This window comes from Hemicordylus capensis, chromosome 4 (assembly GCF_027244095.1).
Source record: "Hemicordylus capensis ecotype Gifberg chromosome 4, rHemCap1.1.pri, whole genome shotgun sequence".
In the NCBI taxonomy this organism is placed as follows: Eukaryota; Metazoa; Chordata; class Lepidosauria; order Squamata; family Cordylidae; genus Hemicordylus; species Hemicordylus capensis.
Window position 1 is genome coordinate 207,568,531 of NC_069660.1, and position 72,089 is coordinate 207,640,619.

A 72,089-nucleotide genomic window follows, 5' to 3' on the forward strand; every position below is an offset into this window, starting at 1 on the left:
AAGCCTTAATTTGTTATAATTGTGATGATCATGGCGTACAGCTCATGAAAACCCCAAATCCACAATCTCAGAAAATTAGAATATTACATGGAACCAAGAAGACAAGGATTGAAGAATAGAACAATATCGGACCTCTGAAAAGTATAAGCATGCATATGTATTCAGTACTTGGTTTGGGCCCCTTTTGCAGCAATTACTGCCTCAATGTGGCGTGGCATGGATGCTATCAGCCTGTGGCACTGATGAGGTATTATGGAAGACCAGGATGCTTCATTAGCGGCCTTCAGCTCTTCTGCATTGTTTGGTCTCATGTCTCTCATCCTTCTCTTGGCAATGCCCCATAGATTCTCTATGGGTCAGGTCAGGCGAGTTTGCTGGCCAGTCAAGCACAGTACACTGTATACTTTTCAGAGGTCCGATATTGTTCTATTCTTCAATCCTTGTCTTCTTGGTTCCATGTAATATTCTAATTTTCTGAGATTGTGGATTTGGGGTTTTCATGAGCTGTACGCCATGATCATCACAATTATAACCAATTAAGGCTTGACTTATCTCGCTTTGCATGTAATGCGTCTGTCTCATATATCAGTTTCACCTTTTAATTTGCATTAGTGAAATTAATGGACTTTTGCATGATATTCTAATTTTCCGAGTTTCACCTGTATATGTATATGGGCTTTTAAAGCCCTGAATGAGTTGGGTCTGGGCTACTTTAGAGAGTGCCTTCTTCTGTATGATCCCACCCCATCGCATGTTGAGGTCATCTGGAGAGGTCTGTCTCCAGTTACCACCAGTACATTTGGTGGCGACTCAGAACTGGGCCTTCTCTGTAGCTGCTCCTGGCCTATGGAATGCAATCCCAGCAGAGATCCGCAGTTTAGGCTCGCTGTTGGCCTTTAAGAGAGTCCTGAAGACTTACTTGTTTGGCCTGGCCTTCTAAGGTTTTTAAATTGTGTTTAAGTATTTTTAATTGGTTTTAAATTGTGTTAAAATTGTATTTATATTGTTTTAAGTAGTGTGTTTTAAATGTTTGTTTTTATGTTTTTTGAACTAGTTGTGCACTGCCTAGAGCCTCTGGATGGGGCAGTTTAGAAATGAAATGACATAAATAAATATGAGGGCCGGCAAAGGATCCTGTGCTTCAGCTCACTGTGAAAAAGGAAGTTCTTGTATTCGCAGTCCCGGGCCAAGCAGTCCAGGAAGCCCACACACACACACTAGCCCGCATGACAGCTTTCTGGCCAGGAAGTAGCCCTCTCATGAGGCACCATCTGCTTCAGGTCTCCATTGGACTGTGCTGTCCTTAGTGCCCCTGCTGATGTGGGGCTCCTGGTATCTCTGGTTAATAATAGAACTCGTATTCTGTACCGTCCCCTCTCCACTCAACCCTTCTGGACTTTCAGGTAGTCCAGTCCGCTTAATGTGTCTGAGCAGTTGCAGGTGGGCAGAGTTAGGAAAGACTGGAAATGGATCCTACGACAAAGCTAAACCAGCTGGGCTGGGACTGGCACTGCAGTGTATATAAATCAGTTGCCATGGGGCATCCCAGGGCAAGTCATCTGCAGATTAGAGTGATCCCTGGCTAGCCAGCTGACTGTGAGGGGCAAAAAAAAAGGGTGTGTGTGTGTGGATATGTGTTACAGGGAGACCTGACTATGAGAGGGAGCGCTCACACTGTTGATTTGCAGCAGTCAGCACGAACAAGAAAGATGCCACTGAGGGACCCTTGCCTGGGGCTTGCATTGAACTACCTACCAGGCTCGGAGGCAACAGACCCCCAGCTGATATGCGTGTCTTTATGGCCAGGCACTCTTGTGAGAGAGTGGTCCTTGGGAGAAGAGCATAAGCATCTATTACATGTTTTATCATCATGCAGGGCTCTCGAGCTCATTCCCTTTGTTGCTTTGGACAATTCTGCTCATGAGGGATGGCTAAGCCTGCATGCTTTCACCCCAGATGAAGGGGATGGGGCACCCTTCCCCTACAAACTGGTACAAAAAATAGAACAGGATCAATGAAAAACCCAAGGCCTGTCTTTCAACACAGTCTGGAGTAACACCACATGGGGGTGGGCAGGGCTGAACATCTATATCTATATCTATATCTATATCTATATCTATATCTATATCTATATCTATATCTATATCTATATCTATATCTATATCCATACATACAGATTTATAGGCATCCCTCTATACAATCTGAGGGAACAATACTGTGCATGAGAACTTTAAAAAACAATGCTCAGGCATGCAAGGCAACCAATGCCCTGCTGCCCAACCAGACAGCACACAAAACACCTTTAAAAAGATGCCTTGCTGATCAGCCGCACTACATCATGTGTTAGTGTATGGAAGTTTTCACTGAACGTGTGCCTCTTCTCCTTCCTCAGATGAAAGTTGTCAAAATGTTTCCTGTGGTAATTCTTAGTGAAGATCCTGCATGCTGGGCAATGCACAAAGATGTGTGTTGCAGGTTGCTCAAGGAACCCGATCCTCAATCCCTTTTCATGCAAAGCATGCAAGAAGCCATCCACCCCCTTTGCCTGTCCAGACCCTTGCAACACTTCTCTTTCAAAGTGCAGCACCAAACTGCCAAAGAAAACCTGACTTGCTGGCCCCTCCCAGCACACAAATCCCACTGTTGATGCGTTGGTGCAATGGACAGAGACAGACACTGGATTTGTTGGCCTACGTGTTGTCTCTTTGGACTGCAGGAAGGTTGTAATGCCTGAGGTTTCCACTGGTGGTGTTGTGAGCCAAGCCTGATTCACACTCTGTGAATCACCTCTGCTCTGGAGCTAGCAATGAGAGTAAGGCTTGTTCACTCTAGCCACAAACTGGCATAGTTCTTTGATATGGTGACCATGTATGATTTGGACACATAAGTAGGAAGTAAAGACACTCTTGGAAAGTTTAATGGGCTTTATTAAGGCAAATTGGTAATGCTGATCAAGTAATTCAATCAGGTCAATCATGTTGCTTTGCACAGTGTAGTGCATATATTCCTAACTAATGAATATGTTGGCTGCATGTGGTTTCAGTGTTTAAGCTGACTAGCAAAACCTAACAAAGGATAGAGAGAATGGAAAGAAGAGAAGGGGGTGGGGTTGCTTTGGAGCAGGGTGGCAGAACGCCAGAGTTTAGTAGGGGAAAGGGGTGAGGGGGCAAAGGCTGAGTGGTGTCTTCCAGGAAGGCATATCCTTCCTGGAAGGAAGGTATCTTCCAGGAAGGTATCTTCCAGCTCCAGTCATGGCACATGGAAGTGAGCGTTGCTTGGGTCCGAGGCTAGAGTGCAGAGCAATCAAGGCTTCAAAAGGGCATGCCAGTTTGCAGATAGAAATAGACAGTAGTCCCAGCTTATTCGCCCTGTGGCAGAAGCCGCAGACATTCTCTTGTCTATCAGAGGGAGCTCCTTCCTTCTTGGTACGCAGCCAGGCAGAAAATCCTAGGATGAGCACAACTTTGCATGAAGCCATGTCCAAAAAGCTAAGTTCTTATAGTCATTTGATTTCTTGGATCTGGACATAAAGTTCTTTCAAAAAAAGCAATATCCATCAGGCCTCTCAAAAGTGTCAATTAACTTGTGTCAGGAAAATCTGATCACTCAGGACAATTGTTTGTTTGCCAGAGCTGAGATTCAGGAGATTGAGAGCCGTCTCTTGCATGCTGTAGTTTGTTATCGGAAATGAATTCTTTCTTCTTGTGTTCTCAAGACAATCTGCATTTCTGAGCTTTGCAGGTTTATCTCTGCTGTGGGAACAAAATTTGAGCTTGAACTCTCTACCTCAAAGAGGTGTTAGGAAGTCAAAAACATGTCAAGGGAAACTCTAATCCTAATGTGCATATCTAAAATAATTAGAAGGTGATTGCATGTAAATATATGTGAAACAAGAAATCGATTGTGACAAACGTAGCAAAACATAGCAAGATGCATGAAAGATAGGATTACTCCTACTTTCCCCAAGGCAATTCACAGTTGTAACACAGGACAGGCAATCTGGCCTGTTTCCCAGGAATTAACCAGTTCACCAATGTCTGGCATCAGGGAATCTCTCAACAGAATGCCTGGGCCTGGCCTTTTGGGGCTCTCAGTTCCAGTCCAATTGGGTGACCTGGGTCATAATAGTGTGTTCTTTATGTAGCTTTGATTGGACACACACACACACACACACACACCCGTGCATGGGGTCAGCACATTGTTATTTCTGTGGTATCACCAAGGTATCACATACATACCCTCAACAGCCTGGCATATGTGCTCTTTGTGAGGAAACAATCTAGTTGTTCAATTCATTGTGTTACTGGGACTTCATATGTTTGTGCACAAATCACTACAATTCTGAATTGCTGGAGACCTCTCTTGCTGACTGCATCTTGTCCTCTCATCTTTTTCTTCGACAAGGGGGGCCCATGAGATGAGATGCAACAGAAAGCAGGCATTCACCAATGTGTTTAATTAATTCCTTTAATGCAGGAGTTACAGGGATGTGGCATGCCTGTTGCCAAGTAGCAGCAGGAGGAGAAAGGAGACAGCAGAGGGTGGGTCATCAACTCCGAGAGGTGGCCAGTGAGAAAGTCAGCTGCCTTAGAAATGACACATTTCTGGCTGGTCTGAGCCACCCTTTCTATGGTTTCGGGAGGAGCTAGAGCACAAAGCCCAGGTTACGGTGGCAGCAGCATTTGGATGAAACAATAGCCCTGGAACCTGAAGTTTCAGTTTGTAGTGAAACTCACTACAAACCAAAGATTGAAGTTCAGGTTTGGGGTCAAAAACAGAGCAGTGGTTGGGTGACAAAACCATGGTTTCATGCATTCGGATGACCACAAACTCAAACCTCTGGCATGTTTACCTATCATTTGGTGTTATGTCTGAACACAGCCTCTGTGTTATTGCCCACATAACTGTTCATGTTTGGGGTGCAACCAAGGCTGCCAAATACTCCCAATTTGCATTGTGCTTCTGTTTCATTTCTTGTTTCACAAGTCTGTTCTCTGAGTCTGTTGCTCCTCTAAGGGGATACTATAATGTTGATATTTGCCTGTGTCCAGCCTGTGATCCTTGATTACCGCACACTTGTAAATTTCATTTTAGAGCTAATCCCCCCAACTTCAGCAAAAGCACATTTATAGACATGATAGTTGGCAGGCACTGAGCAAGTGTGGTAACATGAGCATTTTGGAGAATAGGATAAACAGTCTCATGTTATTTACCTTTAGTTTTGCATGAGACATTCCCCTAAACAGTTATGCCTGAATTAGGGTTTTGCTCCTGGCTTGAGTGTGTGTATATGCAGGAAAGGGATGTTCATATTAATCATTGTAAGATTTCCCCCCACCCCCTGCCAGCCTCAGCAAATATACAATCAGACACCACTAGGTGGTTAGGGATCTCACAATAGCTTGAGAGGATCAATCACACAGGAGTGATGATTTAGCTGTAAAAGAAAATCATATAATCCATCCACACCAGGCAAGCTGCTTTGGAAAAACAACATCGGATTAGCGATATGACTCCCAAGGAGAAGGTGCCACCCTATGAATAGTCATTTTAATTTATGACTGCAATAGCACAGCCTGCATGAATTCTGTATGATTCAACATTATTCGATTATTTCTGAGAGCTACACAATGAGCCTGCAACAGAGTCCCAGTGCTAAATGCAGCTAAATACAGCAATCATTCCTTTTCTTCTGAAGGCAATGATGATTTCAAATGTCATATCTTTAGCTTGTACTTAGCAATATCCCTGTCGCCACTCAGTCACAGTGAAACATAGTTATTAATTTGGGGTTATATGACACTTGAAAGCAGAGACTCTTGAATAGTGTGTATAAAACATGCTTATGGATTCCCTTATGTTTTTCTTCTGCTTTTATGAATTGCTTCATTTTATTTATTTTTATTTATTCCATTTCTATACTGCCTTTCCATAATGCATCTCCAGGTGGTTCACAAAAGTTAAAATACAATAAAATTCTATAAAAGTTATATTTAAAACCTTCAATCAATCAAACTTTAAAACCATAAAATGCCAAGAAACAATTAAAAAGAAACAAACTCAGGAAAGCTGAGAAACCTGGAGCCTCTAGGAAGTAAAAGCCTGAGTAAATAAAAAAAGGCTTTAGTTGATTTTTAAAAGCAGCCACAGTTGTCACAGAGCAATTGTTTACTGGGAGAGCATTCCAGAGTTTGGGGGCAACAACAGAGAAGGCCCTGTTCCGTGTGCACGACAATCTAGCCTTTCAACGTTGGCACACTGTGCAAAGCCCCCCCCCCCCGGATGATCTTGCTGAGCGGGCAGAAATGCTTGGAAACAGGCGGTCCTTGAGGTATCCAGGGCCCAAGCCGTAAAGGGCTTTAATGGTAATATCCAGCACCTTGAAATGGATCTGGAAACAAACTGGCAACCAGTGCAGCTCTTTCAGAATAGGTGTCATATGCTCTTAAGTGAGCAGTTCCAGAGAGAGCCCTGGCAGGACATCCACTGCTTCCCTAGAATCTGATGTCAGGGAAAGGTAGAGCTGAGTGCCCTCTGCATATTGATGACACTTCAGACCAAACCTGCTGATAGCCTCTCCCAGCAGTTTCATGTAGATGTTAAACAGCATGGGGGACAATACTGAACCTTGTGAGACCCCAGAGGCCAGAAGCCAAGGAGTCGAGTAGAAGAACCCGAGCACCACCTTCTGGAACCTCCCACCAAGAAAGGACTGTAGAGGTGTGCGTTTTGGAATTTTCTTGTTTCGATTTGTATCCAAATCGAAACACCCCTGTTTTGTTTTGTACCCAAATTTTCTGAATCCGAATCAGCCCTGTTTTGTTTTGTTTTGTAGCCGAATTTTCCAAATCCAAATCCAAATTGATTTGGATTTTTAAAAAGGGTCCCAGGGCAAAAAGAGTGGGTGGTGGTGGTAGTGTCCAATGGGTGGAAGCTACCACCCACATTTCAAAGGAATTAGGCAAAGGGCTGATTTTCTGTGAATTTTTAAAGTTTACACATCTTTAAGAATTTTCCCATAGGGAATAATGGAGATTCCAGCAAATGTATCGCTTCAAATCAAGGGGAAAGGGATGACCCAGAGCGGAGTGTGGTGGGTGGTAGTGCCCAATGGGGGCAAGGAAACTTCCAGAATTATTTCAAAGAAATTGGGCAAAGGGCTGGTCTTTTGTGATTTGATGAAGTTTACGTGTCTAAGATTTCTCCCATAGGGAATAATGGAGGTTTAGGTTTCAGCAGCTCCATAATTCCACTTGGTGGCACTGGGGTTGCCCAGAGTGAGGGGTTGTGTAGTGCACATAGGGTGCCAACCACCCCCATACCCACAAGCCCGTGGGGTACTGGGTTTTGTTGTTTCTGAGGTGTTCATTGTAGATTCTCTGGTAGCATATGAGATTTTCAGTGAAAAACAGGAATCCGCTCTCATATGCTACCAGAAAATCTACACTCAGAACACCACAGAATCAACAGAACCCAGCACCCCATGGGTTAGCAATCCTTCCCCTGGCCAATGTGGGGTCAGTAAAGAGTGGCAAGAAGCAAAAGAGCCAATGAGGAACAAGGAGGGAATTGTCAGCAGGTCAGCCCATGATTTAGGTCACCGATCAGAAGGCTGGAAGGGTGGGAAATTCAAAGAGATGTCAAACACAAAATGGAGACTGACTCAGGGATCACCACAAAATGGAGGTCCGAAACAACAAAACATTTTGTAGCTGAAACAGGGACGTTTTGTTTTGTATACAAAACTTTTGGATCTGGAAAGTGGGTGTTTTGTTTTGTCTACAAAACACCCGAAAAAGGCTGTTTTGGGTGCAAAACGTTTTGTATCCGAAACGTTTCGCACATCCCTAAAGGACTGGAGCCACTCCAATGCACAATGTTCTGGATACTGGAAACTCCCCAAGGGCTGTCTGGAAACCAAGCAGCTCCACAAACCTTTGGGGCAGACCCTTCTAATTGGTCCACCACCCCTGCAGAGGTTGGCCAACGCAGTCAAACTAAACCCCACCAGATTATGATCTGACTAGACCTCAGTTGCCTTGACTGTTTCCCCCTGTAACGGCCTGCCTGACTCCCAGCGCCATATTCATGTTTAAGTTAGAGCAGTCAGGAGTGCCTTCGCATATAGCAAAGTGTGCTAGCAAAGTTTTAGAGCCATATAATATGGAGACATTCCCTCACAGCGAAGATTCCTTGTTCTCCTATTCCCCCATGAATGTTCTCCTCACAGCCATTGAATCTGTAGTAGGATCTGCTCCTACTGCATCTGCTAATAATGCCTTATGGCCGAGAAAGGAGGAAACTGATGTCTGTCAATTGATTTTATAATTAATGGAAGGCTTGTTGCCTTAGGCTGCAAATTATAAGCTATTATTGGTCTAGGGACCAAGGATAGCTTGGGACTTCTGTTGGTATACCGATCACCCAATTGTCCAATGGAGTCCATAACTAAGCTGACGGACCTGGTTGCATTGGAATGGACAAGGTAGTTGGTGGGGGGGGGGGACTTCAATGTCCATTTCAGGACTGGGTTGTCAGGGGCGGCTCAGGAGTTCATAGCAGACATGATGACGATGGGCCTATCCCAAGTGGTCTCTGGACCAACACATGATGCAGGTCACATGCTCAATTTGGTCTTTTGCTCTGATCAGGGAGATGTCCCGTGGGTGGAGAACCCTGTTATTATCTCCCCACTGTCATGGACGGATTACCATCTGGTTAAGGTAAGACTTGCAGCCACAACCCACCTCTGTAGGGATGAAGGACCCATTAGGTTGGTCCACCCAAGAAGTTTATTGGATCCAATAGGATTCCAAGAAGCCTTGGAAGGGTTTCAAGCTGGCTCTGCTAGTGATTCTGTCGATGCATTGGTGCAAATATGGAATAATAAACTTACTAGAGCAGTAGACACAACCGCTCCTAAGCGTCCTCTCCAACCTGCTTTAAAGTCAGCCCCATAGTATTTGGATGAACTGCGGGGGTTGAAGTGGCGAAGTAAACAACTAGAGCCCAAGTGGAGGAAGACTTGGCGCAAATTCGATAAATTGCAACAGAGAGCTCATTTTAGGATCTATGCTCTGGCAGTGCAGACAGCAAAGAAGTGGGTCTTCTCTACCCGCATTGCTTCTGCAAATTCACGACCAGCTGTGTTGTCTAGGGTTGTGAGGGGGCAAGGTGATTGAGCTCAGCTGCTCAGCTTGTCTACCCCTAAAGCTGGCCTTAGAGATTAACAAATTGATTGTGACATAAGCTTTCATAGGCAAGAGCCATCTTCATCAGATACAACAATCATAGTTGATGCAGACATTTGTCCTCATTTCCCATTCTATCAAATACTTCCCCCATGTTTTCATTAGTTGCAGTTCACCCAGTTCACTTTCACTAGTCTATCTCAAAAGTTATACCTCATGTTAACTGCGCCCCTAAGTATGGAGCATCTCAGTTAAGATACCTGATAGACAAGGAGTCTGTTCTCATGAGCAGCCCGGCCTGGGCTAGGCTACCCATGTGGAGCACCAGGATCTGCATGGATCCCGGTGCTTGTACCTAGCCTAACCCCAACTCTGAAGCCTGACTCCAGCCAGGAAAGCACTCCCTTAACCCGGCTGCTGGGCTTGTGTGTCTTCTTGGCTCCACAGAGCTGGGCGCCTAGAACACCCGTCTAACGGGGGAATCCCCCAAGGCATCGTATTCATAGCACAGTGACTTGTGGGATATGTGTAGGCTGGGAAAATGAGTCCAGGCCTCTGTTGCTCCATGCTGCTGAGAAGAGCACAGATAGTAATCTGCACTGCTTCCGGCAGCGCAGGTCCTGTGGGTATATGCAAAATAATAATCTAGAGAACGGAATGGAGTTCTCCTGGACATGGAGAATCTATTACTTACTTATTTATTTATTTATTTATTTAACACATTTGCATACCTCCCAAAACACAAGTCTCTGGGTGGTTTACAACAAAACGATAAAAACAACAAATAAAAAAGGTTAAAACATTACAACAATTTAAAATGTTAAAACTATTAAAAACACAATTAAAACAGTATCTAAATAAAAGTCTGGGTGAACAAATGCGTTGACTGCCTTCTAAAAGGTTGTCAGGGATGGGGAGGCTCTTATTTCACTGGGGAGCGCATTCCAAAGCCTTGGGGCAGCAATGGAGAAGGCCCATCCCTGAGTAGCCACCAGACGAGCTGGTGGCAACTGCAGACGAACCTCTCCTGATGATCTCAATGGGCGGTGTGATTCATAGCGAAGAAGTCATTCTCTTAAATACCCAGGGCCCAAGCTGTTTAGGGCTTTATAGGTTTTATTTATTTATTTATTTATTTATTTATTTATTGTTACATTTATATACCGCCTTTCGTTAAAAGACAACCCCAAGGCGGTTTACAAAAGTTAAAACATACAATAAAAAGACAGTAAAAATATTAAGCTAAAAAATATAAAATATATATAAAAACAAGCCAAATTTAAAATCTATAAAATACAAACATAAAAACAATACAATAGTTAAAAACACACAGAAGCAGCAGTAAAAATGATTATGTAAAAGCCTGGATAAAAAGCCAAGTTTTAACAAGCTTTCTAAAAGCCGTGATGGAGTCCGAGGAGCGAATGGCCGCTGGGAGAGCATTCCAGCGTCTGGGGGCAGCAACAGAGAAGGCCTTGTCCTGAGTGCACGACAGCCGGGCCTCTCTCATTGTTGGCACCCGGAGCAGGACCCCTCAGATGTCCTTGTCAAGTGGACAGCAACCCTTGGGAGCAGGCGGTCCCTCAAATACCCCGGGACCAAACCGTTAAGGGCTTTAAAGGTCAAAACCAGCACCTTGAATTGGACCCGGAAACGAATCGGCAGCCAGTGCAACTCTTTCAGAATGGGGGTGATGTGCTCCCAACGGGCAGCTCCGGATAACACCCTCGCTGCCGCATTTTGCACTAGCTGCAGTTTCCGGATATTCTTCAAGGGCAGCCCCACGTAGAGCGCATTACAGTAATCCAGCCGTGACATGACTAAGGCATGGGTAACTGTGGCCATATCTGCCTTCTCAAGAAAGGGATGCAGCTGGCGCACTAGCTGAAGCCGTGCAAAGGCACCCCTGGCCACCGCCTCCATCTGAGCTTCCAAAAGCAGAGCCGGGTCCAGTAGTACCTCCAAGCTGCGTACTTGCTCCTTCAAGGGGAGTGCAACCCCATCCAGAACCGGTAAAATCTCCTCATCCCGGTTGGCTCTCCTACTGACCAACAGTACCTCCGTCTTGTCTGGATTCCATTTCAGTTTATTAGCCCACATCCAGCCCATCACGGCCTCCAGCCCCCGATTTAGGACATCCACCACCTCCCTAGGATCAGATGACAAGGAGAGATAGAGCTGAGTGTCATCTGCATATTGCTGACAACTCAGTTCAAGTACCCGGATGACCTCTCCCAGCGGCTTCATGTAGATGTTAAACAGCATGGGGGACAAGACCGATCCCGGCGGGACCCCACAGGCCAATGGCCACAGGGTCGAGCAGTAGTCCCCCAGCACCACCTTCTGGAACCGCCCCCCAAGAAAGGACTGGAACCACTGCAATGCAGTGCCTCCGATTCCCATACTCGAGAGGCGGCCCAGAAGGATACCATGGTCGATGGTATCGAATGCTGCCGAGAGGTCCAGCAGAACCAACAGGGACGCACTCCCCCTGTCTAGTTCCTGGCGTAGGTCATCCACTAGAGCAACCAAGGCAGTCTCAGTCCCATACCCAGGGCGGAAGCCAGATTGAAAAGGGTCCAGATAATCCATATCATCAGATAATGATATCAGATAATCCGTATCATCCGTATCAGGTTATAACCAAGACCTTGTAACCAAGACCTTGTATTTTGCCTGGAAACTTATCAGCAACCAGTGTAGATCTTTTAAGATAGGAATGATATGGTCTCTCCAAGATAACTCAGAGACCAACCTGGCCGCATTCTGGACCAACCTGCAGTTCCTGGACGATGTACAAAGGCAACCCCACATAGCGCACATTGCAGTAATCAAGTCTGGAGGTGACCAGCAGATGTACTGTTCTGATGTCATTAATGTTCTGATATAATTAATCTCAAGAAACAGACACAGCTGGTGTATCAGCCAAAACTGATAAAAGGCACTTCTGGCCACTGCCTCAACCTGGGACACCAGAGAGAGGTTTGTGTCCAGAAGCACCCCCAGACTGTGTACCTGTTCCTTCTGGGGAAGTGTGACCCCATCCAGAACTGGCAGATCAAAATCATCTCCCGAGTTCCGACCCCGCACAATAAGTACCTCTGTCTTATCTGGATTAATCCTCAGCTTACCTCTCATCCAGCCCATCACAGCCTCCAGGCAAGCATTTAGGGAGGTTATGCCTTCTCCTGATGATGTTGACATGGAGAAAAAGTTTTGGGTATCATCGGCATACTGATAACATCCTGTACCAAACCTCCTGGTGATCTCTCCCAGCCATTTCATGTAGATGTTAAACAACATCCTCATGAGTCACAAACTGATCCAGCCTGACCACATAAGTGGAGTTGCTGGACACGTCCGTTTCAGATACTGCAGTAATTGTGGGGTCTAAATCCAAGTCGGCCCAGATATGAGACATTTTAGCCACAAAAAAACCTCATTAAACATGTCACAGTGAGTAATAGGTGGTTCCAAATTCTGATTCAGAGGCACATACTAGCCCTCTCACAACCCTAAACAACTCCACTGGACGTGAACTTGAAGATGCAATATGGACTGAAAAGAATTGCTTCTTTGCCACCTGTACTGCCAGAGCATAGATCTTCAAATGTGCTCTATGTTGTAATCTTTCAGACTTGAGTTGAGTCTTCCTCCACTTGCGCTCTAATCGTCTACCTTGCCACTTCAGCCCCCGTACCAGCCTCCGCATACCAAGGGGCCAATTTTGAAGCAGGTTGGAGAGGACACTTAGGAGCGATCATGTCTACTGCCCTGGTGAGTTTGCTGTTCCAATTATCCAACAGGGCATCCACAGGATCATCAGCAGAGCCAATACTAAATATCTCCAAGGTTGTATCCTTCCATTTTCTCCATATTTTCATGACATACACAGACACATTTTATTGTTTCCAAGGGAGAGCTTCAAATTAGGCAAAACTTCTGATTCACTCCTTTCCCCATTGCCTATTCAACCTATAATGAAGATGCTCAAGAAAAGGTTAAAAACAACAACACCACAGGATATTACTATTCACGCTTGAACTCTGAATCATAGGAATACAGCAGAAAACATTTGCCTAGGGTGTCAATGAAGAGAAGCCAAAGAGCACAGAATGAGCTAGCCACATCAGAGGATAGGACTCTAACTGTGCAGCCAGTTGCAGCACAGCCCCAAGAGTACAGAATAACAGCACCAGAAAAATTGCCTATCAATATATGAGGCTATACTATGAACTATGAGCATACAAGTGAACCAGGTAATGGGAAACAGTGGTAAAAGGGCACTTTTCACAAACAACAAATAGCCAAGACTAACAGCAAAGAGGAAGGACAGATGGGAAACCTTTGTTTGCTCAGATTCCTTACAAATACCCTTCCTCTGGTTACAAACACCCACTAAGAATATTAACTCTGCTGCTGCAAGTGGAGTTTAGAGGAGAAAACAGACAACGCGGGTAAGCAAGGGAGTGGGCCATGAGGGTGGAGGATCCTGTCGCTCAGCTCCTGAACATCTTCCATCAGCTCCACCCTAAGCCTCCCAAGGTGTGCAGGGCACCTATAGCTACAGAGTGTCTCCCCTCCTCTGCAATGCAGATAAAAACTATCATGGGTTAACAGCCATCTTTTACTGAACATGTTGTACCAGTGGCCCAAATTACACATTACTTTAAGCATGTGCGATGCCTCTGTGTATGTTTTTTCTTTGTATAATAGCAGTAGTTGTGGAGGGGGGGGGGCGGCTGATTTGGATTGGGACCACAGCAGGAGCAAAGTTCCCTTACCTTACCTGGATCAGGGCCTCCTGGATATTCTGTTTTACGAAGAAGAAAGTATGTCCCTGCACAAGTGTAAAGTAATGTCTAGTTTGACTCAGGGAGGCCATTCACACAATCAAAAACTGCAAAGACCCAATTCCCTTGAAAAGTCCATAATGCTGGGAACAGTTGAAGGAAAGAGAAGAAGAAGATGACCAGCAGCAAGGTGGTCTCGGTTACAACAGCAATGAATGCACCACTGAGAGACCTTAAAGGCCAAGTTGAAGACAGATCATCCTGGAGAAAATCTATCTATGTGGTCACTAAGAGTTGACACCAACTTGATGGCACTTAATCAAAATCACCTGGGTTTGGGAGCTGTGTGTGCACCCAATTTTCAATTGTGTGGAAGCAAGGCAAGAGGAAAACCTGGGTAGAAGTGACTGTGTGGAAGCAAGGTAGGAGGAAAACCTGGGCAGCTTTTTCTCCTATCTTGCTTCCACACAATCACTTCTAAGAGGTTTTTCTCTTACCTTGCTTCCACACAAATGAATATTGGGAGCACACACAGCTCCCAAACCGGGTAGAAAACAGTTTTTGATTGTGTGAATGACCTCAGTGTCTGCCTAATCTATATCGCTCTTCATCACACAGATGGGTTTTTAAGATGATAATAGATGATAAGTAATAGCTGTTAGATAGGATTGGAGGCCTGCTGCCAATATTCTGGTAGGTAAATTCTTTGACTCTTCCCCCCTTCTCCTAGTGGGATGAATGTTCTGTTTGTGGCAAGGCAGCACTGCCACAATTGCAATATGATGAGAGATAGGTAACAACAGAACTTCCACAGGGGCTGATGGGAATTTCCCTCCCAAGGCTCACAGCACCTTTGGGGGTATGAGCAATTTCCATTGCATCTGCAGTACAGAAAGAAAGGGTTAAATACCCTACCTTGTATATGCCATGGTCCCAATCCTGGTTGCGCCCCCCCCCCCCCGCAAAAAAACCCTGCTATGATTCTAATGACATGTTTAGTGTCACATCTGGTTTGACCCTAACAGATTGTACAGAAGAAGATACAACAAGACAAGGCAGAGCCAAGGGGGGGAAAGCAAAAGCCAAGAGTTCAATGGGTGTGTGCACACATATTCCCAGGCTTCCCCTCTCTTAGTAGTCAATTAGGCAACACCCAAGGTAAGTCTAGCAGGAACAAGGTGGAGCACTTCAGCAGCTGGGCACTTCAGGCAAAGCAAACTCCTGCATTAATATACACCAGTGCACGTGTTCATAGTATGAAGACTAAGAGCTGGCACCTGCAGCCAGACATCTTGTTTTAAAATGCAGGGTCTGTCCAAATGAACTCACATTCAGTATTTTTCATTTATCCTAACCTTATTTATCCAACAATGTGAAAAGAATATGCATCAAGTGCAATGTAAAAAGGAAACAAACAAGAACTGCTTTAGTAAAGCCAAGGCAAATCCATTTCCAAAATATATATTCTTCTCATGGCTTATTTATTAAAGAACAAATAGTGACAGAGGCTCCAGCTAATTCCTGGTTTTGGTATTGCCACTATTGGGATTCTACAGACTGATCCAATGCACTGTATACATTGTAACAGAAAGCCTTGACTAATCTGGATCCTTTAAGGCCCAGTGAATTACCAGGTAGGATTTTAAGGTGCACAAGTACATTATGGATGAGGGTCCTAGTCACAACTCCACACAGAGACAGGGTATCCTACTTTTGCAAAGATATGCCAGTTCCCATAATATTGAAAGGTGTGGGCATGAAAGGTGTTTTTCTTTTTGTTTTAAACCTTCATTTGAAAATGAAGATTACAGGGTAGAATTCTAAAAAGGGAAATACAAATAGGTTGTTTTTCATCTTGATGGGAACGAGTGACAATTCTACTATCCAGATTTCCTTTTGAACCACATTTTCCCATGATATATCTAACGGCTATCACATAATTAAATCAGGAGATAATGCTGAATTCTAGAATAGGTGTTCAAATATACTCTGTAAAACACCAACAAAATTTTATGGTGAGTTATTGACAATGTCTGGGAGCTCATGCAAAGCAAACATAATAAGAAGAGGGCTGCACAGTTTTTATTCTTTGATGCTGAAATGAACTAACCAAGGCAAATGAAAGGATCATGGCTCAGAAATAGGAAAGAATTGGCCTAGATCCAACACCATACGCATGCTGCACAGACACAGATCCAGTCAGATACTTGTAGTAGCTTCAATCAGCTGTTGAATGGGAAGAGCAATAACTAAATCCACCCCTCTGCTCCTCATCTAAAACAGCTGATCAGCACAATTGCAAATATTTAGCTGAGGCTACATGCATGCAACCCACGTTGGTAGATTTCCTGAGGAATGGTATGCACAGCACTCAGTTGTGCATACATTTCCTTATCCAGTTGTGCATACATTTCCTTATCCTTATCCACTTGCACAAAAACCTGCTTCTGTGTGGTCATGGCCCCTAGCTGGACTGGGTTGATTATGACTGTGTAAACTTTGAGTACATACAGTTACAAGATTTATGTAATAAAATCATGCCTACATGTAGGAATTTGAAACAGGCAGTCTTCACATTCTGTGTTTCAAATGGATCAGGCTAAAGTTTAATCTGAACTTGAGCTTTCTTTTTCAAAGAGACAAAGGATCCATACTAATGTAGAATCATATATAAGTCATTTGTACTAGAAGAACATTGACTGTTCAATGAAACAGATTTGGAGGAGAGTATCAAATATGACAGAGTTTAGATTGTAAAATGTATTGGACTGTAAGATGATGATGGTTACTATTATTGTTATTCACATTTATACAACACTTTCATCAACAAAAAATGCAAAGTGGTTTATACAACGAAGGAAATGAAATAATGGTTCCCTGTTCCATGGGAACATAAGCAGCTACCTTATACTGAGTCCGACCAACTCAGTATTGTCAGACTGTCTAGTTCCGTATTGTCTACATTGAGTGGCAGAGGATCTCCAAGGTTTTCAGACAAAAGTCTCTCCCAGCTCTTCCTCAGATGCCAGGGAATGATGCTGGGACCTTCTGCATGCAAGCAGATGCTTTGCACTGAGCTACAGCCCCATCCCCTAAGGGGAATCTCTTAAAACAGACAGCCCTCCCATGTAGTCACCCAGCCAAATGCAAACCAGGGGGGACCCTGCTTAGCAAAGGGAGCAATTCATGCTCACAAGATCACGAAAAATGAAAAAGGCACAAAGGAGACACTGGCAACAGCTACTGGGTAATTGCTCCTCCTCTGCTAAATATATAAGCGTTAAGAATATGTCTGCTATAAAGAAGGCGGAGAGTTTTCTTTGCTATCAGAATCACAAGGACTCTGCAATGTCTGAATAAGACTAATGCTCAGTCTCTTAATTAACCTGCCTTGTGATAATTACTAGTGTGCAGCAAGTGTAAAAACTGGCATCTGAAGAGGAAACAATTCCTAGGACCAAAGCAGGGGCACCATGGAGGTCATTCACACAAGCAAAGAGGCTGTTCTCATGAGCAGCCAAAACCAGGCTAGGGTCTGGCTGCCTATGGGAACCTGCAGGAGCTGACTGGCTCCTGGCAGTGCCTCAGGGGCAAACCCACCCAGGGAGCCTGCCTCTTAAACGGGGTTAAGGGAGCGAGCGCTACCTTAACCATGTTTCCCTGACCGTGTGCAGCGCCGGCTGCTTTTAACTGGTGCTGTAACACTAACAGGTGCCTGCCTCTCGCTGTGGGGATCCCCACAATGCACTGCGCACTCATGTGGTACATTGTGGGATTTCCAGGGGCTGGGATGACGCATCCTGGCCCCCCAAACCTCTGTGCTGCCTGGGGCAGCCAGTGACCATCTGGGCAGGCAATCAGCACACCCAGCAAGGACTCTACAATCATAAATTTAAGCGGCCTCCCCCACCGCCCATCTGCCGTCCCACCCACCCGGTCGTGAGAACAACTTCAAAAACTGTGTTCTGCCTGGGTTTGGAAACTGTGTATGTTCCCAATTTTTAGTTGTGTGGAAGCAAGGTAGGAGGAAAACCTGGGTAGAAGGGATTGTGTGGAAGCACGATAGGGTGCTTTCCAGATTAGCCGCTCAACAGCAGCAAAAGTTTTCCCTTCAGGCAAATCACTTTCAAAACGTAAACAGCAGGGGGAGCAGTGTTGTGAAAACTAACAACCCGAAAGAACAGCAACTTCTTTATGCTGGATATACGACATCATAGCACTATATTACAGCGATTAAATTCGAAACAAGGCATTGGCAATATGAACGGCACCCTGCTATCGGCGTAGGGACTGCGGTGTCACAGCACAGGAAGTGTGGAAGCACACTTGAGAGATTTGTTGTGACCCAGTTGCAGGGTGTAACCTCAAAAGCGCCTAGGAGGAAAAGCTACCCAGGTATTCCTCCTCCCTTGCTTCCACACAGGGGCGTAGCTAGCTGATAGCCCCGCCCCCTGCATCTGACATCAGACGCAGGGGATAGCCACGCCCCCCGCATCTGACATCAGATGCGGGGGGCGTGGTCTGGCTCCCGAACGGAGCCTTGAGGCTCCATTCAGGATCAGATTGCTGCTGCAGCTTAACTGCTGAAGGGGCCGTGCGGCCCCTTCGGCAGTTAGACGAAGGCTGGTGCTGCGTTCGCAGCACAGCCCAGGAGCAGCTCTTCCCTGCAGGGAAGAGCCGCTTCTGGGCTGCGTTGTGAACGCAGCACCAGTCTTAGCTCCTGAAGGGGCCACACAGCCCCTTCAGGAGCTGGTTAGGCTGGTGCTGCGTTCTCAGCGCCAGCTAGGAGCAACTCTTCCCTGCCTTTGCAGGGAAGCGTCTCTCCTGGTTGGTGCTGCGAACACAGCGCCAGCCTTTGTTTAGCTCCTGAAGGGGCCACGCGGCCCCCACTCGGGAGCTAAACTACCGCCCCCGTGTCTGACGTCAGACGCAGGGAGTGTGTCAGAGCCGGGAATGGCGGCTCCTGATTGGGCATGGCTCGGGTTCTTTGAACCCGTTCACCCAATGATAGCTCCGCCCCTGCTTCCACACAATCATTTTTACCCAGGTTTTCCTCTCACCTTGCTTCCACACAACTGAAAACTGGGAGCACACAAAGCTCCCAAACCCAAGAAAGAAAGAAAGAAAGAAAGAAAGAAAGAAAGAAAGAAAGAAAGAAAGAAAGAAAGAAAGAAAGAAAGAGAATCTGAGGCTGTGACTGGGAATGGAAAAGTGGCAAAGGACAAACTGCTTAACCCTTTTCCTTCTTTCTATTTTCTTGCTCAGAATGTATACCCCTCCCCCAGCTGCTTTCTCATCTGCAGGAAGAAAGACGGGGTCTATACTTTCCTCCGCTGCGAGAAAAACACTTCAGGGAGGGCAATTTTGAGAAAACAAACAGTGGGAGGAAAAAGGGTTAAGAAACTGTCAGTCTTAAACACTGCAATATAGTTTCAGAAAAACGTTGGAGGCTAATTATGCAACTCCCACGTATTGTCTAGTTTGGTTCTCGAAGGAGGCACAATGTTTCGTTCATTAGTGTTCATATTGTTACACACAGAAACATTTTGTACATTTTGGATTAGGTTCTAATTGCACTCTAATTTCCAAGCTACTTCTGCTATTATAAATGCACAGGGCTACTTTGGCATCGTGGTGTACTTAAATCTTCCCTCAGCCATGAATTCAATAGGTAGCTTTTGGCAAGCCACTCTCAGCCTCAGTGCCCCCTCTCCCATCTGCAGTATGGGAATAATAATACTGAACTCTCTAGTGGAGTGATTGTATTGATTATGAAAATAATGTATTTGAACTGTTTTGACCCTTTTAAGGCATGATATACATGTATATAGAGTTGTATCCTAAGAACTTCTTCAGCATGTAGAAGAAGCACCTTTTAAACATGGTGATTCTCCTTATTTAGCAGGGGGAGCAACTGGCCCTATCTACCCCCAGCATAGTACCTCCAGTGACTGTTGCTGGTGTCTATCATATGTGGTGGTGGGGTTTTAGATTGTGAGCCCTTTGGGGTCAGGGATTCATCTTACTTATTTATTATTTCTCTATGTAAATTGCTTTGGAACTGTTTGTTGAAAAGTGGTATATAAATATTTTTGTTGTTGATGATGCACGAAGGGAGGTTGGAGGCCCTGAGGAACTGATTTTCAGGCGCAACAAGGCAGTGGGGCTGCAGAATGTGGGGCAAGCACCGCCTCAGACAAGTAGTTTGCCCCCATTTCTGTTTCTAATCTAATATGTGGGACACAGCTCATCCATCCAAGCTCCTCCCCTTTGCATGAATGGAACTTCTTTGAATGGGAAAATTTCTTAGAATACTTCCCATTGTGTGTGTGTGTGTGTGTGTGTATGTGTGTGTGTAATAAATAAAATGCAAAGTAATTTGTCATCAGTTTGTCATTATCTCTCCATTGCCATGGATACAGTGTTCTATTTATGGGCCTTGTGTTTGCCCAACAGGTGAGAGAATTCAACTGCAAAAAGAAAAGCTGGGAAGATTTTATTCCCAGCTTTCCTATAGTTTGAAAATATAGACTAATTCTAAGTTTTAGTATCTATTTCAGTATTTAGAAAACACCCTGCCATTTCTCACACAGATTACAGTCTGCATAATTCTCCTTCTTCTTTATGTCATTATTACCCATATCAAATTCTTTACTAATTTCCAACTTTGGAAGACTTCTCCAAGATCACCTTTTCAAAAATTAGTAAGTAACTTTTTTGACTTAAATATAAATAAGGCTTAAATAAATAAATAAGATTAATTGTGTCTTTCTTTTTTTAAATACCACTGAGGGCGGGGGAGCCCTATCCAGAACAGGACTGTTGCATGGGGGAAGGTTTTTTAACCCATACTTTTTTTTTTTAAAAAAAAGCCTCCCTTCTGAGCTGTATTTGCCCCAGAAGGCACCAATAGCAACTTTCCTGCTGAGACAAGCAGTTTGGGTACTGATTTTCAACAGGATTCTGGTGTGGGAGAAATACTTTGGAAGTCACTCAACCCTCACCCCACTATGGTCCTGATCCTTGCTGTATTATGCGTAGTTTAACCTTTTTGTAATAACTGAAATTTGAATGAATGACTTCAGGGACCAACCAGGTCAGGCATTGGCTTGGGGCCCAGGGCTGTCAAAGGGCCCATGGCTGATGCCTGGAGTCCATACAGACAGTACCAGGAGAAGACAGCAACAGCATGGGTTTCCTCTTGGTTGTGGAACCCATGCCTCTCCTGCCGTTTCCTCTTTCCAATATGCAATGGGCTTCCTCCTAGGGGATCTTATGATGATGTAGGGGTGTCTGAAAGGAAGCCTATTGGCTAATGGGGGAGGAAGGAAGGAAGAGGAACAAGTGCTACCAAGGGCCTTGAGCTGCTCAGTTACAATGAATCCTCCACCCTTCCTATGAGTGAAATGAAAGGATATGGTGGCATTAGCAGTGGCTTAGAAGAGAAGCTGTCACAGCCATCCTGTCCACTTCTAGCAGGAAGGAGGAGGAAACCCACCTGTAGAAGCAGGTTGCTGTTTCCACATTTGTATAACTTTTACTGTGGACCCACAATAAAAAGTAGCAGTATATCCATGGTGTGCAAGTGCTACCTGAGCATGGTGAAAATGCAAGTTAGGGCAGCATATACTCCTGCCTTTGTTGCTAAATAGAGTCTTACTTTATATACAACTCTTCTCCCCCCCCAACTGTTTTCTTGTGGTAGGGGCATTGTTGCTCAGTCCTTCCTCCTTTTCATTCAGCCCTAAAGCTTCAAGAGATAATGTTGAGAAGCAGGGCTCTTCAGATTCATGTAATTGCTGCAGAGTGGGCTATGTTGGGGGTATGTGATTATTTAGCAAAGCACTGAGGAAGCTACCACTCCAGTTACAGAGTGCAGAGTTTAGTTGTTGCAACTATTTAAGGAACATGCATGGAGATCACTGCAGAGTCTAAACTAAATTGATTTATTGGTGAAGTATATTTGAGATAGGGAAGACCTATCCTATCTATCAGCTACATAATGAATAGGTAGGGAGAGAGAGAGAGCTGTTTCCAACTTCTCTCTAGGAGAAAAGGAAGAGGACTGACTCATTAAAGGAAGTACCTAAGGAGTCAAAGCAGGGGTCATAGAGCAGAGGAGAGCAGGGACAGGTAAAGGAGACCCTCACTAGCTACCTCTACTACTCCCAATGCCCCTAGTGGTCATTAGGATAGTTGGTGCAAAAGGTCAATGCACTGGAACTCCATCTCCAACAGGCTAAGGCATGTTTCTTTTGTTAGGTATTATACTTATTGTGGCTATCTGAACCTCCAGATCATTTTATAAATGCTGTGAGCCGCCCCTATAAACAGAACTGTTTTATAAATGTTGTGAGCTGCCCCGAGCAGTAATGTACTGGAGGAGTGGGGTATAAATGTTTTAAATAAAATAATAAATAATAAGCGATCCCATAAAGTTGTGGAGTTCTGAGGAAAATCCCTCAAAACCTCCCTGCCAGCATCTGGGAGAGCAGTACTTCATAAAACCAAGATAGAGATTAACTTGTTAAACTATTTCCCCTTCAGAAACAGAACAGGATTTTCTGACTAATGGAGGAGCTACAGTGTTTTCAGCATTCTCTTTTGTGGATACTATATATTCGACAGAATCAACCTATATTTCCACCTCAGAATCTGAAGGACTTGTGATTGTCTTGAGGAAATATTCAGGGAGTTTTAACGTTGTTTTAAGTTTTAAATTGTTGTAATGTTTTAACCTTGTTACGTGTTGTTTTTATTGTTTTGTTGTAAACCGCTCAGAGATTTGCATTTGGGGTGGTATGCAAATATATTAAATAAATAAATAAATAAATAAAATATTATTCAAGCTGATAATTTTCTCACTCTTTCCTCTCAAATCCTCCTCTCCTCCTCGAGTTCCATTAGCCCCACCCACTTGCTTGTCTGTTAAACTAATCTGAGCATGAACATTCTGTTTACTAAAATGGGGACAATTGGGAAAGGTTTTGGCCATACCTGCCAGTTCCTGCCACTTGCCCACAGGCACTCTGGTTCTCCATCCATAACTCTATCCATAAGAAATAGTGTATAATTGTTGATCAGCAGTATATAAATATTCATGGTAATAATTGTTAGTTTTTATAGTGTTTTGTGTGGTTTTTATTATTGTACTTCTATATTTCTGAGCACCTTGGATGAAAGGTAAGCAATACATTTAAATAAATAATAATAATAATAATAATAATAATAATAATAATAATAAATAATTCGATTTCTATACCGCCCTTCCAAAAATGGCTCAGGGCAGTTTACAAAGAGAAATAACAAACAAATAAGATGGCTCCCTGTCCCCAAAGGGCTCACATTCTAAAAAGAAACATTAGATAGACCCCAGCTACAGTCACTGGAAGTACTGTGCTGGGGGTGGATAGGGCCAGTTACTCTCCCCCTGCTAAATAAAGAGAATCACCACAGTAAAAGGTGCCTCTTTGCCCAGTTAGCAGGAGGACATTCACACAAACAACTATTCAAACCTGAGTAGAACACGCTTTCTGATTGTGTGAATGACCTCACTGGGGCCAATCACATGGGTGGGAGGGGGAGACTGCTTCCCCCTCCACAGTGCGGCGCTTCAGAGGCAGGATGCCTCGTCCCAGCCTCCAGATATCCTACAATGCACCATGCCATGAGTGCTGTGCATTGACAGGATTCCCCCATCAGATGGGCATTCTAGTTGCCTGTTAGGGATGTGCACAGAACTGGTTCAAGAACTGGCGATTCCGCTGGTTCAAAGGCAGCAGGGGCACCATTTTAAGAGCAGGGGAGGGTGCACTTAACCTTCTCACCACTTCCCCCTCACTGGCATCCTTCAGTAAAACAGTTGATCGGGGTGGCAGTGTACCTCCCTGCCGCCCCGTTGCCCCGGTTGGCTGGATATGGACAGAAGTCCCTGAAGTACCTACGCTTGCTGGAACATCGGGGACTTCTGGCCAACGGGGTGGCAGGGAGGAATGCTGCCGCCCTGATCAGCTATCTTATTGAAGGATGCCGGCGGGGGGAGGGGGCAGGAGGGGTAAGTGCACCCTCCCCCACTCTTAAAGACTGGTTGTCAGGTGGGCTATGGGGTTGAGACTGCCTTGGTAGGCCTGATGGATGATCTCCAATTGGCGATCAACAGAGGGAGTGTGACTCTGCTGATCCTTTTGGATCTCTCAGTAGCTTTCGATACCATTGACCATGGTATCCTGCTGGGTCGCTTTAGGGAGGTGGGATTGGGTGGCACTGTTTTACAGCTCCTACCTCTCTGGCAAATTCCAGATGGTGTTGCTTGGAGACTATTGCTCTGAAAAGTGAGAGCTGAAGCGTGGGGTTCCACAAGGCTCCATACTGTCTCCAATGCTTTTTAACTTCTACATGAAACCGCTGGGAGAGATGGTCAGGAAGTTTGGTCTGGGATGCTATCAATATGCTGATGACACCCAGATCTATTTCGCCATACCAACTTCATCAGGAAATGGCATGACTCCCCTAAGTGCCTGCCTGGAGGTGATATTGAGCTGGATGAGGGATAACACTGAAGTTAAATCCAAGCAAGATGGAGGTACTGTATGTAGGGGGTCGGGATCCAAGAGATGGCTTAGATCTGCCTGTTCTGGATGGGGTTACACTCCCCCTAAAAGACCACGTTCGTACTCTGGGAGTGCTCCTGGATCCCAAACTCTCCCTGGTCTCTCAGGTTGAGGCTGTGGCCAGGAGTGCTTTTTATCAGCTTCGGCTGATACGCCGGATACTTCCATTACAGTAGTACATATGCTGGTAACCTCTAGGCGTGACTACTGTAATGCACTCTACGTGGGGCTGCCTTTGTATGTAGTTCGGAAACTACAATTGGTACAGAATGCGTCAGCCAGACTGGTCTCTGGGTTTACCCGAAGGGACTGTATAACACCAATTCTAAAAGAACTGTACTGGCTGCCAATAGGTTTCTGAAATAAATACAAAGTGCTAGTTATCACCTATAAGGCCCTTAACGGCTTAGGTCCAGGGTATTTAAGAGAGCACCTTCTCTGTCATGAACCTTGTCACCTATTAAGATCATCTGGAGAGGCCCGACTACGGGTGCCGCAATCTCGTTTGGTGGCAACTTGGAACTGGGCCTTTTCTGTGGCTGCCCCAGGGCTTTGAAACGTGCTTCCTGCTGGAATAAGAGCATCTCCTTCTCTGTTTGCTTTTAGGAGGACCCTGAAGATGCACCTGTTCCTCAGGCCTTCAACTGAGATTGTATTTTTAAATTTTAATGTGTTTTTATCTATAATTTTTATCTTTTTATGAATTTTAAATGTGTTATATTGTGTTTTAATTTTGTAAACCGCCTAGAGATTTTTATACTAGGCGGTATATAAATTCAATCAATCAATCAATAATAAATAAATAAAGTGGCACCCCCGCCACCTTCGAAGCACCCCACCACGGTTCCGTGCACATCCCTAGTGTCTGACTCTGTGTCTCCTTGGGCTGCATGCCAACACACAATCTAGGCAGCCAGATTAAGCACTTGCTCTCTTAATCTCAGCTAAGAGCTGGTCTTGGGGACGGGGTTAGGCTGAGCGGGAGCTCCAGGATCCATGGGATGCTGGATGGCCTGTACTTTTGTTAGGCAGATCACTGGCTAATGATTCAGAAGGTCAACTGATACTTTTAAAGGTGAGCTAATGATTGTGCGTTAACCCTAGAAGGGGAAGTTAAAAGAGTCTTGTAAGATGACAGTAATCCTCCACCTGATAGGAGGAGGTGATGTGAAAGTATAAGGTGACTCAGTCCTCTCTCAGCCAGAGGTCCATACTTGATCATGTGAAAAGAAGCAGATCGGTTTGGAGAGCCTGGAAGGGAGAAGCTGAGCAGAGAGCCAAATAGTGTTTGCATGTTAGAGCTTCAGGGGTTCAGAATGATTCATATTCATCTCCATCTCCTGCCTCCACTGTTGCTGTACCTCTCCCAAGGTTATGTCTTTACGCTGCTTGGAATAACCCCTATTTCCAGCACTACAATTACTGGTTGCAAGCATTTAGATTTTAGACTTGTTGCCAGCATTTAGATTACAGCCATAGCTCTAACTCACCTTAGCCCCACTCTAAGTCTTCTTTCTCAGTTCTTCCCACAGGTCTTTAAATATGGAATTGCATGTTAACCTGCATTGACTGCACAAAAGGGAAAAAAAGAAGACTATCTTAGTTTCCCCAGATGAATAAAGGACAGTGGTTTCCTGAATGTTCATCTCCCAACCTTCTTAGATATTAAGTTGGCAGCTGAACCTGACAAATGCCAGAGATTTTCAAACCCATTCTGATTCCTGTTGGGAGTTCTCAAAAGAACCGTCTCCTGCAAACTGTACCTTGGAAAACATTAATATACTTGAACCTTCATCAGGCCTATGGGAAACACTTAGTAGCATTGTTATGATTTAGAGAAAATGCAAGAAAGAATGAAGAAAAGGGAATGAGCAACAGTATCAGGAATAACAAGAGATAGATCTTCATCCAAACAATGATAAATAAATGAAAGCAGCCTCAAAATCAATACCTAAAGCAGGTCACTTGGAGGCTGTTGAATCAAAATAAATAAAAGGTGACTTCCTATCAGCCTTCAATTATATTATTAAAAGCTATAATAATGAATGGTGCATTAGCCACACAATATCATTTATCATCCATTTCTTACACCCCATTATTCAAACAATATACTGAAGAAAGCCATTGGGTTACGATTATATTACTTTAGGGAAGAGGGTCTATCATTTGCTTAATTCTGATTTTATTCCTCTCCTGTTTCTTTGTAGCCCAGAGTCTTGACTATAATATTTCTCCATATAGATTTGGGAACCACTGGCTGACATACTGCACAATGTTCTCTGTGTGTTTTAACAGAACATATGCACAGTTGTGCAAGAACCTTCTTGTGCCAACACAGTTGTGAGATGGGCAGCCATTATTTGCAATAGCCATACATCATGCAACTGTATTTGTACAATTCCTGTGTTTGCACAAGAATGTTGTTGCTCAATTGCATGCACATCTCATTTAACCACTGTGAAGAAAAGTTCGTGGAAAGAGAGAGAAAGAGAACATGAGCAAGAGTTGCCATAGCAACCACACATGGAATGTTGAGAGGAGGATTTGACTAGAGACGGTTGGTGATGGTTAGGAGGAGAGGACGGAGTAAGACAGAAGAACAGAGCTCAGAGCCAGAGTTTCTGTGTGGAGTTTCTGAACAAGGGAAATGGTTCAAGTTTTGTGTAAATTCTTGGTTAATTGATGTTCAGAGACTGTAACAAGCCAGTAGAGCACTTGCCCATAGGCAAAACTCCTGGTTAAACAGACAAGAGCTCTGTGTTGTTAATAAACACAGGGTAATAAGCATCAATCAATCAATCATTTTATTTACGGCCATAAGTCAAACAAGGGTAATAAACATAATGATATGGTGGCAACAACAGAAAGTAATAACCTATTAAATTCCATAGACGTGGTGAAACAATTGATATAAAAATAATACAAAACAAATCACTTCCCTGGACTTGGGTTCCTGACAATCACACACAGAACATTGTTCAGTATGTCAGTCCCTGTTGGAGGAAAAACAAAAAGCTGCAAGTATTTACTTATCTGCTAAATATTAACCAACCAGCTGTCATATTTTGTGCTCCCCAATTTTTTGAGCAGTAGTAAGTTTCAGGGCACCTTTATGAGGTCAGTTTGCTTGTGACAAGGCAGACAAACAGAGCTAGTCTTGAGGCAGCACCAGTCCTCCAAAGGCAACAGCACATCCTTGCAGCTCTCCAGAGCTGCTCCTCGCCAACCAACTCCAAAAACACAGATTGCTTCTCTTTCTCTGGTCAGACCATTCTCTTAAAAATGCAAACCTGTTTCTTTTTAGCCATCCATGTTTGTTTGTTTATTTTATCTGATATATTTGTATACCACCCAATACTTACGTCTCTGACATCTCTGTTGTGGAGATAACAAAGAACCTGGACACCATGTTGAGCTGAAACAGAAGCGATCTTCCCTTTCCGAACCTTCCCTTTCTCCCCACACAGTGCCACCTGGTGGCCCTGAACTATATACAACTATTACCACATCCCTCTTTCTAAGGTGGGACAACATCCAAAACCTACATTTCCCCCCCACACACACTTAAATGAAAATACAAAATACTGTAAAGTCCTTTGAGGCCAGGGTAGACTACCTGAAATCTCGGCTTCCTGTTGTTGGGAATTCTCTCTGGTAAGAGATACCCTTCTATTACAGCAGAGTGCACTGAGGCACAACACAGCGGAGTCTGCCTAGGCATGCATGTATGCTGAGAGTAAAAGAAACTTGGAGCCAGTTCATAGTTTCAAATCAACTAGCCGACCCCACACAGAGCATCTGTGGTTACCTCTCCCCCACTACTGCCCCAGTCTCTGCTTCGGGGCCCAGCCACCTCTCCTCCCCACTACCACTTTCTTTCCCCCCTCCTGGGCCTTGCCTCCGCGGCCAGGCCAGGCCAGGCCCAACACCTCTGGCCTCCATGGCTGGGCCGGGCCGCCCCGGCAACCAATCCTCCTGGGTGCACCTCAGCCAATCAGGGTGCCTGCCACCCAGCCAATCAGCTGGGCTCTGGGATGCACATTCCAAGGCACACCCAGGAGAATTAATATAATAGATATAAGGAGTCTTTATTAGTGAACTCCATTCTAGATAGTAAAGTGGAGAGATAGGATCTCCTATCTATCTAGCTGGATGCAGAGGGATGGATTCTGCATCTTTGCACACATAGTGCAGGGAGAGAGGAGCGCATGTGTTGCAAGGGAGAAGAAAGGGGCAAAAGGAAGAGAGAGTGGCAAGGCAGGCAGGCAGGCAGAAAGTCCCTGAGAGCAGCAAACTACATATCAATGGGATAGTGTCAGAGCAGTAGAGAAGGGATGACCAATGTGTTGACCCCTCTAGCCCTCTGACTCACTAGTCTGTCCCCTTCTGTCATTGAGACATGAAACAGCGCAGAGTCCTTCACTTCCAACACCTGTCAGGGATTATCCTGCCCTATAGACAGTTAGCCACTAAGCCTGAGTATGCTGTGAGTTTCCAGATGTTACATAAGCTATTAGAAAACCGGAAGGTTGTCTCTTCCTGTCTGGATATCTCCGCATAAGGGAAGGGGCTGAAGCATCAGCTAGGGCTCACCATTTCCTCTAAGTTGTGCAGCTGCACGTGCACAAAAAACCCTCACCCCTCGCCCTTCCTGCGCACAGTGATCCCAAATAGCCGCTCACTCAGTTGCACCCTTGCCCTCACCTGGAAGACTTTTTTTCCTGACTGCCCAGACAATCCACAACTGGTGCCTGTTCCCCAGTCTTTCCAGTGCCTGCTGCCTCCTCCATAGCTGCTGCTCCCCTTCCCTCCTTTCCCCAGTGGGAAAGGTGGCAGGGGGAGCAGCAGCCATGGAGGAGGTGGCAGGCAGTGGGGAGACCTGGAGAGCAGCAGCCTCCTCTGTGATTGCTGCTGCTCCCCCCATCGCCTTTCCCCTGTCATCTGTTCACCGCCACCTGAGCCTATTCCCCTAATCTTGCTGCAGCAAGAGCCCATGCAGTGATGGTGGTGACGACAAACAGGCGATGGGGGAAAGGCGACAGCAGGGAGCAGCAGCAGCTGCTGTGGATGAGACAGCCAGCAGGCACTGAGAAGACCGGGGGAGCAGCAGCCAAGGGCAGCAAACAGAGGGAACACAGTACTAGGACCAAGCACTGGGACAGACTGGGAGCACCTGACTGGGAGCCTTAAGCTGAGGCTCTTGTCATGTCCAGAGGGGTGGAAATGGCTCCCTCCTGTAAGCAAGAGAGCTGTTTCCCCCGCTCTAGATGAGACAGAGCCTCAGCCCTACTAAGAATGGCAGCAAAATAAATAAATACTGCCAGGAAGCAGGGGCCAGCCCGAGCATGTGTGTGCTGTGGTCACAGAGGTGTGGAGTGGGGAGAGTCAGTCAACGCAGCTTCAATGCTACAAGTCACGCTTGGCACCGAGTCACGACTATATTGTCAAGTAACACAAAGCACAAGCACAGGCAATCTCCTGTTGACCTTGTGAGACTGTGGGGCAAGAGACTCTAGAGGAAGTCGGGGGAAACAGCTGGGCAGAGGGCTAGGAATGGAGGAAGGACCTAGTGGGATATGAGCACTTGAGCAATTCATTTACTGCAGCAGCTGAATCTTTCTGAAACATTCTTGACTTGATCTTTTCAAAAACCCTCTCAAAGAACCCCAAAAGGCAGAGGTAGGAGTTTTGCTAAGAAATTATTTATAATATTTTTAAAAATCTTAACAACACATAGGGAAACTACCCACACGCAGCCCCCTTTCTAACTTCCCTCCCCCGTAATACTTTTATTTTTATATCCATCCCTGTTGGCTTTTAGGAAACAACTTAAAACACATCTTTTCAGATAAGCTTTTTAGCTATTTGGCGCAGCAGGAAAATGACTTGAATAGCAAGCCAGAGGTTGCCAGTTCGAATCTCCGCTGGTATGTTTCCCAGACTATGGGAAACACCTATTTTGGGCAGCAGCGATAGAGGAAGATGCTGAAAGGCATCATCTCATACTGCACGGGAGGAGGCAATGGTAAACCCCTCCTGTATTCTACCAAAGACAACCACAGGGCTCTGTGGCCACCAGGAGTTGACACCGACTCGACGGCACACTTTACTTTAGTTTTATGGGTATTATTTTAATTTGAACTTTTAATATGTTTCATTTTAAACTTCTTGGTTTGTTTTGTTGCTGTAAACTGGTAGTGTGCACACCGCCTTGAGACTGCCACCTAGCACAAAACTCATTTGCGCTCACTGAACGGAAAAAAATTGAGGGAACACTGCTACAAGTATGTCCCGGACAGTATTTTCTGCAGGCTGTGCTTCAGTGATATCTTCTGGAAACACTGTTGAATCTCCTGCCAAGACAAGGTGTGCTTAGTTGCAATGAATAATACCAGTTGGGACTGCAACCATATAAGATTGAGGAGTCTTTGCATTTCTCTGTACTGTCCCTTTTTTTAATGGAAGTCCTTCATCCATACTAAATCTCCCAGGTTCAGTGTTGGTAGGGATTGAGCTCCATGATATTTGTCATAGACTCTCTTTTGGGAAGCTTTGTAACATTCACCTTGTTCTCAGAGGCTGTGAAAATCATATCAGCACTCCTGTCGGCTGGGATGTCTACTCTTGAAATGACACCCATCTCTTGCATGTGTTCCAGTTCATCCTTTACTCTTGGCAATAAGAGCAGAAAAACTCTGTATGGTGTTGCTAGGGCAAAGGGCTTTGCATTGTCTAAATTCAATCTTATAATCACTCCTCCAGTTTGCCTAGACCCTGGAACAGTTTGGGGAATCTTCTCTTGATGTCTGCAGATGGATCATTTGTAATACTCTCTACCCTCTTCAGCAGGCCTAGGGCCATGATTGCTGGGTAACCCAGGAGAGGCATGTAGAGGTCATCCACTACGTATTATCTCTTGGGATATAGTGTCTTGGCCATGTGTGAGGGTAGTGTAAACATTCCCCTTCACATCTAACAGAGACTGTCCTGGTCCTTTCAATAATTTGTTGGGTTCTTGGAATGTCAGTGTTTGTAAGTTCCTATATTTTGAGAAAAGGAATCACTGTTACATTTGCCCTGAAGTCTATTTTAAATTCTATTTGGAGGCCTCCTATAGTAACTAATATGGTGGTCCACGGTGGCTCTGTTGAAGTGTCTCTGTCAACAGAGCCCAGGAAAGCTATTTCCATGTCGCTCAAGTCCTCTTCTTGTGATACTGTTGCAAGCATAGTTTTGGAGTGGCATACTGCAGCATAATGCCCTATTTGTCTACATTTCCTGCATATTGTATCACAAGCAGGGCACTCTGTCCTCTTGTGGGGGAAGCCTGGAGGGCCTTAGCTTTGGCTGTCTCTAGGGTGAGATTTGGGTCATTCTGTAGTGTCTGACAGGTGGCTGTCTCTAAGCCCTACCACCAACCCATCCCTGTTGAGTCCTTCACTCATTGCTCCATATCGACAGTGTTGGATCAGGACATATAGAGCTGTGATAAAATCATATACAGATTCCTCAGGCACTTGCTTGTCTGAATGAAAGCGGGCCCATTCAAAAATAATATTACACCAGGGTAAGAAATGTTTGTCCATTGCCCCTTTACTGTGTTAAATTGTTTCATCTGGTCATCTGAGAGTCCCCGAGGAATGATTATGTTCTCTGCAGCTGGACACATAGTATACAAAAGGGTATGCACTTGTTGCTCTTCAGGCTGTTTATCCAGGCCAGAGGTTTGGGCAAACCTCTGAAATCTATTTATCCAAAGAGACCAAGCTTCAGGGTGTTTAAAATCAAATTCTGCAGGGGGGTTACCTGGAAGCAGGGTGGGGTGGTCATGACTGCAGCACAGAGTAGCAGGAGCTGAATTGCACTCACCCTTGAAGTAGACCAAACCTATTCAGCTGAAGGATGAAAGGTGGCTGGAGCTGTCTTATACAGAAACAGGAGCAGTAGTTGGTTGCTCTGCAGAGTTAGGAGATTTGATTCTGTTCTCCCTCTTTCCATAATGAAGTTTGCAGTGCCCAATAGTTATTCTCCACTCTGACACCATGTTGAGATTACAAAGAACCTGGACACCATGCTGAGCTGAAACAGAAACTAACTTTAATCTTCCCTTTCCAAACCTTCCCTTTCACCCCATACAGTGCCACCTAGCGGCCCTGAACTAAATACAACAATTACCACATTTGTAACCTGGGATTTTTAGCTCCAACCATAGCAGGAGGGTGACCTGCCTTCCAAATTCTAAGAACATTGACTAACGTATAGGGTTCATGAAGCATTATCAAGCTATACAAAAGCCTAAAGAGATGGTTACATTATACAACAGAACATTATAGTGCCTCTACTAATTGAGCAAAGACTAGAGGCAGCTTTTAAAGTGGTGGCTCACTTATATTTAGCAGGGAGAAAGCAACTGTCCACATACCCAATATAGCATTACTCCAGTGGCTGTGGCTGGTAACTTCCTTGTATTTATGTTTAGACTGTGAACCCTTTGGGGAAAACAGGGAACCATTTTCTAATTTCTTCTGCCTTGAGCTTTTTCACACAGGGCTTTTGGTTCACATCTCCTCCAGAATGGAGGGTGCACATTCATATATCGGCCAGATTTACCCTGAAATCCCTGTGAGCTATTGGGGAGCACTTCACACATGATTTAGGTTTTACATTGAGCATTAGAGTGTAGTTTGATTTATATCCAGGGTAAAACAAATCCAATTTTTGCATCATTTTTTTTAGCCAACTTCGAACTTGTAGTAAAGCCTCGCAGTAAAGCCTGCTGTCTGAAAATGCTCCTTGGGAATGTTTTGTTGAAAAGCAGTATAATATAACAATACTACTACTACTACTACTACTACTACTACTACTAATAATAATAATAATAAATAGCACATTTAATGAGATCCAAGGCTCACAACAATTGCATGGAGGCCAGTTTAAACTGCTCTAGGTGGTGACTGCCTCCATGTGGCAAGTCATTTGTGCTCAGTGGCCATGCAGTTTCAACCATTTTCTCCATGTTGCCATAGACACCCAAAAATAAAAATTTGCAATGATATTAAGACGTAGTATACTTGGACTTCAAAAAAGCCTTTGATGAAGTCCTTCACCAAAGGCTCCTGAGTAAACTTTGTACCCATGGAATAAGAGAACAAGGTCCTTTTATGGACTGGCAACTGGTTAAAGAAGAGGAAGTAGGAATAAATAGACAATTTTCACAAAGGAGGAAAGTAAAAAAGGGGTCCCACAAAGAATTGTATTGAGATTGGTGCTTTACAGCAAGTGTGAATGGACAACGGAGCAGGGGGGCATGAACGTCCCTGGGCTGTGGGGCCTGGGGGGGGTTCCAAGGTGCTCCCTCACACCACCCTGCTCCATTGCCTGCATTCCCCCCGCCCCCACGGCTGTAGCTGTGGCAGCATTTCTCCCCCCTCCATGCTGTCTCCTTGTTATCACCTTGCTCCTCCCCACTCTTCATTCTTTCCCCCACCATGGAGGGTAGATGTGCAGGTGCCAGCTGGAAAGGAAAGTACAGTGGCCACCTCAATCTCTCCAGCCCAAATAATAAAATAATAAAGAAAGGGAGGTGCCACACTTTCCTTCCCAGCATCAGCCATGAGGACACGGGGGGTGGGAAGTGTGTGTTGCTAGTGAGTGCTTGCATGCCTGGCCTCCATGGCGGTGGCGGGAGAGAGGAACAAGACAGTGGTAAGTGGGAGAAATGCTGCTGCTGCTGCTGCTGCTGCTGCATGGGAGGCAGGAGAAATGCAGGTGGTGGGTGGGAGGAGAAAAACATGGTTGCAGCCTGTGCCTGTTCTACCACCCAGCTTGCTATGCCCCTGCTTTACATAGTTAGGGGTGAGCAATGAAATGGCAAAGTTTACAGATGACGATGGATTGTTCAGGGTAATGAAAACCAAAATGGTGAAGAACTCCAGAAAGATCTCTCTCCAAACTGGGTGAATGGGCAACAAAATAGCAATTGGGGGCCAGTGTAAATAAGTGTAAAATGATGTGTATTGCAGCAAAAATTCCCAACTTCACATATATGCTGATAGGTTCTGAACTAGCAATGACTTTCTGGAAAAGGGATCTTGGGTTCTGGTGGCTAGTTCAATTGAAATTTTAACCCAAAGTACAGCAGCATATTAATTCCTTGCTAGCTATAATTAGGAAAGAAATTTTTTTTAAAGCTGCAAATATTATAATATCCTTCTTCATCTAGGTGTGGCCAAATTTGGAATACTGTGTACAATTACACTTAAAAAATAGAAGACCTACTTTAGGGCTGAAAAGGTTAACAGAATAACACCCATTCTGGATCAGGCCCAAGGCCTATCTAGTCCAGCATTGTGTTTCACATAGTGGCCCACCAGATGCCTCTGAGAAGCCCACAGGCAAGAGGTGAGGACTGTTGGAGATGGAGTTCCAGTGCATCAATCTTTTGCACCAACTATCCTAATGACCAATAAGGGCATTGGGAGTAGAGGTAGCTAGTGTGGGTCTCCTTAACTGTCCCTGCTTGCCTCTACTCTATGAACCCTGCTTTGACTCCACAGATATTTCCTGTAGTGAGTCAGTTGTCTTTATTTCTTCCTAGAGAGAAGATAGAAACATACATATATCTTTCTCTCCCTACCTACTCATTATGTAGCTGATAGATAGGATAGGTTTTTCCTATCCCAAATGTACTTCAGCAATAAATCAATTTAGTTTAGACTCTGCAGTGATCTCCATGTGTGTTACTTAAATAGTTGCAACAACTAAATTCTGCACTCTGTAACTGGAGTGGTAGCTTCCTTGGTGCTTTCCATAATAACTACAAATCTCAACAGGGTTATGGGCCCAGCAGCCCAAGAGTTTTCCTTTTAAAGTGCAGTAAATGAGACAGCATGGATCGAGAGGTGAGCAGGGCTGCCCTCTCCAAGCTGAATGGAAGGAATTATGATCAATGGGTTATGAAAATGGAAGCCCTCCTGAGGGCAAAAGGACTTAATGGTGCTCTCACAGAACCATGACCAACAGATGGGGCAGCTGCCCAAAAGGAATGGGATTCACAGAACAGAGCATATGGCTTGATGCTCCTAAATGTAAATGATGACTTACTAATGCATTTCAAAGAGACTAAAATTGCCTCAGAGATGTTGAAAAAGCACAAAAAGCTGTATGGCAGAGTCTCACCCAATGCTGCTATCCTTTTAATTCAAAGGATTTACAAAATGAAGCTGGAAGAAGGAGGGGATCTTTCAACCCATATAAGTGGAAATCAGTGATGACTGAAATTACTTGCAAAACAGATTGCCAAGCAAAGCAATAGACAGACACCATTTGAACTATGGCATGGGTACAAACCCTCTCTAAAACATAGAGTATTTGGATCAAAGGCTTATGCATACATCCCAAAGGCCAAGAGAACCAAACTCAATTGCAGATGAGAACTGGAAAACTTGGTTGGAAATGCACCTGGCCAAAAGGGATACAGAAGCCTTGATCCTGCAAGTGGAAAGGTCAGAATTCACAATGTGGTGTATTTTGATGAGAGACAAGGGCCAATTAGAGTTCATATAGCACAACTTGTGCCAGAGATCCAGGTGAAAGAGGAACCATGTGAGTGGACCCTCATGAAGCTAGAGCCAGACAGTGAACTCAAAGGATCTACGCCGGATTAAGAAGGAGCTGCACAGCCTGAGCCAGAACTGAGGTGCTCATAGAGGCCCAACAAAGGGGTTCCACCCAAAAGGCTCTCACTCATGACCAAAGGAGGTGAGATACAAGAACCCACCTCATGGCAAGATATAGAAAAGATGCCGGATGATTAAGCTGAGAAATAGAGAAAAGCAGCATTAGAAGAAACTGATTCCCTGCACAAATATGAGACTGGGAGACTTGTGGAACTACCCTCTGGAAGAAAGACTATGGGATGCAAGTGGGTCTTCAAAGACAAGCAGGATGCAGAAGAGGATGTACAGCACTACAAGGCCAGATTAGTAGCCAAAAGATACTCCCAAATCTATGGTAAGGACCACAATGAGACCTTTGCACCAGTTGTGAAACACACTTCAATTAGGACAATGCTCAGTGTGGTGGCAGCCAGAAAGATGCATGTTGACCACTTGGATGTAAAGACTGCCTTCCTCCATGGGGAAATTGAGGAAGATATCTACATGCAACAGCCACCAGGCTTTTAGGTACCTGGAAAGAAGGGGCTTGTGTGCAAACTACAAAAGAGCATCTATGGCTTAAAGCAAGCAGCCAGAGTGTGGATCAACTGAATCAACTGCTATTTAAAGAGGGGTTCACTCAAGGAAAAGCTGACCCCTGCCTATATTTAAGATTCAGAGACAATAGATGGACTTACATCCTTACTTTTGTGGATGACTAGATTCTTGCATATGAGGAACAACAAGACAGCCATGAGATTGTACAACACCTGAACAATGAAATAGAGGTGAAGGAACTTGGAAGCATCTCCTATTACCTTGGCATCTAAATGGAAAGAGAAGGGGATGGGACATTCCTTCTCAACCAGAAGCAGAAGATAAAGGATCTTCTAGAATGCCTGGGACTGACAGATGCCAATGAAGTTAGTACACCAATGGATGCAAATTTCTGGAAGCAAGATGGAGACAGCAAGCCTTTACCAGCCAACAATCAATACAGAAAGGCAACTGGAAAGCTTCTGTATATAGCCACAGTTACAAGGCCAGATATTGCTTTAGCAGTGGGAATCCTGAGCAGAAAAGTAAGTGCACCAACCAATAATGATTGGATTGCAGTCAAAAGAATGGGAAGATATCTAAAGGGGACTGCACACTATGTGTTGGAGATTCCAGCACGCAGCAATCCCAGACTGGTGGGATACATGGATTCAGTCTGGGGCAAAGACAGAACAGACTGCAAGTCAACTATTCTTGTATGAAGATGGAGCCATAAGTTGGGCTAGCCGCAAGCAGTCACTTGTTGAGCTTTCATCAACAGAAGCAGAATATATTCTCGCAGATTAAGCACGCAAAGAAACGGTGTGGATATATCAACTACTATCAGACTTTGAGATTGAGGAACCAAAGCCCACAATAATGTTTGAGGATAACCAAAGTTGTATCCAGATCTCCCAGATGGAAAAGATGAAGTCTCAAACGAAGCACATTTTCATAAAATATCACTACGTTCGAGACATGCAAGGTAGCCCAGTTGGAGTACTTACCCAATAGAAGAGATGGTAGCAGATAGATTGACTAAACCACTGCCCAGAGACAGATTTCAGATGCTTCATGAGAAGATGGGAGTCATGAGCCAGTGTGACAGGTGATAAGAAGGGGTGTTAGAGATGGAGTTCCAGTGCATTGACCTTTTGTACCAACTATCCTAATGACCACTAGTAGAGGTAGCTAGTGAGGGTCTCCTTTCCTGTCCCTGCTTGCCTCTACTCTATGAACCCTGCTTTTACTACTCAGGTACTTCCTGTAGTGAGTCAGTCCTCTTCCTTTCCTCCTAGAGAGAAGATGGAAACATATATATCTCTCTCCCTACCTACTCATTATGCAGCTGATAGATAGAATAGGTCTTTCCTATCCCAAATGTACTTCACCAATAAATCAATTTAGTTTAGACTCTACAGTGATCTCCATGTGTGTTCCTTAAATAGCTGCAACAACTAAACTGCACTCTGTAACTGGAGTGGTAGCTTCCTTGGTGCTTTGCTAAATAACTGCAAAACCCAACAAAGAAATGCCCTCTCTCTTGCTGTTGCTTCTCTGCAACTGGTGTTTAGAGGCATTGTCCCTCTGAGTCTTGAAGTAGCCTATAGCCACCAAACTAGTAGCCATTGACAGACCCGTCCTCCATGAATTTGTCTAAGCCCCTTTTAAAGCCATCTGAGTGGCCATCATGACATCCCATGGCAGAGAATTCCATAGAATAATTATGCAATGTGTGAAAAAGTATTTCCTTCTGTCAGTCCTAAATTTCCTGGCCATCATTTTCATGATGGTTTATAGATGCTCATTATATCACTGAATCCCTATCCATTGTCTCTCTAGGCATAACTGAAACTGCCCTGTCAAAAACAAACTCCTAGCCAGCCAAGAATCAAACCCTAGGAAAGACTAGCTCTAACAAACCCACCTTGTCCTTTCCCCCTTGATTTCTTGCTGTTTTATTTATTTATTTATTTGCTTGCTTGCTTCGTTAGGAAAGAAAGCAAAAGTTTGCTGCCTCAATTGTCTGAGCCTTGTCTTCTCAAGAGCTGCTTCCACACTGAGTTTGGAAGTTGCAGAAGATGGCAACTAAAAGGAACTGGAAAACCCACCTTACGAGGAAAGGCTATAATGTTTGAGACTTTGTAGTTCAGAAAAAAAGGCAACTAAGCAGGGACGTGACTGAGATGCATAAAGTTATGCATGGTATGGAGACAGTGGATAGAAAGAGGTTTTCCTCCCTCTCACATCACACTAGAAGGTCATTCAATGGAACTGATTGGCAGGAGATTCAGGAGAGACAAAAACATTTCTTTGCACAGCACAGAATTATGTTATGGAATTAACTTCCATGAGACGCCGTGATGGTCACTAGCCTGGTTAACGTTAAAAGGTAATTAGACAAATTCAAGGAGGTCACGTCTATTGGTGGTTACTAGTCTTGATGGTTGTATGCTTTTTCCAGGTTCAGAGGCAAGGCAGTGTCACAAGGATATTGCCTTCATCTCTTGCTTGTGGACTAGAGGCACCTGGTGGGCCACAGTAGGAAACAGAATGCTGGACTAGACAGACTTTTGGTCAGATTGAGCAGGGCTCCACTTATATCTTATGTCTAATCCACATGTCAAGCATAAATTGGTTGCTGCATAGAAACAACCACCCTAGGGTTTCAGAGAGCTGCTTCCAGTCAGAGCAGACAATACCAGGCTAGATGAATTTCATGGAGCAACTGTTTAAAATGGCCACTGTTCATGTGCACTGGTTCTCTGTTTAGCCGAAGGGTAATGGATTTTTGCTGCCTTGCAGACTGAGCAATGCCCGAGGGAATCTTTTCTCCCCACCCAGCCTGGCTGGGAGAGAAGAGTGGTTGCTGTTATACTGCAGGCAAATGAGATCATGTTAAGAGACACAAAGCTTGCACTGTTACCTTGAAATGGGGGAAGGAAGAAGAAGCAGGACTGGCAACCTTCTATGGGCCCTTAGAGCATAGAGGAGGTAGAAGGAATTAACTTTTGCAGAAGAGCAAGTTTAACTCACAATTTAAAAAAAAAAAGATTTTTAATGTGCACAGCTTGGCTGATCAAGCCAACAAATGGGGTTTTCTGCAGGCAAGTGAGGGCAGAAAGATCCAAGTCAGAATTACCTGTGGTCCAGAAAATTACGCTCTCTGTGATCGATGTTAGTGCATTATCTTGTTTATATATACACCCCGAAATGTTTGCTGTTTCATTTAAGGAAGAATATAAATGGGAGGTTTAATTTTATGTGAGAAAGAATGTCAGTGGAAATTATGGTGGAAATTCCTCCCCAGCAACTGCTTTGGAGAGGGGCTCAGCCTCCCTTCATTCACCAAACAGGGGAAGGATTTGAGTTCAGAGACAGTATGCCAAAGGCATACTGTTGTCTTCTCCTTTCCCTCAACTTTGGAGGAGAATGGAGGGCTTGGCCTCCATCTCCAAAGACTTTAGCAATCATTGGGGTACACTGCTCCAATGATTCACCCTGCTCATGGTGGTGGCTTTGGACAGTCAGGTAGATCCCAGGTTTTCTTGTTCCCTGAAGCAACCAGGTGAGGCGGTGGGGATTTGGACTCCAAGACAATGTGATCTTTGGTATGCTGTATCAGGGTTCAAATTCTCCCTTAGCACACTGTCACATCAGAAAGAGTCCCATTCCCTCCCCTTCCTACGCTTCTAGTTTCCGTGGCTTTCCCCTTTATCTGGGGCCACAACTAAACCCAATGTGCTGGGTGGCAGGAAGTTGTAGCCAGTAAAGGTTTCTTGTGAACCTTTCACTGAAACCTTCAGTGTGTGGGTTTTGTTCACACTCACGCTTTAATGGACCAGTGTATTGGGGGTTATAGTGTAATTTTCCCACTTCACACAGGCTGACATCCAGACTAACAAAGTGCTTGTGCAACGAACAAAATGGTGCACTCGCAAGGAAATCGCATAGCTATGCAAAACCCCCAAATTACGCTTTTGTGCAAATGGACGGGAGAAGAGGTTTCCCAGCAGGAGGCACACCACAAATTGCACACCACCTTGTTGCTGTTCATCAGCACTGGGCTTGTTGAGGGGACAGGGTCAGTCAGGAGAGTGGGGTGTCACGTTGCAAGTCGCTTTAAGTGACAACAGGCTACAAGCAGCCACTGCTGTGTGCACACCACCCTGTGCAGCTTCCCAGCTATCTCTGTGGTAGCACGGGGCTCTGCTTCCTATAAAATAACCCCGTCACTGCACCAGAAGTGCACAGTACCGCATGGAGAAAGATACACTGGGAATGGCAGGCTCAAAGCAGTTTCTAAGGGCTGGTGCATATTATTCTGCTTTGTACACTCTGAAACACAGCCCTGCTCAATATTACAGGGGAAAGCAAGAAAGACACCGGGCAACTGTTTACTGTGAGAGTGTTATGTGTGCTGTAATATCTGTATGATGGAACTTCTGTGTCTAGGGACTATATTTCCACCTATCATACAGTCCCTTGCCAGTGTGTACATCTGGAATCCGACCACTACCACCAGTGGAATGCAAGGACATAGTAGTATGTAGTGGTGTGCATGGAACTGCACCTCCGCGGCCCAGCACTGGGGAGGGTGGATCTTTAAGGGCGGGGGAGGGTGTACTTACCCCTCCCGCCACTTTTCCCCCTCCAGCACTCCCCGTTTTGTAAGCATTTGAAGTGTCAGGGTACCTCCCTGCCACCTCTACGCCCATTCCTTATCAAATGGCTTCAAAAGTCTCACTGTGCGTGTGCATGTCGCATGCGTCACATCCATGCATTGCGTGCATGCACACGCACGCTGGACGTGTGCACGCACGCGACGCAGGATGTGACACATGCACATGACAGGCACACGTGCAGTGAGGCTTTTGAAGCCATTTGACGAGAACAGGGTGGGAGGGGTAAGTACACCCCCCTGCCCTTAAAGATCCACGCTCCCCAGTGCCAGACCGCCAAACTGGCTCCAGGTCCGGACCGGTCCGGAAGCCCTTAGAATGGGCTCTGGACCAGTCTGTGTACATCCCTAGTAGTATGCCTGGACACCTAGGACTAGAGGCAAGTACTGAAGGCACCTCAGTGTTCACAGCCTTTGTACTAAAGTGGGTGGGTTCCAGCAATCACATTGGGCTAACTAGAACAGGTGATTGAAAAGGGTAGGTAATATCTTGGGCTGAACTTCTTTACCACCAGAGCATACTCTGCTGTGTGAGGGTTTTAATGTTTATCCTCACACCCCTCAACATTTCCCATATGGCAACAGTGAGGGATATTCAAAGCTTTCACTCAAATTTCAAGCATGATCTTACTCCCCTTGCACATGCTGCTGTAGGCTCCCACTGTACATCCTAGCACCATCTTATTCTGTGTACCCATGCCAAGCAGAGACCTTGCACAATTTTCACAGCTCTACCTGCTGACCAGCAGCTTTTGCATTCCAATAGGGATGTGCCTTCCCCGCCCCCTGCCCCCATAATTACAAAAGTGGTAATGAAAAGGGGCAGGTCCTTCTCAGAATGCAAGAGCCAGCCAGCAGGTAGTGATGCAAAAATCGCACAAGGTCCCTAACTGGTGTGTGTACAGAGGGTAAGATAAGATTGTTCTACAAATAGCATGGAAGCCTGCACCAGTATGTGTACGGGGAGTAAGATCGCACATGGACCTTGTGCAGAAGTTTTGCATGTCATGTACTCTGTTGCCATTTCAAAAGACCTTCAGTTTTTCACTCCTTGGTTCCCTCCTTTTCCAGTTTCCTCTTCCTCCAGGAAGGACCACCTCCAGTGGTGCCATTAAGGCTGGACTTTGGGGCACTAGTCCAGAGCCTCCCACAGCCCTCTGTCCTATCCCTAGTGTGTGGGAGCCCTCCGGCTTGTCTCTGGAGAAGTGTGGAGAGTGCTTTAAAAAGTTCTCACCTGGAGCTCAGAGCTGACTTCTCCCCCCCCCCCCCCAATCTTCTTTCTTGCTGAAGAATCTGTTCAGGCTGAAAGACAGCAGCCAGCATTTTGCCAGGTGAGTCGTAGGTCAGAGGCTGTGCCAGGCTCTTGCCCTGTAGCTGCATGGCAACGACAACTCCCAGGCTCCTTTTTGGTGCCTCAAAGGCCTGGGCTCCCAAAAGACTACTACAGAACTTTCTTATATCTGTGGCTGCAACCTGCAAGATACAGGTTAGGGCATGCATCCAGAGTGAGGTGGTTGTCATTGAACATGATGGAAGATTCACACCAAGCCACGACCTTGAGTTTAGCTGGCCGGAAAACCCCCTTTTCATTCTCATCTTATCTATCAGTTAATTTATTTACTATCCATTTCTTTTTCTATGTAAATTGCTTTGAGAACTTTTATTGCTAAGGCGATAACATGGGAGGGACCCCATAATAAAGGAAGGGCCCCATAAGGCCAGTAGGTCCAGAGTCTGAAATTATCTAGCTGCACCCCTGCTCTCTTGCTCGCTCTCCTATTCTAGGCCAAGCTTTCAGGTCAGAGCAGAGGATGTTGTAAAATGTAGTTCCTAGACTAATTCCACCTTGTGCAGGTGGAATAAGTTTACTAAAAGCTAAAACAGGCTTTTAGTATACATTAAGGGCAACCACCACCACCAACACCACCACCAAAAAACAGCATTGATTCCTTAGAAGGGACAAGTACTATAAGTTTGAACTGGAGACAAGTCAGCATGTCATCGTTTAACACAAACATGTAACAGCTTATTATATTTAATAATAATAATAATAATAATAATAATAATAATAATAATAATAATAATACGATTTCTATACCGCCCTTCCAAAAATGGCTCAGGGCAGTTTACAAAGAGAAATAACAAATAAGATGGCTCCCTGTCCCCAAAGGGCTCACATTCTAAAAAGAAACATAAGACACACACCAGCAACAGTCACTGGAAGTACTGTGCGGGGGGTGGATAGGGCCAGTTACTCTCCCCCTGCTAAATAAAGAGAATCAGCATGGTAAAAGGTGCCTCTTTGCCCAGTTAGCAGGGGTATGTTTAGCAATTTACATGCTGCTTTGAGCACACTTTTTCTAGGTTTGCTCTGCCCTAAGGCCTAACCTCAAATTTCCCACAACAATCTTTCATTATCATTACCAGCACTGGATTATCTTCAGGTTAATCACCTCCGGCGCTGGTGCATTTAAAAATCTTCTTGGGGCGGCAGAGTTCCTCCCTGCCGCCCCTGCCCCTGTCCTTTAAGCCTTAAACAGAGAAGAGCTAGTGGCGCGCATGCGCCCTTCGCGGCGCGCTCTCTCGTCTCCACTGCTGGCGTGCGCGCTCATCTCCGCCGCTGGCGCACGCACACCATGTGACATATGTGGCGTGCGCGTGCCAGTGGCGGAGATGAGCACGCGCACCGTGAAGGGCACATGCGCACCGCTAGCTCTTCTTTGTTTAAGGCTTAAAGGACAACGACGGGGGCAGGGGCAGCAGGGAGGAACTCTGCCGCCCCAAGAAGATTTTTAAATGCACCAGCACCGGAGGGGGAAGAGCGGCGGGGGGGGGGAGTACTACCCCCCCCTTAAAGAGAGACTCCCCCGCCCTTCCAAACCTCCAGACCGCCGGAATGCCGAACCGGTCCGGAGGGCTTTTTAATTGTGCCTGAACCGAACCATGCACACTACTAATAATCAGTTTATCCCCCTGCCTATCCTTTTTATGAAATTAGAATTATGTACATATTGAGGCTCTACACACGATCCATGTATAGAGCCGAAAGCGGGGTTGTGGGGAGAGTGGGCTTGACCCATTCTCCCCACAGATGACCAGGGAGCCCTCCCTGGATGGCTGGATCGGCTGCCTAGATGATTACAGGCTCCATCATGGGGCTGATTGGGGCAGCAGGGATTGGGGGCCTTCCAGCCCTCGGAAGTTCCATAAGGTACTACACGAGTGCACAGTGCCTTTTGAGGAGCCCTCTGACGCTGGGAGGCTTGTTGTAGCCCCCTGGTCAGGAGGCTACTCCTGAGTTGCTGCAGCATGGAGCCGCACCACGGCTCTTTTAACCTGGTTTTCAAGCACTCTCGCACCCAAAACCCGGGTTAAGCTGTGGGGTCCATAAGTGTGCTTGCCGCTGACCCACCATTGGGAGCCACACAGCTCCCGTTGCTGCACACGAGCAGCAGGAACCAGGCTGGTTTCCCTTCGCCCGGATCGTGTCGCTCGTGAGAAAAGCTTCATTGTGTAGTATGATATCTATGCAAGAAAAACATTAGAGAGGTAGGAATAATTTTGTTCCTGTATAAAGCCATGCACTTCAAATTTGTTTGTTGGTCACTTTCTTGGACTGCTCCCATGTTCTGGTATTAGAAAAATGGCATACTTTGCCAAACATGTTTCCTCCCAGTTGCCATCTTCCTGACACTGACAAATTAAACAATGCCTGTTTTAATCTTAGGCACAAATAAGCTGGTACAATGGAACACTGTGTTCAACACACTTCGTCACTATGGAAATAGTGGCTAGAGATTCTAGAAGCTCTCTTTGAAGGGGGGAAAAAACCCAGTAAATTGCAGTTGGGAGTCTCTTTTTCCATCTATAAAAGTATAGGCTTCCCTAGAGTGCTGACCTAAAGGGTACAGTGCCACAATTTTTTAAAAGCCTCAACTATCCATTTCAGAAATAGAGGAGAGTAAAATTGCTTAAAAAAAAAAAAAGGTTTAGGCCATGCAGGTGAAGTGCTCTAATGCTGAATAATAGTAAAAGTTCAATGATTAAAGTCATACATTTTGGATTAAGGAAACAGTTTAGTCTACCTTTTTATTTACGAAACAGGATTATTGAATTTTCTACCATTATTTTCTTCAGGACCTTTTATTTACTTATATAATTTATCAGGGTCGTGGCCCAGACTGTCACAGCCCACAATTACAATAGTGCTGTGGGTGGCTTTGGGAGGTTGCAGCCTCTGGAGAAAAAAAATATATGAAGCCCCGAGTCACTCATGCCACTTGGGCAGGGTCAGATCCAGTAGGGAAATCAAAGGGAGTGCAAGAGGCATCCCCCCTCACCATAAATGACCCCTCCCAATATATAAAAATATTGGGGCTTGGATTTTCTCTCTCTTGCAGATGCACTGTGCCAGGGGTGTCAAGCTCAAATCTGGCGGTGGGCCGGATTGGATCCTGATGCACCTCTGGGGAGCTGTACATAGCCTTGTGCCACTTTTTGTCACCTCACGCCCACCTCGCACCACCTGAGAAATTCTGAACAACACACCTACTGATACCAGATTTTGCATGGATAATCCTGCCACTCACCCTTCTTCCTCTTTCCCTTGCAGAGATGTTGCTAGGTACTTAAAATATCCAGGGCCTGCCTGAGGCCCACAGCCTCCCCACATTTTTTATAATTAAACCCCTTCATACTCTAAAGATATCCAACACTCTTCTCCCCACTACTTTGCATCACCACTAAAAATGAATCCCATTTTTTCTCCTGCAAGCAATACCCACACAGTTGAGAACCAGTGTGGTGTAGTGATTAGAGTGTTAAGACTAGGATTGGGGGACTTTCATTCCCATTCAGTCATGAAACTCACTGGGGGAATTTAGGTGAGATGTTCTCTATCTCCTCCAAACCTGTCTCACAGAATTGTTGTGAGGATAAAATTCAAAGAGCTTTTTTACACGTACACAGCAGCAAGCAGCCCAGTTTGATCCCTTCTATGAACTACATTTAAACAAAAAGCATATGCAACTATAGTGTGCATTTATACACTGCAGTGTTTATACAGTGTGTAGTGTGTGTCTATACACTACAGAAGGAAAAGCCGCCAATTTGATTTCAAAGAAAACAGCGGAATGTTATTTATGGAGTTATCCCAATTTCTTAGGATTTAAAGACAGGAAAGTATTTCAAGCACAAGGGAGCTTTAAAATGAGTTTCTTACCTGATTTGCAAAGCCTTATTTTGAAACAAGTGTATACAAATAGACTTTTGGTGAAGGAGGGGAAATGCTTAAAGTTCATTTTAGTAATTTGTGAAGCTACTTCCACGTGTTGGGATATGCAAGAGCTGCAGCCTAACTTACTGTGTATAGTTTGTGTGTAATCTGCTATTAAGCCAGAAGGGGCACTGTAGCTTCCTCAGTACTGGTTGGGCTAGATAGGAGTTTCTGTTCTCCTTCCTGTTCCTGTGTGAGTCAGCAAGTTCTGTACTGACCTCTAAGCATTTGTCTCACAAGTAAAATTGCCTTAAACCTTGCACTGGTGTTTGTTCTGAAAACCACGTGGACAGCTCACATTCTGCAAAATGTTATGGTGCCCAGACTTCTTCAGAGCAACCCAGTATACAGCCCAGAACAACCTTGAAGGGTAAATGGCCTTGAAGCAGCCTAGAAAGAGCAGAAGCCACAAGGAGACCCTCTGAGAGGAAACCTGCTGAATGCAAGTAAGCAAAGCTAGGATTTTTTCAAACGAAAAATGGCTTGCAGCTCTGAATTTAAGCTCTCAGTGGGAAAGCTGAATAATGGAAATTATCTGCTATGGAAGTTTAAAGTAGAAATGCTTCTAACTAAGGATGACTTGTGGGAGGTTACTAACACAAAAAGACCTGCAGCAAATCCCCAAGAATGGGACAGAAAGGACAGATAGGCACGGGCAACCATTAGTCTACTAGTGGAAGATGACGAATTGATTCACATAAGGAATCAGGCTACAGCAAAGGGCATGTGGGATGTATTGAGAAATTTGCATGAAAGAACTGGTTTGAACAGTAGACTATTCCTTTTGAGGAAACTGTACAAAATGAGACTTGGGAAGGAAACACATGCAAGACCACATAGATGCCATGCTGGACGTGGTGGCACAATTGTGTGGAACTGGGGAAGAAATAAGACAGTAACATAGCAGCCCTCTTACTATGTAGCTTGCCTGATCCCTATGGTGCCCTAATAAATGCCCTTGAGACAAGGCCTGAGGAAGACCTGACACTGGAATTTGTGAGAAACCGACTTCTGGATGAATTCCAGCACAGAAAGGAAGTCATGGAGGACAGTATCAGTCAGAATGGAGAAGCTGCACTGCAAACTGCAGGTGACAAGGCACACATGAATGAAACAAGAGCATGTTTCTGGTGCATGAAAGAGGGACATTTAAAGAAAGACTGCGCCATATGGAAAACAGAACAAGAGAAACAACAAATAAAATCTCCACAAGCACCTAAGAAAAAGGCAAAGGCTACAACTAGTGACACAGAACAATGGAGTGAATGCTTCAAAACAGCACGGTGTAACTCATCCCAGGGCTGGTGTGTTGTCTCTGGTGCAACTAGTCACATGACCAGCAATAGAAACTTTTTCACAGAATTGGACTTAAGCAATAAGGAAAAGATTTACCTTGCTGATGGAAGCAGTATGACTGCAGAGGGAATTGGATAAGGATTTCTAAACTGTACCAAGACAGATGAGGACATCCTTGCTATTCCAGTAAAACATGTGCTATATGTTCCTGACTTGGAAGGTGCTCTCTTATTGGTTAAACGGATGGCAACCAAAGGACTCACCATTAAGTTCCAGGGCAATGAGTGCACAATCCAGGAGGGGACAAAAACCCTGGCCAGAGCAATTGCAGATGAACACCTGTATTGCTTAAGCACAGCAACAGAGCAGGTGCAACTGTTGTGAACTACACCTGGTTTCGCACTCTGTATATGCTCAGAGGGAAAGAGGGAAAGTCACATCATACACAAACTGAATTGGTTCTTGGAGATGGTGAGCATGTAGGATCTGGACGCACAAACAGAGATAGAGGGAGACACACTCAGATAGTTCAATGGGCTTTGTTATAGAAAGTTGCTCATCAGAATAAAATTCAAACAAGTCATCCAAATTTTAAAAAACATGTTTCCGATTCAAGGTGTAGTGTAATGTGCCTAACTAACGGAAGTGTGTGCACTCAGTAATCACAGCTATTTAACAAATCCTAATAAAACATTTAGAGAGAAGCAGAGGAAGAAGGGAGGGTTTAGGAGAGGGATGGCAGTGATTAGTAGGGAGGAGGGAAGGGAGCAGGCTGCACTGTACATTGAGTTGGCATCTCACCAGGTTTTGTTCATTGCTGGATCTTGGAAATGATGCAGGCTTCAGATGGAGGAGAAACGTGAGTGCTGGAGAACAGGAGCCTGTGGTGCAAGCTTCAAGCAGTCACACAGGCTGGGGGCAGCTGCTCAGAGCAAAGCAGAGAGAAAGAGAGCACCATGGCGCAGCAGAAGTCAAGACAGTTCCTGTCCATGTAAAGAGTTCCTGCTTTTAGCCCCATGGCTTTAGCAGCAAACTCTGGGATGGCTCTTGAGCACAGATCTGCTGGTTAGGCAAAGCTTGCTAGCTCTCTGTTCAGTGAGCTTTATTCTTTATAGTTGATTCTTCCCTTGATCTCCAAAGAGTCTATTCAAAATATCATCATCCTTCCTGGATCCCAAAAAGGTGACAATTTGCTGTTACCCTCTCGATACTGTCTTTTAATTCTTGATATTAATTCAGGGTATTAGCTCAGTCCAGGAAGATCTGAATTCCATCTTCTGTTAGCTGCTGTTTTGGGGAGGAGATTGTTCTATTTTGCTCAAAGCAAATCTGCATCTCTGAGCTCCAAATGGGCATCTTTTCTTGTCCCCAGATTTCTGGCGCCTGGTCCCAGAAGGTATTAAAAGGTGTTAATAAAAGAAGAATTAAAGCTATAGATGTTTTCTTTATGTGCATCTACCTAGAGTGGAATTTCTATAGACAGCAATTGGGTACCCCCTTTGGGCAGAGCAGAGCAATCATTAACAAAGATTAACATAGACTTTTTGCAGAGGAAATGCGAGCTCAGCTTCTAGCTTCTTCCACAGACATCACCTGATAGTAAGTTAAATTTTAGCATTTGGAGAGACCAAGCCTAACCATTGTATTTCTTTTGAGTACCCATTTCACAAGCATTGAGAATACAATGCTGGATTGTCTCTTCCTTCACAGAGCAATTACCATCGGTTACAGAGGCAAGTCATGTGCTGGTCAGTCCACCTTGAGTTCAGGCATTAATTGATCCCTTAATAAAAATGGAATTCAGACACAGGCTTGAATTCCATATAATTCTGGGTTGGTGTCTCTGAGTTTAATGTTGGGATCAGGGTGTCCCCAACAAAGCTCACCACACATAAGCAACCTATGGCATCAGCAACTCAGCCATAGGCACCCTGAAAGTGTAAATGAACTGGCAAAACAGCACCTGACAAAAGACCTTGTGATGTCACCTTGTCAGAACTAAGGCCACAAGAGCAACACTTCCCAAAGTAAGCCAAACCAGAACTTCAAAACCACTTGATCTCATACACAGTGATGTATGTGGGCCAATGCAAGTACCAGCACTAGGGATGTGCACGGAACCGGTGGTTCCACCGGTCCGATGCTGGGGGGTGGTTCTTAAATGAGCGGGGGAGGTGCACTTACCCCTCCCACTGCTTTTTCCCCCGCCGGTGCTCCGTTTATTCCCCAAAATCTATGGGGTGGCAGCGTACCTCCCTGCAACAGTTTTCAGCACAAGCCACTTATACTTTGGACCGACAATGGAGACGAGTTCACAGGAAAGAAAATTGAGGACTTCTTAAGAGCTCATGGAGTGGAGCATCACAAAACGGTCCCATACGTGCCTGAACAGAATGGAGTGGCAGAATGCAAAAATAAGACCCTAACAGAAATGATTAGATGCATGCTGACAGATTCAGGTCTAACTGAAAAATACTGGGGAGAAGCAGTAATCACAGCTACATATTTGCAAAACCAATCCTTCTCCACAACAATGGGGGGGGGACCCATATGAACTGTGATTTGGAGAAAAACCCAGTGTAGGACACATTAAATTATTTAGGTGCAAAGCATACATATACATCCCAAAAGACAAATGTACTAAGCTGCAAAACAGGGCAGTGGAAGGAATTCTAGTTGGCCACAGTGAATGCTTCAAAGGATACAGAATTCTAGACCCAACACAGATAAAGTGACTATTAGTAACAGCGTGACATTTGAGGAAAGATTTGCTGGTGATGTCATGACTTTACAAGAATCAGAACTACCACTCAAAAACACAGAAGAACTTTCTGGACAAATGGTTGAAGTTAATATACAACCAGCTGAAGTGCACAGGCAAGCAGAATGAACAGACAGTGAGCTAAAACAATAATCCAGGACAAAGGTAAACCATCTCTCTGCCTGTCATATAAAGTTAGGTTACCTGAACCATCATCCTGGGAAGAGATCTGGCAAATGCCAGAAGGGGAAGTTAACAAATGGGCTAAGGCAGCAGAAGAGGAAATGAAGTCCCTGCACAGCAATAATACCTAGACATTTACTCCATTACCACCAGATAGAAAGCCTATAGGCTGTAAGCAGACATTCAAGATTAAATATCATGAAGAAGGCAAAAGACTTGTTACAAAAGGCTACTCACAAATGTTTGGAGAGGACTATGATGAAATGTTCACCCCAGTTGTTAAGCACACAACAATTGGGACATTACTAGGTGTTGCAGCTGGAAGAGGAATGTATGTCTAAGACCTAGATGTGTAAACAGCCTTTTTGCATGGCAAACTTAAAAATGAAATCTATATGGAACAGCTGCCAGGCTTCAAAAATACAGAAAACCCTGACTTTTTAAATGTAAGTTGCACAAGAGCATATATGGACTTAAACAGGCTGCAAGGACCTGGAATGCAAAAAATAAACGAAGTACTCAAAGAAGGGGATGGCAGTGGAATAATGAAAGCATTAAATCAACAATTTGAAATGAAAGATCTGGGAAACGTAACACACCACTTGGGAATAAAGATAGAGAGAGAAGATGATGGGAGCTACCTCCTTAGTCAAAGCTGCAAAATAGAAGAAATAATAGAGGACTTTGGAATGAAAGATGCAAAGGCAGTAAGTACTCCCGTGGAAGCCAGTTACTTAAAGGAGAGCAAAGAACAGAGTACATTATTGCCAAACAATCAACAATATAGAGAAGTAATTGGGAAATTGTTATACATCGCCACTGTCACATGACCCAACATTGCAGCAGCAATTGGGATCATATGCAGGAAGGTCTCAGCACCAAATCAGGAGCACTGGAATGCAGCGAAGAGGGTTATATGTTACCTAAAATGAACTTTACACCTTAAGCTATGACTTGCAGCGACTTCTGGATGCAACCTAATGGGATATGTGGATGCAGATTGGGCTGGAGATAGTTCTGATAGAAAACCTACTTGCGGTTATGTGTTTTTGCTTGGAGGGGGACTTATCAGTTGGGCTAGCAGAAAACAAGCTTCAGTAGTGCTTTCTTCGACAGAAGTGGAATACATTGCAGCTGCACAAGCTAGTCAAGAAGTAATCTGGCTATAACTATTGACAGACTTAGGTCAATGTCCAAGAGAACCCACACAAATCTTGGAAGATAATCAAGAATGTGTTGCACTTGCACAAACTGAGAGAGTTAACCCTAGAACCAAGAATATAGATGTGAAGTATCACCTCCTGAAAGACTTACAGGAACAAGGACTCATAGATGTTCAGTATTGTCCAACTGAAAACATGACGGTGGACATTCTTACAAAGCCTTTGGTCAGAGAGAGGCATTGTAGGCTGTCAAGGGTAATAAACTTAGTGGGCTAATGCTTCAGCTATTGGGAAGGGGTGTTGGGATATGCAACAGCTGCAACCTAACTTACTGTGTGTGATCTGCTTTGAAGCCAGAGGGGGCTCTGTAGCTTCCCCAGTACTGGTTGGGCTACCTAGGAGTTTCTGTTCTCCTTGTTCCTGTGTGAGTTGGCAAGTTCTGTACTGACCTCTAAACATTTGTCTCACTAGTAAAATTGTCTTAAAACTTGCACTGGTGTTTGTTCTGAAAACCACACGGACAGCTCACATTCTGCAACACCACAAAGTTGGGGTATTTTAGTCCATTACAAGCTTATTAAAAAGGCAATATGTAAGTTATTTATATACTAGTGGTTTTGTAGCCCGTTGGATAACGGGCGCTAGGGGAGCTCTGCGCTCCAGACCACCGCCGCCATTACCCCTCCCGCCCGCGGCTCTGGCCGGGTCCGCCACTCACCGCCGCCCGCGGCTCTGGCCGGGCCCGCCACCCACCGCCGCCCGCGGCTCCGGCCTGGTCCACCGCTGCCCGGGCCCACCGCCGCATTCTTCTCCGCCGCCTCATCCGGCGGCCATCCTGGCCGGCCAGAAGCGGCCGCCCCGAAGAAGCCGGGTAAGCGGCAGCACGGCCAGGCCTCGGCCATGGCTCTGCCGCCTCCTTGGCCGCGCCGTCTCAGTGTCCCCCGCCGCCGCTTACCCAGCTTCTTCGGGGCGGCCGCTTCTGGCCGCCCAAGATGGCCGCCGGGTGCTGGCGGTCCTGGCTCCCTGGCCTCTTCTGGCCATGCGCTTCTCGCATGCCCAGAAGAGGCCAGGGAGGCACGGACACACGCTTGGTGTCCGTCCACGGACGGACACCAAGCGTTTTATAGATAAGGATGAGCGACTGTTACAAGTACAAAGCAAAATAAAATAGTAATTATGAGAAGAAACATGTTGAGAAAGAACCATGTTCTCATATTTTGCTATTTAAGTCATTTTGAGAACTTTGTTGCTAAAAAAGCAGCATATAAATATTTTTAATGAGGGTAGTGGAGAAAATTTAATGAGTGGAGAAAAAGGAAAAAACAACAACACACACACAGTGGATTAGAGCTACAAGATGTTTAGAATCTTCAGACCCAACAGTCAACACATGGAGGTCATTCACATAATCGAAAACTGTGTTCTACCCCGGTTTGGGAGCTGTGTGTACTCCCAATTTTTGATTGTGTGGAAGCAAGGTTAGAGTAAAACCTGGGTAGAAGTGATTGTGTGGAAGCAAGGTTAGAGGAAAACCTGGGGAGCTTTTTCTCCTACCTTGCTTCCACACAATCACTTCTACCCAGGTTTTCTTCTAACCTTGCTTCCACACAACCAAAAATTGGGAGTACACACAGCTCCCAAACCTGGGTAGGACACAGTTTTTGATAGTGTGAATGACCTCATGGTAAACCAAAAGGCAGGAAGAAAAAGAAAAACATCCATTTCATTAGAGCATTTTTTTCTTCCCTCCCCTTTAAAAATAATTTTTAAGCTTTTAATACTTTTGTACTAACTAATTTCCTCACAAGAATTGTTGGAATTGGAAGGATTTTTCTTACAAGTTTGTACTAGAACAGTTTTGGCTTATACTTTGAAAATGATTTTAAGTTCAAAACTCTTTCTCACACACACACACACTCACACACACAAATGGAGATTTTCAAGTTGGTTGGGACTTCTCTAATGTGTGCATGCGCACATACATGGTTCATATGGGGGGAGGGAGAGAAACACAGTGACTTAAGCAAGGGAAACAAATCACACACAAACAAAACAAACAGATAAGGGTTTGGGTATGTCTTACTTTCATTGAGGGAGATGTGCCCAACAGAGAACTTTCACCTCCCATTCAGCTCCTCCTCATGGTTTTCTTCTGTGCAATTACACTCAAATGCCAAGGGGGGAGGACCACAAGACTGCAGGTTAAGGAATCAGGCTGCTGCAGCTGCTCCTGCTGGGAGAGGGCAGGACTAGCAGCAGGAAGGGAAGCCGCAGCAGCCTAATAGGTTAACCTGCAGTCTTTTAAAAACGCTGCTACTACCAATGATACTGCCGATCTCAATCCAAATTCACAGGGGGTGCAACTGCACCCTTGCGCCCACCCACCCCGGATCCACCCCTGCACGTGGGACTTAAAAGGGAATTTTGAATGGAGTGGGGGAGGGGAGTGTTTTCTAAATAGAAGCTATGGAAGGCAAGGGGGTGAATGCCCTCTGTGTAGCAAAGATGATATTGAACAATTTGTCTGCTGAGCTCACCTGCGTGCTTTCCAGACAGCAACTTAAAATTGTTTTGCAATGTATAGGCTTGGTGTGCATTCGTACAATCTGGGTTTTGATACCGTCTGTGTGTTTTATGATTATGTTTATTGTTGAGCTTGGGTAAGTAACTGAAATGACCCGTCTGCTTCTTGATCTAGGGAGACAGCTTGTCTGTGTGTTTTGCTCTGGTGCTCCCTTGCACAACGGTACCAGTGGTACCTCCTTAGGTGGGGTTTTGTTTTTTATTTTGGGAAAAGAAAAAAAAAAGCCCAGTGATCTTGCACAAATTCAGCGGGGGAGGGGGGAGCCATCACGTCACCTGCCCCGTCCCCTTCTTCTCTTTCTCTCTCACAGGAGGAAGTGGTGTAAATCCCAACAGCTAACTCTAACCGGCTTCAGAATGTTAGAGTTAGCTGTCAGATTGTATACCACTTCCTCCCGCGTAGTCTGGAAAACTCCCTGGTTCCAGCTGGAGGAGGAGGAGGAGGAAGAAGAGAGGGCAGGGGGGCTGACAGAGACATAACGTCTCCGATCAGTCCTGAGTCGCGACCTGAAATACATGATTATAAAAACATTGGGAAGGTGGGGAGAAATGCAGAACCCTTACTACCTGGCTAAATGGGGAATCATTTAAAGTGGAGGCTCTCTTATATTTAGCAAGGGGAGAACAACTGTCCCTATGCAACTGAGCATGGTGCCTCTCAAGTGGCTACTGATGCTGTCTCCTTTGTGTGCATTTGTGTTTTTAATATTGTAAGCCCTTTTGGGACAAGGAAACATTACTGTATTGAGAACATTTATGCTGAAAAACAGCATGTAAATCAGGGCTGCACAACTTTGGTCCTCCAGCTGTATTTTGACTACAACTCTCATCATTCTCAACCACAGTGGTCAACATTCAGGGATTATGGGAATTGCAGTCTGACATCTGCAGGAAGGCTGAAGTTGTGCAGCCCTGATGTAAATATTTTAAATAATGACTGGTTCTTCCATTAGGCAGGCTGAGATAGCCTGTTGCCTCAAGCAGATTGCAAAGTACATCCGCCACAGTGAAAGGACACTACGTTTATCAACTCTTTATTTTCCTTATTTTATAGTCATACGAAGCTTCATTTGGATATTCTGTCAGGCACCAAAATTGTTTGAGTCATCTCCAAAGGAAAACTGACTTTTAGTGACTTGAGTAAGTAGCCACAGTTGTTATTGTTCTTGATAAGTTGTATCTGATTTAATCTTACTTTTAAAATTACACACATTTTAACACTGTTGTCCACCCAATCCTTTAAATACGCAATAAAGCACATTGATCTCTTTTGTTGAGCATTCCATTTAACTGGGAATTTTAAAAGACACGTTGCATGATTAGCATTATAGTCCTTGATTTGTATGAATTGTTTATCATCTGTCATACTGATCCTTCATAAGAATGTCCTACAGTGCTAAACTCAGATAATTTGTAGCCCTGGTCTAATCATGGTCGATTAGAAGCAAGTTCAATTGTTTTCACTGGAACTGCCTTCAAAATAAATATGCGTATGAACATCTATGTTTCTAATCTGATAAGTCAACACAGGTATATTTCTCATCCAGACTTGCAACCTCTTCAGAAAATGAAATTAAATTTGGCAAGTTCTTGTAGGTTTCCATACAACCATAACGCCTGAAATAAGAGCTGAATGAATGTGTGCACTGAATGTGAAAAGGTGCAAACTCGGAGCACAAAACAATAGGAAGGAAGTTCTTATGTGCCGGTGTCAGGAGCCAAGTGGCCAGTTAGACCAGAATGGATCGTCCAAGAGCAGCTCACTCTGAACATGAGTGATAGGTAGATCAAGCCAGCTTGATCTGAGAAGCCAGCCCAGGTCAATGACTTTATAGGATCAGATGGAATTATATTGGCCCCTTGTGTCATGTGACCCCTGAAACCACCCCCTGACCACCTGAAGTGATGGCACTGCACCAGGGATATAGCTATAGCAGAATAAGGGGTGTTATTTGTCCCGGCGCTGCTGACAGTGACACTAACACTGGCTGGACAGTTGCTCAATCTTTGGTATCCTTCTCCCGCCTTCCTGACTCATGACTGGATGACTTACTGCTCAGAGCCAGCCTACCCCTTGTAATGCATCCCCAGCCTTCATGGGTGTTTTGCTCTTATATTGTGTTACACCCCAGCTCTTGCCTGCTATTTCTGCTGTTTCAATTCTTGCAAGATCAATTCTACTATTGTAACCCTCTCTTCATTCATATTAAGCATGAATACAGGATTGTTGTGTCAGCAGCTGTGGGAGAAGAAGCAGCACCAAGGATACTAGACACTGAGTTTGCTCGCAGATTTATGAATAACCTTGCTGAAGTGTAACCACGGTATGAATAGTTGATTAGTGGAGCCCAAGATCTCTATTAGCTATTCCTATGTATAAAAACTAGCCTAAAAAACTAACCAATGAACTTTAGTCTGCAATCTATGGATTCTTGACAAACAAATTGCTGTATTCTGCTTTAGGTGTCTGGCATGTGTCTTTTGTATAGCAAAATAGCCCAGGTGCAACCTTGCTTCCCTCCCCATGCTGCCTTGAATCCCTCACTCTGAGGAAGCTAGTAAAGGCTTGATGGCCGAAGAACCAGATAGGAAAAGTGTTGTTTGTTGAATAATTAGTGTCTAACCTCCAAGGCCTAAATCCAAGCAAAGGAGAACTTGTCAACAAGTTGCCTGAACATTCGGGGGTGCAGAAGACAGAGGACTGCTTATGACAGATGAGAGGGCCAAGGGGGAAGAACATCCAAGAGCCTGAACTTGGAGAGAAGGTATTGAGTAGTCATAATAATTGTATCCTTGATTAAAGTGAAGGGTGACCCCACTGACACATTAGAAGGTATAAAACCTAAGGACGTTGAACTGAATCCCCAGAGAACACATCCAGGAGACGCATCTTCACCCTCTCCAGAGCTGCATTGCCCTCACACCCCAGCTTCATGCATCTCATCTTTCTTCGTGCTCCAGGATCTGTGATCACTGGTACACAGGGGTGTTCAGTCGGCCCGCTGGTATAAATTGGTATCTGAAGCAATTTGTTGTTAAGCTTGTATACATAAACTGGTATTCAGGGGTTAGTTGGCCTGCTGGTATAAATTGGTATCTAAAGCATTGGTTGATTGAGCTTGCTGGTATAAGCTGATACCCAGAGCACCTGGTAGCATATTGACTGAGAAGAGAAGGTGAACAACACTCTCCCTCAGACTGACTGACAGGATCAACAGCGAGGGAAAGGCTGGCCAATGCTCTGTGACAGCATTTCCCTCACTGCTGAGCCTGTCAGTCAAGCTGAGGGGTGGGTGGGCTGAGCCTGAGCACCTAGTCACAAGGAGAGGAGGTGGAAGGGGAGGGGCTAGGCCAGGTGCATGTTGTGGAGGCCAGGCCACAAGACTTGCAAGTGTTTCTTCTAGCATGCTATTATGGGGGTACAGCAGACAGTAAGTAGGGATGTGCCTGAACTCGCTCAGGTGTCCGCATCCAAACTGGTTCAGTGGGGCGGGGATCGGTTCTTTTAAAAATGAGGTAAGCAGGTCCTTACCTGTTCCTCTGCCACCCCACTTCTTTTCCAGGCACAGCACATGCTTTCCAAAAGGCCACAGGCGGCTGCAGCACTGCTCCCAGCAGCCTGCTTGTGCCAATGCCACACTCAGGCTGCTGGGAGCAGTGCTGCAGCCACACCTGGCCTTTTGGAAAGTGAGTGCTGTGCCCAGAAAAGTGGTGGGGCAGCGGAAGGAGCAGGTAAGGACCTGCTTACCTGGTTTTTAAAGGAATCGATCCTGCCCCACCCACAGCTGCCTGAGCCAGTTCGGGCACATGACTAGTAGTAGGACTTGCTGGTTTTCTGCTTGATCCCTGGTGCTTTATAGCAAGATCCATTGAAATGAATGGGAGCTCATGCATTTTAATAGTGCTTGTGCCGAAGATCCTCACTGTGGATTGTGTTTTCTTTAGTTCTTCATAGGAAAAGCAGAGTACATAACAGCTCTACTTTAACTGCCTCTTAATTGACTCCTGTATTAGACTTTGCTGTTCTTTTGACTAGTATTGCTGTCTTACTAATTAGGCTATAATTGCATCGCTGCATCAGATCTTAATATTGGCACATACGTTTCCCTATCCATCTTCTGAAACTTCTCCAGTGCCAAGATTTAGCTCAATTATCCAGCTATTCTAAAATTATCTGATGTAAGTTATCTTGGCCTGCTAATTTAAAATGTTTATTCCTATTTATAAATTTAATAGAAACCATTCTATCATACCAGGGTTCTAAATTGTATTAACAAATCATACAATTCTTTCCAATTACAGAAATGGATAAATAATGGTTATGCATGGTTTGCTTCCTAAAATATTTTTTAAAAATTCCCTTGATCCTCATCCTTTGCCCTTCCAAGCATTTTTTTAACTGCCATATTTAGTTTATTTTATTGTTGCTTTCCCCCCTACATTTCTGAATTTGGACAAATAGCCATCAGTTTTGAAAGGCTGTCAAGTAAACAAAAAGTTTTATTTACCGATTTATTTCATACATACAAGATTTTATTGTATTTTTTCTGATGTTTGATTCAACTCTGTATCTTCTATATTTGTTTTATTTATTTATTTATTTATTTATTTATTTATTTATTTAAAATATTTCTCTACTGCCCAAAACTTTAGTCTCTGGGTGGTTTAAAATTAAAATCATTTAAAACATCAAATCAATTAACAATTAAAATCATTGAAAACATTTAGAACCCAATACTAAAACTATTAATTTATTATTTTGTATTAAAACTTTTATAACTCCCTTCCAAAAGGCTCAGGGCGGTTTACATTAAAACACCATTAAAATCAGTTAATAATTAAAACAAAAGTTATAAAAGCATAAAACAATGATTAACAATTAAAAACATTGTAAAACAGCAATTAAATAATCAGAACAATTTAAAAACAAGTTTTAAAAAGCTGAGAAAGCCTGGTTGAAGTGATATGTTTTCAGAAGTTTTTTAAGATGGGGAGGCTCGTATCCCAGTAGGGAGCACATTCCACAATCTCAGGGCAGCAGCTGAGAAGGCCCACCTCTGTGTAGCCTCCAAACGAGTTGACAGCAACTGGAGACGGACCTCCTCAAGTGACTTCAATGGGCAGTGGGGCTCATAGCGAAGAAAATGCTCTCTTAAATAACCAAGGCCTAAGCCGTTTAACATCTACAAGGCTTTGGAAGTTATAACTAGCACTTTGTATTTTGCCTGGAAACCTATTGGCAGCCAGTGTAGCTCCATCAACAGAGGAGTAATGTGGTCTCTCCGAGAGGACCCAGAGACCAACCTGGCTGCCGCATTCTGAACCAACTGAAGTTTCCAGACTACGTACAAAGGCAGCCCCATGTAGAGTGCATTGCAGAAGTCAAGTCTGGAGGATACCAACAAAAGTACCACTGTTTTGAGGTCATTGATCTCAAGAAATGGGCGCAGCTGGCGTATCAGCCGAAGCTGATAGAAAGCACCCCTTGCCATCGCCTCAACCTGAGAAACTAAGGAGAAACATTGATCCAGAAGTACTCCAAGACTGCGAACCTGTTTCTTTTGGGGAAGTGTGATCCCGTCTAGAACAGGTAGATCAAAATCGTCTCTAGAGTTCTGACCCCGCACAATAAGTACCTCCGTCTTATCTGGATCCAGCTAGTGTTTATTCTCCCTCATCCAGCCCATTACTGCTTCCAGGCAGGCATTTAGGGAGGATATGCCAGCTCCTGAAGAAGTTGACATGGAGAAGTAGATCTGGGTGTCATCAGCATACTGGTAACACCCAGCTCCAAATCCCCTGATGATCTCTCCCAGCAGTTTCATGTAGATGTTAAGCAACATTGGAGAGAGTATGGAGCCTTGAGGCACACCATACTTAAGCTCAGGTTTTGAAGAGCAACAATCTCCAATCGACACCATCTGGAATCTGCCCGAGAGGTAGGAGCGGAACCACTGTAAAACAGTGCCTCCCACCCCCAACACCCTCAGACATTCCAGAAGGATACTATGGTCGATAGTATCGAAAGCCACCGAGAGATCCAAGAGGACCAACAGAGTCACACTTCCTCTGTCAATTGCCAATTGGAGATCATCCATCAGGCTGACCAAGGCAGTCTCCACCCCATAGCCCGCCCAAAAACCAGTTTGAAATGGGTCTAGATAATCAGTTTCCTCCAAGGCCGCCTGGAGCTGAGAGGCCACCACCCTCTCAATTACCTTGCCCAGCCATGGGAGGTTGGAAACAGGCCTATAATTGCTCAACTATGAGGGATCTAATGCAGGCTTCTTTAGAAGAGGTCTAATGATTGCCTCCTTAAGACAAGGAGGCATCCTGCCCTCCCTCAGAGAAGCATTTATGATTTCTACCAGGCCGCCTACAAAAGCCTCCCTGCTAGATTGAACAAGCCATGTTGGACAAGGGTCAAGAGAATAAGTGGTAGGCCTAACTGCTCCAAGCAGCTTGTCCACATCATCGGGAGTCACAAACTGAAATTTGTGACTATAAATCTTATTAAAAGCCTGGGTGAATAATTGTGACTTTAGTCCCTTTTAAAAAGTTGCCAGAGATGGGGAGGCTCTTTTTTCAATAGGTAGTGAATTCCAAAGTCCAGGAGCAGCAACAGAGAAAGCCCATAGCTGCCAAACGAGTTGGCGGCAACCGCAGACAAACTTCTCCAGATGATCTTAACAGACATTGGGGCTAATGGCGAAGAAGACGTTCTTTTCAATACCCAGGGCCTAAGCTGTTTAGGGCTTTATAGGTAATAACCAGTACCTTGTACTGAGTAATATGAAGCATGAATGGATTCAGAATATGAAAATCAATAATAATACCGACCGTGCTTCACATGAATCATCTTGAGATATACTTACAACAACCCTGCAGGGTAAATAAGTATTATTATCCCTATATTACAGCTGAGGCTGAAAGAAAGTGGCTTGTCTAAGGCCACCCAATGAATTCGTGGCAGAGGCAATATTTAAACCAGGGAATAGGGATGTGCATCAATTGGTTTGGATGTCCGGCATTTGAGTCGGTTCGGAGGCAGTGGGTTCTTTATAGCACAGGGAGGGTGCTTTTACCTCCCCCACTGCATTTCCCCCTCCGGCACTCTCCCCAAAATCGCTGCTGCGGGGCTGCAGCATACCTCCTTGCAGTCCTTGTCAGAGTCCTACTGGAAGTGGCCAACACACGTTTGCATGCCTTGGGGGTGGGGGATGCAGTGGTGGAAATCAGAAAGTCTCCTTCCTTCCTCATTCCCAGCCAGCATGCAGCCTTCCAACCACAGCATTTCCTTTCTCCTGCTGCCCACTGAAGCAGTGGCATTCCTCCTCACTCACTCGGGATGTTTCCTGCTGCTACTGCATTTCTTCCCCCCAACCTGCTGCCCATACCTGCTGAAGTGGCAGCATCCCTCCCCACCTGTAGGGGCTAGAGGTAACAAGCCTCAGCAAGGGTGGCGAGGTGAGAAACACAGCAGTGGCAGGAACCAACCCCAGACTGGGGAGGAATGTCACTGCTTCAGCGGTTGTGGGCAGCGGTGAGAGGAAATACAGTGGTGGGAAACTGGGAACCAGAGAGGCACACAGGCAAGCTGGGGCTGCAGCCCCCTGCATTGCCTCTGGGAAAGAGTCGTGTTTGGCCACCTGGTGGGACCGATAGATTCCTGCTGGGAGGGTGGCCGCAATGTGGTGGGAAGAGATGGAGAGTGCTGCATTTGGGGGCCACAGGGACAGTGGAGCACCAGACCTGTGCCCAGAGGCCCATGCAGGATGGCGCCTCTGCAAGGAACCCTCCACAGCTGTCAGGGCTATTGAGCCATCAGCAGGCTCTGAGTTACAGTCTATTTAAGGGCTTCCAGTTCCCATGGACAGCGAGAATTACGAATAAGGAAGTTTTAGATCGAGTTAAACCAATAATATCGCTAGAAGCTAAGATTACTAAACAAAGACTGACATATTTTGGTCATGTCATGCGAGCTGACTCACTCAAAAAGACAATTATGCTGGGAATGATCAGCAGGAGAAGGAGAAGGGGATGGCCTTGATTTCGGTGGCTGGATATTATAAAAAATGATACTGTAATGACCATGGCGGAATTAAAGGAAGCTGTATGAGATAGGACAGCATGGAGTGCATTGATCCATAGAGTGACTGAGAATCGGACACAACTGAACAGATAGAGAGAGTTTCGTAAATAGGAACTCCCAGTTCCTTGCTGCAACAACAATACTTCCTCCTGTGCTCTCTAGCTCCTAGAAGACTAACCCTTGCTTCTAGCCTTCGTAAACCTTGCTGAAGGACTTCCTGGCTTGTGACCCAAACCCCTCATACCTCACCCATTTAGGCAGACCTATGCCACTCTGCTCCACCTGCTAACAACTGGGAAGATCCTACTATAGATTCTGGACTATTCTAACTCGATGAGCCCCTCTGCTGTCTGCACCCCTGCAAACACATTATGCAAAGAAATTACCCAAGTCATTGGGTTAAAGGGCCACAACTTTATTAACAATTAATGAACAGGAAAATTAACTCCAGCCCACTCCCCAAGCAGGCCTATCTTAGGCTGGGAATCAGACACATGTGTCCTACCCTAAGCCTAACTGGGCAACACATCCTGACTTCGAGACCTCAATAAGCCAAGTCGGTTGTTGCCCCTTTTGGCCAACCCAATATGGGTCAGGACCCAGTCGTGGGCTTCATCGCCACAAACTGTTCAGCCTTTTAGGTTTTGAAGCCCCCAAAGCAGGAAGGATTGCTAATCAAGCTGCTGAGTCTCTAAGAATCCATTACCTACTCCTCTCCTTTTAAACAGGCCCAGAGGTGCTCACCAAAATATTCCCCACTACTCCTACACCCAGCCCACACTGCTCCTGCCACAGGGGTATTTGTGGTTGGTGATGTAGCTGCTGGAGACATTGACTTAGCACCAGCAACCCTATTGACCACTAGGGGCACTGGGGTAGAGAAAGTGCATAAGGGAATACCATCTCTGACTATGCTTTCTCTACTCTACTTCCCCTTTGTTAGACTGATAGTCTCAGGTTTCATTCTCTCACCTGAGAGACAGACTTCCTCTTCTTCCTTCGCTTCTGATGCAGCAAGCAGCTAGGCATGTAGGCCTTTCCTATCTCTCTGATGTATTCCTAAATAAATGAATTTACTTAGAACTCCATGTCTCCAGACAATATTAATTAGCAGTGCTCTCATTACTTGTGCACTTCCGCTGCAGGTGGGGTAGATAAACAGATCTCCTCTCCAAATCTCTCTAAGAAAGAGAAGGTCAGCCTTGCTTGGCCTTATCTACACACACTCTGTCCAGAAATTCAACAAGCCCTTACCACAGGTCCAACAAATAGATATTGCACACAGAAGCAGAAAAGTGAAGTTGTGTTAGGAAATGCTTAATACCTGGGTGGGTCAGGAAGACCCCCTCCAGTGGTGACTACCTCTTCCCATATCTTTGTTGACTTTGTGGCTAGCCCGCTCTATCCCAGCCAGATTTGCTGCCCCTCTCCAGACTCTGCGCTGCAGCAAATTGGTCCAGAAGATAACTACACCGAGTATCCAGTGCCTGGTGGAGCCAAAAATCAGCCTTGGCTTGCTGAATTATGAAAAGTTAGTTCCCTGGGCTAAATTATTTTCACCTGAATGTATAACTATTAATGAGGGAGGGGCACTAACTGATAGGAACTCCCTGAATGCTGGCAACAACTGGTTCCACAGCATGTTTCTCCCAACCAGCAAATAGAGGTACAACCACCCAAGTTCAACTGCATTCCAGTCTTGGAGGTGCTGGCCCTTCAGTGAGCACAGAATACAATTGAGTGGATGCAGATCAAAATGCACACTCGATCCACTACTCTCCCAGCACCTGTCAAGAGATCAGCCATATATAAACACTGTGCAACAAGCACAATGTAAACTAGAATGCAGATAATGCTGTGCAACAAGCACCAGGCCATTATAATAGCCCTACCTGATGACTTCAAGTGAACCAGTACTGCAGTATATGCTCAGGGTGAATGCACAAACTATCCTTTAGACCCACCTGCTGTCTGAAAACCTGAAAAGCCAAAGCCTTGCTAGTGTAGCTAGCCCTGGTCCTAGGGACCGACCAAGGAAGTGTCAATGGCTTAGCACGCTTCTAATAGCCAAGGCTCCATAGTGCGATGGGCAACTGCTCTGGTTCCAAGGTGGCCTCTGGAGCGAATTCTACCTGAAAAGGAGATGGGGCTGTCAATTCCCCAATCAGAGGCCAATTATGTAGCTGAACACTGAGTCCTGATCGCTGGTCCTCCCCTGAGGCCTCAGAGCACACTGGGGTGGGAGTTAAGTCATTCTTGTCTCTCTCCCAGCAAGGGCTCCCCTGGCTGAGCCTTTCTCCAGAACCCAGTTCTCTAGGGCAAGCTCCTCATCCCTGGCCTTCTCTCCCCTAAATGGCCCCAAGCAGTCTCGTCAGGCTGACTCCACCCCCAGAAGTGCCACCTGCTGCGGGTACTTTCTATTTCATCACTTCCAGCCTAATCTTCCCTGTGCCCAGGTATTAAGCATTTCCTTCCACCCTCTGTGCACTACACCACCATTCACTCTGGGCCACCCCAGCACCCCACAAGTGGCTTTAAGGTTTTTCTTCATAGGAAAGAATGGAGGTTTCAGCAGCCCCATAACTGCACTTGTGGGGTGCTGGGGTGGCCCAGAGCGAGGGTGCCGACCACCCCCATGGGTTGCTAACCCATGGGGTACTGGGTTTTGTTGTTTCTGAAGTGTTCTGAGTGTAGATTCTTTGGTAGCATATAATATTTTCAATGACAAACCATTAATCCACTCTCATTGCATCACCCCTGCTAACTTGGCAAAGAGAGACCTTTTAATGTGGTGATTCTCTTTATTTAGCAGAGGTAGAGTAACTGGCCCTATCCACCACAGCACAGTACCTCCAGTGACTGTTGCTGGTGTCTATCTTATGTTTCTTTTTAGACTGTGAGCCATTTGGGGACAGAGATCCATTTTATTTATATATTATTTCTCTGTGTAAACTGCCCTGAGCCATTTTTGGAAGGCCAGTATAAAAATTGAATTAATAATAATAATAACAACAACAACAACAACAACAACAACAACCCCCAGTGAGGCACTACCTTGGCGTGGTTGTGGGGATTGTGTGCTCTGAGGAAGGTGAGAGCTATGCCAGAGGTCCAACCATACTGGACAGGTCTCACCAGAGGAGCCTGACGAAGAGTGCCTCTCCCATCAACAATATGGTGAAACGTAACTTTAATAAATCTATACCGGATTGGTCGTCGCCCGGGTCAACAAGGACTGCGCCAGTTCCTGGAGTCCCTGGACATCTGGTGGCAAGTGGGCAACAGGACTCAGGATCTTCAGTTGAGCAACCAGGGCTGGAGACTGCAAGGTTACTGGAAGAAACGTTGCTTAACCGAAAAATATATACAAAAAATGCCAACAAGGAAATAATGATCTGCTATTACAAATCTAGTCCAACTAGAAGAGGTTATTTTAAAAGAATGTAACAAATTTGGAAAGAGAAGCATCCAGATACAGAAATAACAGAACAAAGGCTAGCAGACCAGAGAAGATTCATAATAAGAAATAAAGTATTCACAGAAGTTGAGCTGGAAGAACTGCAAAGAGCAACACAGGCTCAAGATATGGAAGAAGAATTACCACCAACTGAAGAAGTTGCTCAGGCGCAGGTGGAGGAGGTGTTGGAAATAGAGGATGCCACTGTTGCTGAACTATTTCAAAATCAAAACCTGGCAACCTCGCCTTTGCCTTCACTTCAAAAACCCAAATGCCGTTTAACAGAAAAGCAACAAGAACTAAAGTAAAAAATAACTGAGCACATGAACCAAACAACCACCAGGGTTCGACTTCCAGCGCTAAAAACAGCTGCCAAAAAACAACTTGCTCAGGCATTAAAAGATGTCAATGCTGCACTTACAGAAATAACATCCAATAATTTGCAAGAAACAAACCAACTAATGTACAGTGCAGCAACAATAACAACACAAGAGCTTGGATATAAGATCAGTGGACCTGTCAAAAAAGAAAGTAGTACATCACCTAAATGGAAGATTAGATTAGAAAATAAAATCACCAGACTTAGATCTGATACTAGTAAATTGAAAGATATGAAAGACAAGAAGCTGAAGAATGAAAACACCAAACAGTATCTGATCCAAAAATACCACCTAGATTCAAGGAAAATTAGAGAAGTCCTGGAAATAATAAAGCAGCAAATAACAGCAGTGTCAAAGAAGATTAGCAGATACGAAGCCAGAATTACACAACACAGGCAGAATCTCCAATTCCAGTCAAATCAGAGATGTTTCTACCAAAGCATAGAAGGAGAAACTGCAAGAAACTTAGAAACACCAAATAAAGAAGAAATCGTGCAATTCTGGAGGAAATTATGGGACAATCCAATAGATTATAATAAAAAAAAGCAGGCTGGGTGAAAGAGGTCAAAAAATGTAACCAACAAATGCAAGATCTAATAATAACACCAGAATTAATTAGTGAAAGAGCAAAGAAAATTAAAAATTGGACTGCGCCAGGCGACGATGAACTGCATGGCTTTTGGCTTAAACACCTAACAAGCCTTCATAAACAACTATCAAAACAGTTCAATCACATTTTGCAAGGAGGTGATATTGAACAATGGCTAACAACTGGGAAAACTCATCTCATAATGAGAGACCCAGCAAAAGGTGCAGTTCCAAGTAATTATAGACCGATAACCTGCCTGCCAACCATGTTCAAATTATTAACTGGAATAATAGCAGATGAAGTGATGCAACACTTATTAACTAACAAACAGCTTCCAGTTGAAGAGAAAGGAAACTGCAAGAGAAGAAAAACAAATCTAAGTGTTGCATGGATTGACTACAAGAAAGCCTTCGACTCATTACCTCACACATGGATACTAAAATGTTTAGAAACAACTGGTGTCAGCAAAAACATTCTGATATTTATAAAAAAAGCAATGAGCATGTGGAGTACACAGTTAACAATCAATGGCGAGACACTTGGACAGGTTAGCATTAGAAGAGGCATTTTCCAAGGGGACTCACTATCCCCTCTGTTGTTTGTAATCGCCATGACCCCACTTTCACAAATACTAAACAAAACAGGCCTCGGATACCAAACATCTAAAACATCAAGTCAAATCAACCATCTGCTGTACATGGACTATCTGAAGTTGTATGGAAAGTCCCAGTCAGAAATCGAATCACTGCTAAACACTGTCCGTCTATTCAGTAGCGATATAGCAATGGAGTTTGGACTAGACAAGTGTGCTGCATTAATAATGAACAGAGGGAAAATAACAAAAACAGAAGGAATAGAACTACCCAATGGAAGCAAGATCAAGAACCTGGAAGAGAAAGAACCTTACAAATACTTGGGCATTCTCCAGGCTGATAACATCGCACACACTGAAGTTAAAAGAAAAATTGGAAGTGAATACATCAGGAGAGTTAGAAAAATCCTCAAGTTCAAACTCAATGGTGGGAACACTGTACAAGCCATAAACACCTGGGCTATACCTGTTATCAGATACACTGCAGGAATAATAGACTGGACCCAGGCAGAGCTAGAGATGCTAGATCGTAAGACCGGGAAAATCATGACCATCAATCATGCTCTGCACCCCCGCAGTGATGTCAATAGGCTATACCTCCCTCACAGCTCAGGTGGAAGAGGAATGCTGCAAGTCCATCAAACAGCAGAGGAGGAGAAAAGAGGCCTTGAAGAATATATAAAGGAATAGTGAAGAAGATGCACTTCAAATTGTCAAGAATGAGAAACTATTCAACACCAATGAAAGAAAGCAGGCCTACAAGAAAGAACAAGTCAAGAACCGAGCAGAAAAATGGAAAAATAAGCCCATACAAAGGGTCACAGAAATCACCATCAGCCAATTACAAAAAGCAGCTTTACTGGGAACAGCCTATATTCTGTGATGATATCTATAACAACAGCAACAACATTGACAATAAAATTCAGCCATCCTAGATCCTTGGGAAGGACTCGATGTCTGGATAAAACAAACCAGTCAATAACACCTGTCTGATTGTGTAAATAAATAATAATTCGATTTCTATACCGCCCTTCCAAAAATGGCTCAGGGCAGTTTACACAATCCCTATGAGGATTCATTAGACTCCAAAGAGTGTAATGACACTCAAAGACACCTCAAAAATTCATCTCAAAGACACCTCAAAAAGATACCTCAAAAAGTGTAATGACACTCAAAGACACCTCAAAAATTCCTAAAATATAAGCTGAGTATCCAGTGGCTTGTGGGTTGGTGGGTAGTTGGAACATGGGATGCCACTAATTCCCCACCCCCCACCTGAAAATCAGTGGGGTCAAAATGAACAGAAGAAATGAAGGTGTGTAATGAAGACACCAAAGAATCTAAATACTTCCAAAATACCTAAAAAAATAAACTGAGTACCCCAGTGTGTGGGGTGGGGGTGGGGTGTAGTTGACACATGGCAGTTGACAGTTGGCACTTGGCACTGTCCAGTGACAGTCAAAATGAACAGAAGAAACGAAGGCGTATAATGAATCCTCATAGGGATTCATTATGAGGAAAAGTTATTCGACACCAAAGAATCTAAATATTTCAGTATTCCTAAAAATTAAAATGAGTACCCCACTCCCTTGCAGGTGCGGGGGTGGGGGGTGTAGTTGGCACATGGCAGTTGACAGTTGGCACTGTCCAGTGACAGTCAAAATGAACAGAAGAAATGAAGGTGTGCAATGAATCCTCACAGGGATTCATTAAGAGGAAATGTTATTATACACCAAAGAATCCAAACACTTGAAAAATAATGACTGCACATTTTGCTCCATAACTCCACTTCTACAAGGGCTAGAGCTTAGCTCTTTTTTTTAAAAAAGAAAGAAAGCTGGGGATCCATTTTAGGGTTACAATACGGCAACTTCAAATCCCCATTGTTTCTTATGGTGGAAATGTTCAAAATAGTAAAAACTAAAATAAATAATTAAAACTCAATCAAGTGTCCCACTGCCTTGAAATTTGGTTTGTAGGTGGCACCCATAGGGACCTACCCAACACCCAAATTTGGTGCCCCTAGGGCCTTGTTAAGTAGTATAGATCGGTCTGAATCTGAATCAAATCAAAGCAAATACAAATAGAATCTGGGGTGATCTGGAGGGGGTAGATTTGGATACAAAATAAATCAGGGGTGATTTGTTTTAGGCACAAATTGTATCAAAATAATCAATTTGAGCACATCCCTACCTGGGACTCCCCATGCCTTTCCCTCCTCCACTCTTTTCCCAGCCAGCCCTCCTCTCCTCCACCTCCCCATCAAAAATCAGCATGAAAGATCCATCTCCCTGATTGGCTGCTAGAAATAAATACTTTATTTCTTATTATGAATCTTCTCTGGTCTGCTAGCCTTTGTTCTGTTATTTCCGTATCTGGATGCTTCGCTTTCCAAATTTGGTACATTCTTTTTAAATAACCTCTTCTAGTTGGACTAGATTTGTAATAGCAGATCATTATTTCCTTGTTGGCATTTTTCATATATTTTTTCCGTTAAGCGACATTTCTTCCAGTAACTTTGCTGTTTTCGGCCCTGGTTGCTCAACTGAAGATCCTGAGTCCTGTTGCCCACTTGCCACCAGATGTCCAGGGACTACAGCACCTGGCGCGGTCCTTGTTGATCCGGGCGACGACCGATCCGATATAGATTTATTAAAGTTACGTCTCACCATATTGTTGATGGGAGAGGCACTCTTTGTCTGGCTCCTCTGGTGAGACCTGTCCAGTATGGTTGGACCTCTGGCATAGCTCTCACCTTCCTCAGAGCACGCAAGCCCCACAACCACGCCAAGGTAGTGCCTCACTGGGGGTTGTTGTTGTTGTTGTTGTTGTTGTTATCTGAGCAGTATTCCACTGCCTTGCGGGTGGGAATGGGGTGTAGTTGGCACATGGCTGTTGACAGTTGGCACTGTCGAAAAGACAGTCAAAATGAATAGAAAAAATGAAGGTGTGTAATGAATCCTCACAGGGATTCATTATGAAGACAAGTTATTATACACCAATGAATCCAAGCATTTGAAAAATGACTGTACATTTTGCTCCATAACTCCACTTCTACAAGGGCTACAGCTTAGCTCTTTTTTTAAAAAAATGAAAGATGGGGATCCATTTTAGGGTTACAATATTTAGGGAAAGTTATTATACACCAAAGAATCCAAACACTTGAAAAATCATGACCACACATTTTGCTCCATAACTCCATTTCTACAAGGGCTATTGCTTAGCTTTTTTTTTTTTTTAAATGAAAACTGGGAATCTGGGGGAATTAATATGAGGGATCTGACCCGCGAATCAATTTGAATCGAATCAGGCACGGTTCGATTTGTACCCGAATCTAGCCAATGGACCAAAGGGGTGATTTGTTTTGTCTCCAAATCACCCAAATCAGCTAGATTCAGATACAAATCAATTTGTACCTGTATCACTTTGCACCTGAATCAATTTGCACATCCCTAGTCCCAGGTTCCAGCACCAGAGAAGATAGGGAATGTGATAGTCCTCCTGGAGCAGGTCAGTGCTGGGAGGATCTGTTAGGAGGGGATTTCAGCCTGCACCACGCAAGCCTGCACACAGCAACCAACACACTTGGTCCGACCCAAGCCCCTGCCCCCTGCACAAATTGGAGGCTGAGCTCTGCCTCTACTCTGCTCCCAGCTCCCAGCATCCCTCTGGCAACATGCAATGTTCTTTCCTTCCATCCCCTCCTTCAACGTCAAGCCTTGGTGTCTCTGTAAGTTGTTTCATTCTTTATTTCCTTGGCTTCCCCTTGCTGATTGACCATGGCTGGCCCCAGTGAGTAAGTAAGTGATGCTATGCGGAGGGGGACAAGTGAGGAAGGAGGTGAAATGCCCATTGTGGGCTGCCTTTGCTTGGGGTTGGGGACTGTGAAGGTGATGGGGGCTGAGCGGGGGTTAAGAGACACCCATTGAGGAAGGATATATGAGGGTGTAATCAGTTATACTTTGGGTGTTTGTTTTTTGGGGGAGAAGCTGAAATCTCTTTAAGGAAAGAAAAAGAGGTGAGCAGCCCAGCTTTGATACTGCAAGTTTTTCCTTTCCCATAGTATCATGAGCATCTTATTCATGTCTACCCGGAAGTGAACCCCATTGTACCCAATGGGGCTTATTCCAAGGTAAGTGAACCAACACTTGAGAGGTGGTGTGGTGTGGTGGTCAGAGTGCTGGGTTAGGATTGGGAAAGCCTGGGTTCAGGTCCCTCCCTGCTCAGCCATGAAGCTCACTGGGTAACC

The 72,089-nt window shown here is 44.8% G+C and overlaps 2 long non-coding RNA genes across 2 annotated transcripts; one reads left to right on the forward strand and one right to left on the reverse strand.

Moving 5' to 3' along the window:
• Positions 1 to 2,912: 2,912 nt before the first annotated feature.
• On the reverse strand, positions 2,913 to 46,822 carry LOC128323403 (uncharacterized). The gene is made up of 3 exons (XR_008306250.1): positions 46,691 to 46,822; positions 32,464 to 32,673; positions 2,913 to 3,752 (listed from the first exon to the last, which is right to left on the reverse strand). It is a non-coding gene; the product is annotated as an uncharacterized LOC128323403 (long non-coding RNA).
• LOC128323404 (uncharacterized) lies at positions 18,939 to 22,827 on the forward strand. The gene is made up of 2 exons (XR_008306251.1): positions 18,939 to 20,688; positions 22,532 to 22,827. It is a non-coding gene; the product is annotated as an uncharacterized LOC128323404 (long non-coding RNA).
• Positions 46,823 to 72,089: the final 25,267 nt, after the last annotated feature.